The sequence below is a fragment of the Drosophila guanche genome, unplaced genomic scaffold (genome assembly GCF_900245975.1).
Source record: "Drosophila guanche unplaced genomic scaffold, DGUA_6, whole genome shotgun sequence".
Taxonomy (NCBI): domain Eukaryota; kingdom Metazoa; phylum Arthropoda; class Insecta; order Diptera; family Drosophilidae; genus Drosophila; species Drosophila guanche.
In genome coordinates this window covers 13263848-13317209 of record NW_022995743.1, presented here as the reverse complement: position 1 = coordinate 13317209, position 53362 = coordinate 13263848, and the positions used below count along the sequence as shown (strand labels likewise).

The 53362-nt window shown below is 42.2% G+C and overlaps 6 protein-coding genes across 8 annotated transcripts; 1 reads left to right on the top strand and 5 right to left on the bottom strand.

Annotated features, from left to right (window-relative positions):
- Positions 1 to 725: 725 nt before the first annotated feature.
- LOC117579783 (calmodulin) lies at positions 726 to 15351 on the bottom strand. 2 transcript variants are annotated; one of them, XM_034265846.1, is made up of 5 exons: positions 15207 to 15351; positions 14404 to 14563; positions 9899 to 10073; positions 5556 to 5798; positions 726 to 1515 (listed from the first exon to the last, which is right to left on the bottom strand). In XM_034265846.1, exons 2-5 carry the CDS (start codon positions 14404 to 14406, stop codon positions 1487 to 1489), a joined length of 450 nt encoding a protein of 149 aa, XP_034121737.1. In that variant the 5' UTR covers positions 14407 to 14563; positions 15207 to 15351; the 3' UTR covers positions 726 to 1486. The 2 variants fall into 2 exon arrangements, with proteins under 2 accessions (XP_034121737.1, XP_034121745.1); XM_034265854.1 differs by lacking the exons at positions 14404 to 14563; positions 15207 to 15351 and adding an exon at positions 10156 to 10273.
- A 1021-nt stretch (positions 15352 to 16372) lies between these two features.
- LOC117592041 (V-type proton ATPase subunit D 1) lies at positions 16373 to 17452 on the bottom strand. Its single transcript, XM_034285513.1, has one exon. The coding sequence runs from the start codon at positions 17402 to 17404 to the stop codon at positions 16391 to 16393; it is 1014 nt and encodes a 337-aa protein (XP_034141404.1). The 5' UTR covers positions 17405 to 17452; the 3' UTR covers positions 16373 to 16390.
- A 1070-nt stretch (positions 17453 to 18522) lies between these two features.
- On the bottom strand, positions 18523 to 37291 carry LOC117592002. 2 transcript variants are annotated; one of them, XM_034285451.1, is made up of 5 exons: positions 37287 to 37291; positions 35821 to 35827; positions 19168 to 19766; positions 18954 to 19103; positions 18523 to 18887 (listed from the first exon to the last, which is right to left on the bottom strand). In XM_034285451.1, the coding sequence occupies exons 2-5, from the start codon at positions 35821 to 35823 to the stop codon at positions 18554 to 18556; spliced, it is 1086 nt and encodes a 361-aa protein (XP_034141342.1). In that variant the 5' UTR covers positions 35824 to 35827; positions 37287 to 37291; the 3' UTR covers positions 18523 to 18553. The 2 variants fall into 2 exon arrangements, with proteins under 2 accessions (XP_034141342.1, XP_034141341.1); XM_034285450.1 differs by lacking the exons at positions 35821 to 35827; positions 37287 to 37291 and adding an exon at positions 19823 to 19963 and having other exon boundaries at positions 19168 to 19765.
- On the bottom strand, positions 31986 to 32541 carry LOC117592186. Its single transcript, XM_034285788.1, has 3 exons — positions 32395 to 32541; positions 32192 to 32340; positions 31986 to 32137 (listed from the first exon to the last, which is right to left on the bottom strand). Exons 1-3 carry the CDS (start codon positions 32478 to 32480, stop codon positions 31986 to 31988), a joined length of 387 nt encoding a protein of 128 aa, XP_034141679.1. The 5' UTR covers positions 32481 to 32541.
- On the bottom strand, positions 32695 to 33292 carry LOC117592003. The gene has a single exon (XM_034285452.1). It carries the CDS (start codon positions 33080 to 33082, stop codon positions 32726 to 32728), a length of 357 nt encoding a protein of 118 aa, XP_034141343.1. The 5' UTR covers positions 33083 to 33292; the 3' UTR covers positions 32695 to 32725.
- Positions 37292 to 43500: 6209 nt separating the features above from the next.
- Positions 43501 to 47669, top strand: LOC117580740 (dynamin-binding protein). The gene is made up of 3 exons (XM_034267421.1): positions 43501 to 43708; positions 46280 to 46884; positions 46955 to 47669. Exons 2-3 carry the CDS (start codon positions 46281 to 46283, stop codon positions 47470 to 47472), a joined length of 1122 nt encoding a protein of 373 aa, XP_034123312.1. The 5' UTR covers positions 43501 to 43708; position 46280; the 3' UTR covers positions 47473 to 47669.
- The last annotated feature ends 5693 nt before the right edge of the window (positions 47670 to 53362 follow it).

The following is a 53362-nucleotide window of genomic DNA, read 5'->3' as shown; positions in this document are numbered from 1 at the left end:
TATATATATATATATATAATAGTAAATATTTTTGGTTGCTTGTTCTTGCTGCATTATATACTAGAGAAATGTGTAATTTAGTTGCTTTTTTTCTTTTGGTAGCGTTTGCTTTGCTAAATGTTAAATCTGCTCATATATGGATATTTGTTCGCTAAAGTATGCTGCAAATATCGCCGACAAATCAGCTGTCTGTCAAGGACCTTCGGACTGTGATCCTCCTGGCCCTCGTACAGCCCCCAAAATATGCCTCTTCTGCTGCGCGCCAGACAAGTGTATGCATATAGTAGTATATATACACACATATATATATATATATATGTATATGTATCGTGTATATATATGTATGTATATAAATATTTGGTTTTAAATTTAATTTTATATCGAAAATGTATTTGTAGTTGGTTTTTCTTTTTGTTTTTTTTTGTAATTTTTATTTGGTTTTATTTTCTTTATATTTATTAATTTTAAATTTAAATATAATTTAATAAGAAGAATTTGTTGTTGTTTGATTTTACATTATTTATAATATATATATGTTGTATTTATAATATATTTTACTTCTTGTTGTTCTGACATGTCTGTGTGTATGTGTTGGTGTTGGTGTTGGTATTGGTGTGGTGTGGTGTAGTGTGTAAGTGAGGGTGTAGTTGTGGTTTCGGATGTGGGTAGTGTGTCTATATAAAGTTTGCCAGTTTGCAAAAAGTTTCAAATATTCTTTCTTTAACAGTTTTTAGTTTTTATTTGTATTTTTATTTGCTGTTTGTTTAGCAGTTATTTTATTTTTTATTTTCTCTTGCAACGAAATCGACAAATTTTGTTAATACCTAAACACAGTTTGTTTTTTATCCATTAGCTACAGATTCTAGTCTTCTTTTTGATCTTCTTAAAACGAAAACAGAGAAAACAAAATGCAGCCGCTTTCGATGTCGTCGCCAGATGGCGCTGACGCCCAAACGGAACTGGAGGCGGCTTTCTTTCGCCTGCTGCTTTTGCTTATCCTCCCGATTCTGCGTGCTTGTGCTGGGTTCTTCTCGTTTAGTATTTCTTGGTAACATGCGATTTTTCTTGTTTGAATTGTAGTTGTTGTTGTTGCTCTTTTAAACGGTGACTTCATTAAACTGTATGTTGTTCTTGTTGTTGTTTGATTGCATTACAAATTTGTTTGTTGTATGTAATTATTTGAGGGCTTGGCTGATGTTCGTTCATGTGGTGTTTTGCTTGTTTAAATTTTCATTTGCTTTTGCGTTTAAGTGTAAGTTTTTTTGTATTAAAGTTTCTTAAATGTTTTTTTGCTTCTTATTCCTCCGCTTCATGTTGCTTTTTGTTGTTTTTTCTTAACTCTTTGTTGTTTTATTTTATGTTTTGTTTTTAAGATCTTTTACTGGGGTCCATAGCAACAGCGTGGCGCGATGTTATTGCGCACAGCTACAGTCTTCGTCAACATCTTAAACAAATAGAAAGGCTTAAAAAGAAATAATTTAACGCTTCACTTCGATGTCATCATGGTCACGAACTCTGCAACGAAAAGAGGTGAACGGTGTGTCGATTAGTATTATAATTCGAGAAGTATTGGATGAAAAATTGAATCTCGATCTCCAACAAAGCTCAAAGTTTATCGGACCAGACGCTGAGACAGCACAAAAGCACGTAACTACGTGTACATATTATCGAGTACAAGTTACGTTTTTCATTGGGATAGTATTAAACTTGAGAAAAAAATTCTTTTTTGCGTTGTCAACTCTAATTGACACGACACACATGAGGTGGCAGCAAGTACAGAACTTGACACAGCAAATCACGTATCGACCAGAGCTTAGCGCTGTCATTAACCTTCTACTAAATTAAGACGGCAATTAATCAATCGCACAACAAGCAGTGCACAGCCAACAAGAAAAACAGTGAAACGTGAAGCAACAACACCATATGGTGTGGAAGGGGATAAACGCGACGCAGCCAATCAATAAGACAAACGAGCCAGTCACGAGACGCCCGATAAGAGCACTTCTCAGCACACCCCCACACACAAAAGCGTCGCCAAGGCAGAGATTTACTAGGTGCAAAGACTCACTCTGAACATTGCCAGAGATTATAGACTCTCTTTCGCTCTTCCGAAAATAGAAAGCAGACTGTCTGGCAGAGACAGGAGCAGAGAGGTGCCGTATTTATACAAGGTGAAGCAGACCTCCAACCCAGAGTGCTCTCCTGCCAGTTTCTTGAATTTGCTCTATTATGTTTGTCGTGTCAATCAGAATAAGAACATCGAAGAGTGGTAATGCCTTACTACCTAGCTTATAATGCACCATAAGCCGAGCATCATAAAATTCAGCAGACAAAGTCATACGCAGATACGGAAGCAGCGAAACTGCTGCGAATGCAATAAAGATTACCCGCCGCCTCTGTAGCAGATGGACACAGTCGATAAAAAAAGCATCAGCATGAACTCAATCAATGTCCGATAATGGGGAAGACGGCGAAGTGGGAGTGGGAGTGGGAGGTGATGGTGCCGCCGAGCTCTTCCCTATGGTACTGCACATGGTACATGGTGCGCTTGCTTGTGTGTGTGTGGGTGTGTCCCCAATTTATCAGGTGTTTGCATTTTTCTATTTTTAACAAGAGAAATAGCTATTCTCTGCTACCACTTCTGCTGCTGCTGCCGCGGGCGCGGCCAACTGTTCTCGCTGATTGCACTTCTTCCTCCTATTCTTCTTGTTTTCAACTAGGGGGGTGACTGCATTCTTCAGATACTTGAAGGAAGGCACAACAAGAAAGAGGGCGTGGGTCGTGTAATTAGCAAAATTGCTTGTGGCCAGGGCCAGGGTTCAAGGACTTTCAATAGCCGGAAGGGAGTACGCCCCAACGAATATTTCTATCCTTCTAGTCCCAATATTGTTGAACACACCCATCTAATAAAGGAAATCCATATTCGTGGGTTATAGAAGGTTTAAAAATAAAACGCTATTGGAATGGAAAACGCTACCAAAGAATGTTTATGGGGCAAAGTTCAGGCCCGCCCTGCCGGAAAAGGGCTTACCCAGAATGCAAAATACACTAGACACATGCCTCGCCCTCTACGGATAGACCTTGACTTTTGCCACAGACGCTCACGCCCTTTTGATTACATCTCGTCCCAAAAACATCATTCATGTAGAAAAACTCCACTTGAAGCACACCCCATTTGGTGGTGATTATTGGGAATTCTCATGAGAGGGGTTGGCGGCCGTTGGAGAGCAATTAAAATGAAATTAGACTCGTTCGCGCTCAAACCTATTCCATCTGCCTCGCCCAATGCTGGCCCCTCAGGCCTCTTCTGGCCTCCACCAAGTAATGCGCTAGCAAATTTTCATGAATTTTCTTTTAGACTTTTGGCAATCCCTCAAGCGCACCTTCCCCGCCCGCATTACGTTGTTTGGTGTTTTTGTGGTTCTGGTGTTTATCTTTCGTCGTTTTGTTTACATTCCCCAATTTAGTATCTCCACTCTCCTCACCCGCTGTCACCATCCATCTGCCTTGCATTGCCTTTGCCTTGTATTTATATATGGAAATACCCTTGAAGGTGGGATAGGGTATGGGTATATGCGCAAAAACATAAATCACAGAGAAAGAATCAGTGCCAAACTCCCATCCAATTACAGCTAACTTTTCACATACTCCCAATTATAGCTTTACAATTAATCAAAATCCGACTGACATTTCTTTTGAGGGTATCTGAGGCTGTGATATCTTTTTGTTTTCTACAGTACGCCCACTATTTCACGCCTTGCCACGTTGCTGGGCAAATGTTTAATTTGTTTCTTCACTGTATTTTGTTTAACATTTTATTTGATTTCTGACTTGCGGCTGCCATTGCTGTTGTTCATTTTTTGATGCTGTTGTTCTTGCCGGCTATGTGTGTATGTCCAGCTCCCTTTTTGCTTTTCTGACAACATTATTATATTTGGCAAGTGGCCAAGTAAGTCTCATTTCGATTCAGAATCCCCATTCGCCAATACTCAGATATTCTCCAACACAAAACATATTATTGTTTCAACCATATATTATTTCCCCTTGCAAAATGTCCAATGAGGGGCGGTGTCGCTGTCGGTGTTGGAGGAAATGGAGATGGCGGCCGGCCCCTGCCCTGAAGCCGGCAAGGCACCAATAAAGAATTTGGTTAATAGGCAATAAGCGAAATCGCTACAAGGCGAGCAAACAATCCTCAGAATTGCAAAACTTGTATTAAAATGTATTTCATTTTATTTTCTTGTTCTGGGTGGGCCCCTCTGGGTCGCCACCCGCCACCGTCTGCTCTCTTAATCATTTAAGTGTGGAATTTACGCGCGACATTTATTTTTGCTTTTAAAAACATTTACATTTTCGGGAAAAATACATACAACGTAATGATTATGATTGGGTTGCCGGGGATGGCAACTGAGGGAAAAGACTGAAAGAGTCAGTCGTTTATAGCCAGTCAACTTATTAATTGACAAAATGGATAGCCCGGTGACTTGTTCTTTATAGCTCTTTAAAGGATTCATTTGTGCCTATCTTTCTCTCCTTTTCTCTCTATCTCCTTAATACAAATAATATATATAATAATAATATCGCTGACTTTAAACTTACTTGGGAAATAGGATAAATCTGACCTGATTCCGCTTTCCGCGGGTGTCTACTACTAAATGGTTTGCCCGGAACCTCGTCTCGACCATTGACTAGATCATCAGTTTTGTTGGCAATTACCACTCTCGCTTCTTAGGATTGTTTCAAACATTTTGCTATTTTTATGTATTTTGTTCATAGATTACTTGTGATTAATCTATTTGATCTGAAAAATGCCTGCAGAGGCAGCTAAGACGATTTCTATTTGAACTTGAGAATATACATATATACTTAGGTACACGGATACCTCTGTGTATATGTGTATATATAGATCAGTGTATTGTCCGATTTTAATGGCTACTTTGGCGGATTGGTTGTGTGCTCACAACACAAGGAAATTTCAGGGGAAAATATCGGGAGTGGGTTGGGGGATATGCCAATGGCGGGCATAAGATTCTGTTCCTAATTTCGGTTCTCAAATTTTATTTTTTATTTGTATCGCTTTTTCTTTTGATGATCATGATGATTGCTTTGTGTTTCTGTTTTCCCTTTCCCTCCCTATTCTCTCACACTCTCGTTCGTTCGTTTGCTCAATTGAAAATTCAATTTTCGAGCAATTAAAAAATTACGAAGAACACAAAACACGAAAATTTTCGATAAAGTACTGAGAGATGCCCATTTGTTTTCTATATACTTATAGACATCAGCAAGCGTGTTGCCACAGTGAGTCAGAGAGGGACAAGACAAGAGATCATGTGCCGCACAACTCAGTCGTGACTCAAATGGGATGTCACAGATTAATCTCTGGTGCTGCTGCAATTTTTGTGTGCCAGGTGTAACAATAGCACACCGCACAATATAATTAGTGGCCAAGAACCGCACGCAATCCACAAAATGTGGTGGCATTAAGTGAAAGCTCTCATTGGGGTACGAGGACCATCTCGTTTACTATCGTGAGTGTAGGCACTCGTCGTACTCACCTTCGTAATTGACCTGACCATCACCATCGATATCAGCCTCACGGATCATCTCATCGACCTCCTCGTCTGTTAACTTCTCGCCCAAATTTGTCATCACGTGACGCAACTCAGCCGCTGAGATGAAGCCGTTGCCATCCTTGTCGAACACTCTGAAAGCTTCTCGGATCTCCTCTTCGCTATCGGTGTCCTTCATTTTGCGTGCCATCATTGTAAGGAATTCTGGGAAATCAATGGTACCGTTGCCTGTGTGGGAAAAAATAAGATTGTCAAATTAATTTGTTTGCAAGTTCTTGGGGGCAGATGGATGTCCACATTAAACAGGTCTCCCACTCTTTTTTGTGTGTGTGTTCGGGGCTGTGTACACTACTTAAAACATTTTCTGGCTCGCGCACCTTCTCAACAAATCTCTCGCATATTTTCAAATTTGCCTAAGCCCCAAAACAAACTTATTCCCCCAACTTATATCTGGCCTGGGCACACGTGTGCCGTTTGAAAGATAAGCCTCACTAAGACTCTTTCTGTCAAATCATTGGCTCTCTCTCTCTGTCTCTCTCGTTGTCTCTTTAACTTTTATCTCCTCTGGCTCTGGTCTGGGGGCCACGCCAAGAGGAATGAAAATTTGCTAAAGAATTTACCAAACATTTTCTAGAGGGGTTCCTGAAGCACGACAAAAAAAAAAACATAAATGAAGTGGTTGAACCACGAAATTCTTGTTATACTAATTGAAAAAGTTTCTGTTTAAAGTTGCAAAATAGTTTTGGAGAGGGATAATATAGAAGGAGCAACTTTTGGCCTTAATTGTTATTGACTGACTCTCGACCCGGCCAAGTCCTCTGACTTTTCTATCTTTATTTTTCGTCTATAAAATTTTATCATACAATACATGAGAGAATGCTTCCCAGCCAAATGGAGTATAATTTTGGTTCTTGCGGATTGAATGTGTTTTTTATGATACGTACTTTCCCGAAAATGGCTTTCCTCTAGGGCACAACTTTTTAGATATGATGGCTAAATGGCAAAATGGAGGTTCAAGTTCCTTTGAACTCATGCTGAAATTGTTTTTCTCAACTTGAATTTAGATCAAATGGCAATGATACATAGGATAAAGAACAAAGGAGGATGAGGGGCAAGGCAAGCTACCACAAAGCTCATTAATTCCGAAGGACTGTTGTTTTACCCTTTCAATGATTATAACACAGGGGAAATGTTTTCAACAACTTGAACTGTTCTTCGAACCCCGCATAAAAATAAGACAATCTCCACAAAAGAGAGGCTGTACAAATAAACACAAGGAAAGGAACTCAAATCGCATTTAATTGAGCTAACACAAATAAATAATGTTTGCCCAAGTTCAAACGAAAAAAATAACAAATTAGCAATCTAGACACAGAAATGTGTGCGATTCAATTCGAATTCAATTTGCGGATTTGCCAATGAAAGATTCATAAATATGTACAACACTAGTACAACAAGAATACACAAAAAAAAAAAACAATTGCACTTGGGGCTAATTTAAGTATTATTATTATTATTCAATTCGGCAACATCGAAATCCAAAAATGTTGTTCAATTATATATGTACATATGTATATATCGACGGGTGGCATCGACTTCGATTTCGATTCATTTCTGTTGCGATTTCAGATTGTGTTGGGTATGCTCGCGGGCGCTTGTTCGCCTGCCTATTCATCTGTTTATGATTATATTTAAAACATTTGACGCGATTTCTGTTGCTTTTGGCTTTGACGATAGGAATTCCCCCAAAAAAAAAAAAAAAACAAACCAAACCAAATACCAGAAGAAACCCCCGCCATACCACAGACAGACACCACAAATTGAGCCAGACACAAATCATTGAGAAATTTGTTGCCATTTTTGTTAGACGCTTTTTGGACTGGCCACGCCAGAAGAGCCCCATAACCAATTATGATGATCGCCAAACACGATGATGACGATGACGATGATGATGGGCAATGTCTGCCGAGGTTTTCGGTTTCCATTACGCCGCTTCAGTTCTTTCTCCTTACACACCCATCCTCACTCGGGCGACTCGCAACGTTGCGCAAAAAATTGTGCAGACAATTTAAAATTTTAATAAGATTTGCTTCCCTCTGCTGCTGCTCTTTGCAGTGGCATAGCTAAATTTAGTTTGGCGCATCTTCCAATACCCAGCCCCAATCCACCTCCCCGTGCAGCACTCTATAAATAACGCATGGTGATTCCGTTGGTCTGGTCTGGTCTGGTCTGGTCTGTCATCTGTACAGTACGGACGTTGCCATTTTTCTTTCGCAATTTTATTTTTATATTGCTGGACATTTGCATGCAAAACTCCACGGAAAAAAAGTAATACCTCACACCTCGCACCTACTCCTCATAGCCTCTGGAATCTAATGCGGTCGTTTGTATGCGACACGGGACTGGGACTGGGGACTGGGGACTGAGCCTGGGACTGGGGCTGGCCATCATCATCGGGCTGGGAGACGACACCAGCAAAATGTTAAGTAATGAATGTTTAATGTTTCCGTCAGTTTTTGTTGTTTTTTGACTTCGCGCTGCTCTTTTTGGGGTCTACGTTAGTGGGACATTCGAGTGGGTGGAGTGATTCGTTTCTTGACTTTTGCTTTTTTGGTGCTTTTCGTCCACTTCTATACGATCTTCTAAAACTATTGCGAAAACATGAGGGGCAGCCTGCAGATCAAGTGTCCGCCAAAAAGGCTTCAACTGTACTATCCCAAAACAAAAATGTTCTTACATACATTAATAAATAAATGTGAGAAATTGTTCTACAAATAAAGTTGCCAAAAAGTTGACCAACAAATGAAAGACTTACTGCCCATGTACCCCACCCCAAACCAAATTATTTTTAGCTCTGATAAACAGTTAGTCAAGTGTCTCTACCCCTTTTCCGTCTCTTTATCTTTCCCCAGAGCCAGCTCCTTAAAGCGCCTGCGCTGCTACTGCTGATGATGTCTCTGCTGCTGAGAATGCTGTGCAGAAGTGTTGCAGATTTTGTCCTGGATATTTTCATCCACATGCGCACAGAATTTACACGTGCAAGAGCAGCGACAGGAAGAACACAAGCACAGCAAGTGTGAGAGAGAGAAAGCTTGGGTGGGGACAAAAAAAAAACACAGTTGCAAAAGAGTAAGGACAAATATAGCGTGAAAGAGGGCGGTTAGAGGGAGAGTCCTGCTGCAGGAAAATACAATTTTCTTTTTTTGTTGCCATTGTTGCCTGAATTCTGATTTACTTGTTACGCTTTCCTCTCCTGTTCTTCTTGTGCAACATAAGAGAGAGTTGGATACAGAGTAAACGAAAACCGGAGGGGAGGAGCAGGAATATGGCCTAGATTTAAATATTGTACAAACAATTTAATGGAAATTTAAACGCAACGCAAAACAAAGCTTAGAGCAGTGAAAGTTCATTTACTTTTCTTTACATTTTAAACAACGTTCTACGAAAAATTATTATTTTACTGCTTCAAAACAGGGAATCAAACGGAACTTCTTCCAAAATCGACTGCTACACAAGAAAAAGTGTAGTTAAATTTGTTTGCACCCACTGTATGCAATTTTCACGAATTAATAATTTACTCACACTCTCTCTCTCTCTCTCCTTTCTCTCCCTCTCTCTCTCTCTTCCATGCTGCCTTTTAGGTTTTCGGTGAAAAGGTGAAAAACCTCGCAATAAAAACTGTCGACACATTTTCAATAAATGGCACGAGGCGCGAGGCGCCTGTCGCTCGATTTCCTCCGTACATACAGACATATGTACATACATTCATATGTACACAGAAATGTACCAAAATAAAAATGAATCTTCCTCTTGCTGCAAAATAATGTGTTTCGGTTACACCCTAAAACCTGTCTAACGGAACAACCACCTTTTGTCAAAAACAAAAAAGGAAAAGTAAAACAAAAATCTGACAGCAGCCGCAGCCAAAGACAAGACAAGACAAGAGCCAAAATATTTTAGTCATCTATTTTTAATGCCTATGACGTGTTTTTGTTGCATATTTTTAGCCGAAGACATGATTTTTCCTTTTTGCTGTTGTGCCTCCTCATTGTTTGTCGTGTTTTGGGGTCTGATATGTGTCTGGGATTAGGCCAGAGAACAGTAATAGATTTGGCCAAACAAAATTAGTCGTCTAGAAACGGGTTAAAAGGGGATACGACTGGCTCGCAGTTTTTAACGGGTACATCATCCGATATTGAGTTGGCTAAAAAACTAGTATTAACGACACAACCCCTTTCTATACACAGACGGACTTGCAAGGCTATCCATAGTGCAACTGAACATCTCCTTTTTAACCCCATTTCCAATTTCCCATTTCCCAAACTTACCATCGGCATCGACCTCGTTTATCATGTCCTGCAGCTCGGCCTCTGTGGGATTCTGTCCCAGGGAGCGCATGACTGTTCCCAACTCCTTTGTTGTGATGGTGCCATCGCCGTCTTTGTCGAATAGCGAGAATGCCTCTTTGAACTCGGCGATTTGTTCCTCTGTCAGCTGATCGGCCTGAAAAGATGCAACGAAACACGAACCGGTTTAATAAGTGTTTAATAATTTCATTTATAAAAAGCTAAAAAGCTAAACGAACCATTTTTATTTCGTATTTTTATATTGTATATTGTCGAACGATTGTAGAACTTATTGCTTGTAGAATGAATTTGTTGTTTGAAGGCTCGACACAGGTTACCGAATGAGTTTTCAACGATAACTACGATTGGGCTGGGGCTGGGGCTGGGGGTTGGGAAGGGATTTCAATGTCATATGCGAAATGTCTCAACGAATAGTAAACAATTAGGAATAACAGAAGACGAAAAAGGAGAACAATTGTACTTTGTTTGAATAAATTTGTGTATTGTCGTCTGCTTGTTTGCAAGTCGAATCGAGAAACAATTGTATCTGTATCTATGCAATGGTATCTCCAAAAAGGTGTTAAGTATCCGCTGAATCCACAAAACTTGACGTCAGCCACTGAATAAACGAAACGAAAACCATGGTGGGGCGGGCGACTGCAGAGATACAGTGGGAGAAGGCGACACCCAAAACCGTTTTGTTTTTTATTTCCTTCCCTCTTTTTTTATTGTCATGCGAATTACGAGTGACAAGAGACGTGCCAGTTGTCAGGGTTTCTTTAGCGCCACAGGGAAGAGGCAGGAAACGATCTTCCGAACGTCCCCTGCTCGGGAGGATGAAATTATTGTTTGTCCGTATACATTTTCAATACATCATACAAATATGAGCAAGCCTCGCGCTCAGGCGATATGCAATAGGCACAGCAAAAATTATACATATATTTATTAATATATTATCATTATTCATGAAGCAAAAATGTAAAAACAAACTGACTTTGCGTCAGAGGCTGACGTATAATTATTTATTTAAGCTGACAAGTGCAAAGGCACGCATCAGTCGTTTATAAACAGGGCGTTTCATGACAATACGACGATCGTAAAATAGTCGGCATAAGGGATTACCTGAACCGATCGATCCTAGGAATACAAGTATTTTATCACGAACATTATTGTTGAAAGTCATAGATTTTGCAACTCAAAAGTCTCAGTATAAAACCATACTTACATATGTGGTATGTACTTGAAAATATTCCCTCATCATATCTAATCAGATTTTAAAGCAATTTTTTGCCCTCATATGTAGTACATTTCAAGGTAAAATCGGGCCTGACCACACCCGTGGCAACGCGCCCACTATCTTGTATAACAAGCGGCAACGACGACAAATGTGTATGTAATACGTACTATCATACATATCTTACTTGTCGGCTGGGCCAAACATTTTTATGGACAACTTCCGGCTGATTCTGGCCATAAGAAACCTCTTGAGAAAAGGGGGTGAGCAGTCCGTAACCCACTAAAACAAAGCCAAATCAACAATTGGCATTGGAATTAGTATAGCGCCCCTAGTTTGTTGGCTTTTATCTAATCGGGGGAAAATCAAGAAAATACTGCTGTTTGTCGCGTTGGCGTCTCGCGTTCAATTGAATTTTGTTTGGCTTATCGCTCTCGGCTCTCTTGCAGATAAAAAATGGTTCAGCAGCGTTATGTCATTGCCAGGCATGACTAAGCCAACCAGCCCAAACCAAATCTCAATCCCCCGGCACGGTGCAGATTAAAGCCAAAGCATTGGAGCCTACTCTCTCTCTCTAAATGGTAGCAAACAACCACAGACCCCACCCACCAGGTCCATTAATGGCATTCCGTGGCAGGAGAGGGGGGATGGGTATGGATACCTAATTGGTAACCCATTTGTATGCACAATCAGACGACCGCAGCTCAGCGGTAGAGGAGATGACACATACCTCATTGCTGCTTGAAATCTTCCTACTTTAGGAGCAGGACTCCAGCTGCGCACTATTGTATAATGAGTCATCCTTCTTGGAACAGAGTGTTGACCAAGCCAAGAGAGTTCAACTCCAACAAGTTTCTACTTGTTTGGGCGAAAATTTTGTCAGTCTATAGTAGTTTGTGCCGCTTTGCCGGCTGCTCCAACCGGTTCCGGTGAGTTCAAGTTTTACTTTATGAATGGTTTGGTTCATGATTTCAGTAAAAAAAAACTTTTTAGCTGTGACTTGGTTTCTTCATGGATCATTCTCAAATGCCACCTCACATCATCAGATTCACATCATTCTCACATTCGAATGATCGATGAAGTCAGCCAAGGAAACTGACTCATGGGAAAATGATATCGGACGGAATGTTTATACAGCGGATATCATGAAGAAATTTCGATTCTGCGAAACTGTAACTCTAACTGTTGAATCAACTTTGATATGAGTGTACAGTTTTCGATCCGCCTTTTTAGCTGCAGATCCACTTTGAGATCAGGAGTTGATTATAACTGTAACTGTCAGCACATGAATCACGGCAGTCGAAAATAGATAGGAGAGAGGAGAGAAATTTGTTTTAATTAAAAGCTGTTTTGATTCTGCGTGAGCTGTAAAAATCGCTAATTTAATTAGGCGACCGAACATCAGCAATGGTGGGGAAGACGGGGCCGCTGCTTATCAGAAGACAAGTGCAAAAGGAAAATACAAGTAACATACAAGTACAAGAAGAAGAATAGGGCGACGGGAAAATTGGATTATGTGGTTAGGCGGCGTCTAGCAGGAATTTTCCTTCAGTTGCAGCCGTCGGTTACTCCCACCCACCTCCACATATTGACCGGGGGTTGAGCCGTTACAATAAAATTCTTTTGCGAAAAGAAAAGGCAAAGTGGAACAGGCAGCCGCCAACACACACACACACACACACACACACACAGGCAGCCAAACTGCACAGCGAACCGAACGAATAAACGAAAAGAGACGACGACCGAGGAGGCCAAGCACAAAGCGAAACAGCAAAATAACCGCAATGCGGCAAAATGAAACGGTTATGGAAGAAAACAACAAAAGGTAGGCGGCGCGACAACGAGTCGACACGAAACGAATCCGAATGTGAAGAAAGCGCACGCAGATAAAAGTGCAAAACGCAGAAAGCAACAACAGAAAAATACTCAACACACATCCGAAAGAAACGGGAAAGAACAGGCAGAGAGACACGAGAGAGTGAGCGACGCAGCACAAAACGGAACTGATAACAAAATGTGCAGAAAAGAGGGAGAGAGAGAGGAAGCTCACACCATTCACACCAAATTCTCACACCAGAGGGCAGAGAAACTGTGTGAAACGGTTATGGGAGAGAACCAGCTACTCTCTCCTCTCCGAAACGGTTCAACTGAGAGCGTGCGCAAAGCAGTCGAGAAATAAATTCCAAAAGCCAAACGAATTTTTTCACCATTTCGTTTCCAACCTCAATTTAGCGGCCAAATATGCGGTAAATAAAACGCAAGCAAAATACAAGCACAAAGCGGAGCCAGAAAAAACGTAAAGAGCACGGAAAGACCAACAATATGCCGGGTCCGGCGGCATTATTTTTGATCCCGTCACCACTTCAAATATGATAAGAGCAGGAATTGGGGCTTTTCTATAATTTTCTGATAAAGGTGTTGCTGTGCCTATGAGTTTGCCTTAACGAGGGATGAGAGCCAGAGGGGGTGGGGAGTCGTTGCAAAGGTATTGTGGAGATGCTGATAAGAACTGTTCTCTCAAAGGGAGGGCTGGACCGAAACAATCAGGGCATTGCGACTTGATCGAGACGGATAGATGGGTGCTGCGGCCTGGAAAATGGTGGTCAATCACTCATGGAATACCCATGTAGAACCGGAATATCCAGAAATATTAATTCCTTTTTTGTATATTACACCTTTGGTTTTTGTTTTTTCCATTTCAAAAATAAATTTTATACTTCCAGTGAAAGGCAGAATTATAAAGAATTATAATCTGTCTATTGAGGGTACATATATGTACGTGTGACCGACACTTTTGATACAAGATTGATATTATAACCTGGATTTCAAACGCCTTTAATCGCCGATATTGCTTTTTTTCTACATTTCTTATAATTAGAGTAAATTCTCAAGAATTAAATACGTTTTAGGGGTAAAATATTTTTTATAGAACAGGAATAAAAACCAGTTTTTCTATCACACGAGAACATTTTTTTTGGGGTACGAAATGAAAAACGAAATTTTCGGGGACAGCTGCTTTTTAGGGGTTGTGTGTGTGGAAAGCCGTTAAAACCATATAAACAACGTCTAATTGGATGGGACTATGCCTCTGCCTCCAGCCATCTCCCCAACCCGCCACACATCGCACCACATGGGAGGCCGTTGTCTGACTTTGATTTCTCGCCAAAAATTTCGTGAAATTTCAATGGAAAATGTGAATTTTTGTTTCTATAAACAAAAGATGCACATGTTTTTGGGAAATTCATACACTTACCATTTTTATTGTTGGTTTTGTTGGTGGAAAGAGTAACTAAATGTTAATCCGCTGCGGCTGCCTCTGCTGCTGCTTGTTGGTATGTGTGAGTGGAATTACGTTGGGGGAATTGGAACGCGCGCTCTAACGTTTAACTAGAATTTTATTTGCGCTTAACACACTGCAAAGATCAAGAAGAAGAGGGATGTGTGAGGAACACGCAGGTTGCTGAAATAAACTTAACGGCACAGCGGCAGCGGCAGTAACAACTTCTTCCAGAACAACAATTGGAAAACGAAAGAACAAAAGCAGAGTGTCTGAAACAAAGGTAAAGACACGCCGAGACTTTTGTGATGTGTTTTCCACGCTGCTGCTGCTGCTGTTGCGGTTTTTGTTGTTTCTGTCGCTGCTTCTGCGTTGCCGAATTTAATACAAAATTTGCCCTGGCATTATTTTTTGTTGCTTTTCATTCGGTTTCTGCTTTTCTTTTCTTATTTTAATTTTTTTTCTCTTTTTGATTTTGTGCGAAATATGCCAAACACACGCGCGCACACGGCAACATTTTCGTTTATATAGTATCTGGTGAGTGCTGGCACATATAGACATTGCTCGGACTCGGGTTTTATACAGATATTTGTTTCATTTTCTCGTTTTCATATATTCTTTGGCGTCGATTTGCTCGGTTTTAGTAGCTGTTTTTCGCGGAATTCGTTGAGGGACAAATGAGCAGATGGAACTTTTATTTCTTTTTTTTTCTTTCGGCTCCTCGCAGCCCCTTGGAAAGTGTGTGCTTGGGTGAGATATTGGACTCTGGGGCAACTCACGATCCTAATCAGAAGTTCCGCTGGGCGCCAGGCGACTTGTTCACGACAAAATCAGAAAATAGAATGGACTCTCTCGCATTGGGTGCAATATGTGATAAATATAATCCATTTTTCAGCCGACTCATTTTTGCGCTTCGCGCATGAGCCTTAACCCACTAAACCCCCCTCTGCTTAAACGGATGAATAAGTTGAGTGAAAGCGCAGAAAATATTGCAGTTTGATAGTTCTTCGTGTGGATACAATCTTCTTTTCTAACTGCAAAACAGTATTACCGTTATATATTTCACCCGAGCTGTCTAAATAATTCCGTCAAGTTTCATGATTTTCGGGAGTGTATTCACATACCCACTGGTTGACAATGGGTTAATCAACATGTGAAATAATATTCCGCAATTTTGGTATTCGGTTTAATGTTACTGACTATCTATAACTCTTTGCAATTTTCCTATAATTTTACCGAATTGATCAAGACATTTCCTACAAGATTGACTACATTCATGGGCTGCTCTGGAGCTTTGAATGTGTTTTTATTTCAAAACACTCTCACACAGTTTGTACTTTTGCCATCATTTTGGAACAACAAAATTTGATTTAAGGTCAATAATTGCCAAGGAAGTTCAGAATCGGAAATTACCCTACTTAAAAAAATACAAAATTGGGTCGTTATTTTTTAATTTTCAGAGACTTAAGTTGTTAATATAAATTTCAATATTGAAAGTTGGCAAACCGTTGGCGTTACCGTTTGGTTGCATATGTATGTAAACGTATTATATAGACAGCAATAATGTGGCTCTACCGATTCGAAGCGAGAGAGAACTCGTCGAGAGAGCGTTCCGCAACGCCAAAGAGTGAACCGGTTCTTTTGCTCTCTTATCTGCAAACTTTGGCTTTTTCTGGCTCTTGCTTTGCCGTTCCTTCGTAAACCGAACCGAAGCTCTATATAAAGCAGATAAAAATATATTTAAATTTTCTTTTAACGGTCGCGCCGGCGCCATTAGCCGAAGGCATCACTTGCAAATATGCAATTATGCATGTTATAAAATCTGGATCAATGAAATAAACTCGTGGATGTTCTAAAGAAAATTAAATGATAAAAATTTAAATGCAAACTGGGACGAAAGATCTTAGTCTGTACTTTTAGCGCTAGTCTCAATGTGCACCATCGATTGGATAAAACGGAGAATTTATTCATCTGGCTTGTACGAATCACGTGCACTTGGAATGGTTCGCTCGGTTTTGTCCTGGCGCGATGTGCTGGTAAGCAAAACCTGTTGCGTCATCCTCTGCATGAAATTTGCAATGCTGTATGTGGATATGAAGGAGCTTAGAAAGGGCACCAGCGTTTCTCCTCGGCTTTGGGCTTCTTGGCGCTCCCTCTCCCGCTTCTGGTGACGCTCCAAACGCGCCTGGCGCTGCCTGTCTCGGACCGCTTCCTGGTCAAAGTCATCCAGGTCAAAGTGCGTGTCGGCCACGGGGTGGACATAGACGCCTTTCTTCAGATAGTCTTCGAGTTCACTGGCCGTCATGTTCTTGGTCCTGATCAGCTCTGTGAAGGCGATTTTGGCCTCCATTTGCTTGGCCTGGGAGCGCTTCAGGCGATAAAAGTCCTCCCGCTCGAACTCCTCTAATTCGGCGCAAATGTAGTTGTAGGTACGGATGAGCTGTGGGATCACCACGTGCTCCAGAGCGTTAACCCGCATGTTGGTTTGTCGCGAGGCTGCCGCGAGCATCCGCACCATGTACTCCAGGGAACAATATGCCACCAGATCCTTGAGTGCACTGAGGTACTGCGTCCTCACCTTCTGCACCTGGACCCCGCCGCAGCTGAGGCCAGCCAGCGGGAAGGCACCACGCTCCTCGGCCTCCAGCTCAAAGTAGTTTAGCGGCACGCCCACGATCTTCTGCTGTGCCTTGCGCAAAATTGCCGTGGCGCTCTTGTTTTCCGCCACGATCACCGGCTTGAAGTCCGTGCCCAGCAGATTGGCCTTGGCCAGCGAAAAGATGGCCGCCCGCATTCGCTCGTCCACAAGATTCTCCTTCTCGTGCATGCTGCGTCGCAGCTCACGTAGCTTCAGGTCGATGGCGTCCCGCTTCCGCTTTAGCAGACTGATGCCTCGCTGCCCGGACTGGACGCGCAGCTTCATAATCACAGAGTTGGCCCGCGAAGGGTATATGGGCAGGATATCTTTGTTGGACATGGCACTGCTACAATGCTCCTGGATCCAAAATTTGTTTGAAGCCGAGAAAATGAGTCTGTCTGGATTGTTTAATTTAGATGTGAAGCAACGAGCCTACTTGATTGATTACGCAATTTCAAAGCCAAACAGCTCAAAATTTTGAAGAACATAAATTTGTGTCTTTTTAGTAAGTCTCATTCTGCTCATGTTTATTTGTTAATTTACTAAAATTGAACTTAGATTGACCAACTAATCCGTGGTCAGCGATAGCGATGGCGAGAAGAGGCAGCAGCAGAAAATATCTGCAATTACAATGTGGAATGTAATACACACACACACACACATACACAAGTCCACCACATACTTGTGTCCATTCCACTGGGATGGGACCAACGATTTTGCGCATTTTCCAGCTGCGGTGCATATTCTTTTGCCGCAGAAAAGTGTCGCAATGTTGCGCCGTTCGTTGCAATCGCAAGAGCGACAGCGACAGCGATGGCGATGGCGATGGCGACAGCAGCAGCCTTGCAACGCATGCCAACAAGTTAAGTATGTTAACCTCTGCGAAAATTAGACATGCCAAATGGTGCAAGCGAGGAGGAGGAGCAGGTGGAGGTGTAGACGAATGGGTGGGTAACGAAAACGAAAATGAAGTAACAATGCAGCAAACATGGGGCAGGGTCAAAGAGCGACGATGTCGACGCGACGACAGCATTGCGCCATTTTTCGTTTGCCCCGTAAGACATGAAATTGGGCTGCGGCTCGTACTCTGTCTGTGTAGCTCCACCCATCCCACGCCTGCCCTGACACATCGCCCTGTGTATGCGTGTGGGGTAAACATTTGGACAGGCGTTTCTATCTTCTGGATTGTCGCTGTCGAAGCAGAAGCCCCTCAAGCGACATCGTGATGCAGGGGTACCCACACCTTTTCCTTTTCCTACCAAAACATGGATTGGATTTCTTTAATCCAATTGGATAAGATTTTACTGGAGGGCATTTTTAAATGTATCCATCTGGATGAGCGTACGTTGCCAAGCTAATTCTGATTTAGCTCTCTTTAACAACCCATAAATCTATGCTATGCAAACAAATTTTAATCATTTTCTTGAATATTTTCGCGAACATAAATTGTGCAACTAACGAAAGTATTGAAAACCCAAATGTATTACCCTAGCCCTTCCCCTTCTTTCCCTTCTTCAGGCGCTTGTTCTTCTTGCGCTGATCTTTGCGCCACTTGCGCCAATATTTTTGTATCTTCGAAGCTGCCCGATTCATCATGAAGACGACGAGACGCTGCTGTTGGCGCCGGCGCTCCTCCTCTTCACGCTGCACAACGATGTCATTGTAGATGGCCTCCTCGCGCCGGTACACGACCATGAAGCTATCGAGCGCCTTCTTAGCCACCAGATATTGGTCTTGGAGCACCAGATTCTCCCGCATTACATCACCTATGTTTGCGTCGTACTTCTTTACCAGACTCTGAAGCTGCAGCAGCAGCTTGTTCCTGTAAGACAGGCGAAAAGGGTCGTGTCGGTGTTAGGAATGTTATAAAAAGGGAAGTAACATTTACTTTTCATTGCGGGCCTCCTGCTCTTCCATCAGATGCTTATCGGTGAGCTTTGAGTAGGCCTCCTTGGCAATCTGCAGCTGTTCCTCCAGCTCCTTTTGCTTCTCCAAGCTGCTCCTGTGGTTAATGCGCATGGCGCGGCTACATTTCTCGCTGGCGAAGGGGAAATATAAAGTGTAAGGATCGGGAGGAGGTGCGGATGCAGGCTTGCACTCACATCTCATTCTGAATGCGGACATTGTTCTGCCACTTCTTGTAGGCCAGATCGTCCTCGACCTTCACCAGGTAGATGCCCTTGGCCGCCATCTTCCATTTCTCCATAACGCGGCGGGTGGCCAGGTCCTTCCGCAAATTCGCGATCTTTTTCCGTATGTCCTCGTTTTTGTGGTACATCTCGTGCAGCATCCGCTCCTTGCTGATTTCGCTCTGGGATGATCGGTACAAATGGTCTTTGGCAATGTCCAAGAGAACTTGGAACGAGACTAAAATGGTGCGGTCCCTGTCACTCAGGTTGCGCATTAATTGGGGGAAGAACTTGTAGATCTGGTAGTTTTTCTGAAAGTAGTCGAGAATCCTGATCGTTTCGTGGTCGATTGGGAGCGTCAGCTCTGACCCCACGCGGGTCATATGGCTTTCCAGTAGATCCTCAACCGGCTTGAGGATCTCCTCGTAAGAGGTACCCTCGAGCACCTGGCGAAGTTTCTGCGGCTCCTGAAGCAATTTGGGCAGAAGCAACGACATCTTAATTATCTCTACAGCTTCCTGCAGGACTCGCAGCACACACTCAATTCTCACGGCACGCAGAGAGGTTCCGTCTAAAGGCAGGCAATAGTGGGCTCCATTTTCTTTGGAAAACTTTCTTTTAAACTCACCCATTTTCACGTTTTTTTCGGGGAGCTTGATCCTTCCTTATGTGTAATCGTTTGTCGTTTGTATTTCTCTGTTCATAGCCAAGCTTCATAGCTTCTGAGCCAAGCTGGCAATATTTTGATGATTACTAAGAGAATGTTTACTTTGTTTAAATTGTTGCCTGGTTACCGCTGCAACGCTGGGATAGTCTTCTAATAATTATGTAAAGGTAAGGGTATGTTTGAAGAATGGATTTACCTAGGGAGCCAGAGTAGCATCAGACAATGACAGGTGGATTAGGGATAATGCTGTTAAGACACTTTTAGCCATGCCGCATTATGACAACTGGCGCGGCGTGAATGAGCAGAGGAAAAGAGAGGAAGCGAGAGAAATAGCTGAAGAAGACCATGAAACGAACACAAAGGTGGTCAGGAAGTGGAAACTAAATCTTAATGGAAAGTGCACATCAGTTGAACGATATTTGTATTTCAACTCCAGTTTTTATACAATTCTTATACAGACGTAAATGGTGGATTGACACTATCCGCAAATTTCAAACTCTAAAATTGCACACATAAAGTGAAAAGGCAATTCCTCACCCCTCGTGCAAAAACACACCAATTCATCGGACAGAGAACTTCCACAGCGCCCTTCCTAAACACATTTCATTTCCATTTCCTTACCCACTTCCCATGTGGCATGCCCATTGCCATTCCCATTTCCATTTCCATGCCCACCTCAACCATTCCACTAAAACCATTTCCCAGGGCGGAGAGCCACCGCAATGACAGCTGCTGCGTCAGGCGTCAGCGCAACAAGTATGAGACGGCATCTGGAGAGGCAAAAAGAACAAACAACAACAGCAGCAGCAACCGCAGCAGTCCAAAAGCTTCCAGGCAGAAGCAGCAACAACACCAACACCAACAATGGCGACTGCGATGACAAAAATGAATGGCGAGCATTTGCTGAAAGCGTTGCCAGCCAGCCAGCCCCAGCAAACCTTTGCAAAGGTTCGGCAACAGAACAAATGTGCTTGTCTGAGTAAAAAAATGCTGCAGTGCTGACGAACCAGCAGGAGTACAAGTACAAGGAATACAAAAAAAAGAAATAAAATAAAAAATGCAAGAAAAGGACGGAAATAAAATTGAGCAAGAAGAAATATTTGTTGTTACTGCTGGTGCCCCTTGGCTCTGGCCATGTTGATGCGTGATAAAGATGGTAAGGAAAGCGTTGAGCGATAGATGAACCACACAAGGGACACCAAGAGAGGGAGAGAGATACATAGCGAGAGAGAGAGAGAGAGAGTCAGTCAAAGCAGAAAACGTAAAAAAATGACGCATAAACAGCTCAGGGAGAGAGAGAAGCGAAAGAGAACAGCAGAGCCGCAGAGAGCTTGCAGGAGATTTGGTTTTTGTGTTGGTTATGGTGGTGGTGGTGCTGCTGCTGCTTCTGCTGCTCCACATACGTAACAAATGGCCATGTAAAGCGCCACAGCAGAACAACGCCAACCTCTAACGGCACTGCAAAGGCTAAGAATGTGCAGCCCAAAAGGGACAGCCAAAAACCGTAGCTCTCTCTCTCTTAGGCGCTCTCTCACTGTACCATGTCCCACATCGAACCGATTCGAGCTGTCTACTAGCTGGCTCATTAAGCTCCAGCGACGAGGACACGACGTTGGCGCTGCCACTGCCGTTGCCGTTGCCGTTGCTGTTGCTGTTGGCGTTGCCTTGGCAGCATTTCCCAGCTTTTGCTGCTTATTGTTATATATTTTCATAGTCCTTACTTGACTTTTGCTTCTTCTTTTTGTTTTTGCTGGTTCGGTTCCTTCATGACTATCTACGACAGTGAGTGCAAATTTCACAGAAATGTTTCCCCGTTATGCTTGGCCTGGCCGCATTGCAGCTATAAATTTGTTTGTGGTTTACTTTTGCCTTGGAAGATTATACGTATCCGGACAACCCAACAGCGGGCGGGCGAGATAGTGGTAGAGGGACAGCGAGGGAGATAGAGAGAGTGAGAGATACAGAGACAGAGAGAACGGGAATGGCATGGAACAATGGGCACAAGGAAAAGGAAACGAGAAACAAGAAACAAGAAACGGCAGGCTAACGGTGCTTGCCGACTGTTGTAATGGTGGGTGACAGAATGGTCGGTATGAAACCCCATAAAGAACCTTTGTGAAAGTGTTCTTATAATGCTTGGTCTGGCGGTAGGAAGGTCACTCTGGTTATTGCCAACGGACATTTAAGATATACCCCCCAGGAGGCTTCCCTTAAGCCAGACGCCAAGAGATTGTTGTTATACTTACACTACATATGGATGTAAATATATTGGGCATTGGTGGAATAGTTTCTGTTGGGGAAACCTAATGGATTTAATGTGATGTTAGTGGGATCTGATCATTCTGGCGGTTCCTTCCGACAATTGAGTTTAGTTGTTGCCAGGTTCCATTAGTCTTGGCCCCGGCCCATGCTCAAGAAAAAAGCTGAGGAAATGTTCTCAGTTGATAATGTAGTCACACCCAAAACTCAAACGAAACTAACTCGGCCGATTCCTGAACAAGTTTCAGATGAATATTTCATGATTCTTCTTTTTTCGTTTTGTTTCAAGGTTTGTTTCTGTTTGACAGTTTCACTGTAGACTTTTGCACGGGAAAGTCCCTTTTCTGCCTTTACATTGTGTGTGTGTGTGTGTGTGTGTGTGTGTTTCGGAGCAGTCTAGCATGTATTTTGGGTCGGTAACGTTTGGTTCTTTTATGGAGCAACCTGCCACAGTGCCACGCTCAAGTTGTCTCAGAAACTTTGGGCTTCTGCTCGGCTTTTCTTTCGTTTGGTTTGACTCCCAGCCTTCTCTGTAATTTGAATTTTTTGAACTGTGAAGCGAGCGACACAGCGACACAGAGTTAACTTGGCTAATAAACTGAGCCCAGCTCCACACTTGCAGAGGCTTGGAATCCTTCTTGGCCTGTCTGCTTACAATCTGTATGATATTCACAAAGTTTCTCTTTCCTTGCCAAGGTAAAATTGAAAAAAAAAAGATGCATAATAATGATTCAAGGAAAGCGACTCTTTTCAAAGTTTTTCTAAGATGTCATGTCAAGGATTTCATGAAACTTTACATTTAACTCTAATTGTTTCAACTCTTCTCTTAGAAAGGAATTAAATATAAGTAATTTCGAATCAAATGGTTATCATTATATTCGGTAAATTGTATCACTATGAAATGCCCATTATTGCCATTATTATTTCTACTTCTAACTACTTCCTCCTATCCATTAATTGTGATGGAAGAAAAATATTTTGTTTCACATGACCCCAGGCACGTGTTGGCTATCAGTCAGCTTGGATTATCTTCAAATATTATGTTTCTATATTTATTTTTGATATATTTTGTATACGTTTCTGTTTGACCAAAGTCAACAATAAATGCCAAAATGCCGGCACGTGCACCGGGGTCGTGTTCAATGTTACTTCCTGGCTATTCGTTCTCCCTGTTCTTCGCTTTTCTCTCTTTTCTCTAGCACTACTCTCTCTCCTTATTCTTGTCAAATAGCTTTTACCTTATAACGCTTCCTCCTGGTCCTCCCCGTACCACTGTTATTTAATTTAGTCCAAACACCAAATGTCCACGCCGAGTGATTGATGAGACTGCGAAAAAATTCAGTTGTTAGTGGTAAACCAACCGTCGCACCTTCGAAAATCTTACCAAAAATCTCTCCGACAAGTTAATAAATTCTTTTCGTGTGCTGCATTTAACGCCTAGAGAATTTCGTTTCTTTGTTTGTTTCTTTTGTAATTTTTGGGAGACTTTCTAATGAAGTCGCTGTGGGAGAAACCTTTATCGGAGAAACCTTTCTCTGCATTGTACCCTCTCGGTGTTTGTTTAGTCTCTTTTTCTCTGTCTGATGCTCTGTATGCAAGGCACGCAAATTTGTTGCCAATAAGCAACCGAAAACAATTTTTATACACCCCCGAATGGGGTGTAGGAAGAAGAAATGAAGGCTGCAGATGGGATGGGGATATACCACTTGCCTATGCGTGCTGCGTGCCTTGTGGACTGCTTATTTTCCCTTTGCCACTTCGTGTTGTGGAACGGAGCTGCTGCTTCCCAGGACCAGTCCCAGGCCCAGGCCCAGGCCCAGGACAAGGAGTTGCTTAGCTACAGAGGCCCCAGGACCCGAAAATGTAGGTCATGTTGGACTCTGTACTTGGGGAGGCAATTTGCCAACAGAGAAGGGCAGTGGGAGCAAACGAGAGAGAGGAAGATAGATATAGAGAGGAAGCATACAGTGTAAAGCCATGTTATACATACACACACAGAAATTTTGGTTGCTGTCCGGGCTGGATCCGGCTGGAAGGGAAAGAGAGGAAGCTAAAGAGAGAGGCAGAGGGAGAGCAACACTGTGCTTCCCATGAATACTTAAGCATGGGCGTGGCCCCGTTTCCCCAGACTCCTGCCACCCACTGGCTCCGCCTACCACCCGCCACCCCATTGTATCTGCTCCGTCTCGTGCTTTATTACAATGAAAATTTCATTAGAAAATTGAATGTTGACGTGTCTCACATGTGCTACATCTCACACAAACATACTCCGCACTGAGTCACACATCGTTCCTTCCAAACAATTTTGAATTGACTTTTCCTGTTTTATTGTATCTCCGAAATTGATATTTTTACTAGGACGACGGAGGACTTGATAATCAATTGTAGGCATGCAACAATGTGTTGAATTTCCATACAGCTTCTTATTTGGTAATCGACAGTTTCTATCTGAAATACTTAAACACAGCCCAAAGACAAGTAGATTAGAGGCTGGGTAATCAGAGGGCTGGCGTAACAATTAGAACTTAAGTGCTTAAGTGACAGGGCTGCCAAGCATGGCACTTTGTGCACATGTTAGATAAATGTGTTTAGGTGCTAACTTTTGTTGTAATAAACTGAACAAGCATTTACACTAGCCCAGCGTTGTGGAAGGCAGGCTGAAATGCGAGAGCACACATCAGTCCATGGGATGAGACAAACGTATAGGTTAATATGAAAATAATTATTATTATTAAAGTTGTAACCATTTTTATGGACCAGATCTACCCCCTGCTTATTTTGTATATATGTCGGCACATCAAGTAAAAGGACGTTCCATTATGTGATGTTCGTTTTAAAATGAACCTTTAAATTCAACATCAATGAACACAAACTTTTCCACTCGACTGTCTGACAGCAGACACTGCGTATACGCGATGCGGGCGAGGCCGAATCTGACCATCTATTCCCCAATCAGCCCAGACAAATGGGGGTTCTTGTCAATATGAGTAATAGCTCATCAAACTTTCATTTTCCCAGACCTTACTATTGCATGTAAATCATGTACAACAAAAAATGTAGAAAATTGGAAACTTTCGACAAACCGTTTAACCCGAACATGAAACGATGACAAAGTCGAATGAAATTCGTTTTTATTACCAAACCGGGGGTGGGGCCTAAAGGCAAAATGTCTTGTAATATATCTAGTTATATGGTCGATAGTCGTATATTTTCCGGTTAGATATTTTGTGTGTTTGTTTGGTCGTGTTCGGTGTTTCCGGCACCCCGAGAATAGTTTCAAAGTTTGTGACACATGCAATAATTTGATTTTGCCAGCAAATGTAGCAAGGAAAATACAAATAAATTGAACCAAAGAATAGCGACAAGTAATTGAAGCAAAATAGTAGCAAAGAAGTGGAGTGAGCTAGAGAGAGGCAAGTTGATGAAAATGAGCGGTTGAAAGAAGATTGAAGATAAAAAGTAATAGATAAGGTAGCAGACGTAGCTCAAGGGGAATAAAAACTAAGCTAAAGATGTGGGATAAGAAACGGTAAAAAATGAAAGGTAGAAAATCGAGGCTTAGAGGTTTTTTATGGAAGATGAAAGAATTCAAGAAAGCAGACTGAGAAACAGAAAAATATGGTGAAAAACAAGCAAAAGAAGTGGAGACAAACTCGCTTCCATTTTCAATTTTCAGCCTGCCTCCTTGCTTTCTTTTATTCACTTTCATGCTCGTTGGGGGCGTAATGAGACAGAGTTTCCCTGCCAGTTCTACCGCCTGCCGCTTCCCTCCCGCTTCTCCCTTCACACCACCCACACCACCATCATTGAGCATGTTTTATCGATAATTCGTGAGTGCGACGCAGAAAACACTGTTCGAGGAGAGTGGGAGCTGGAGTGGATACCAGGCCCTTCGCCTCCACCCACTCTATCGAACGATTCTTCCCATCCACATCCATTTAGTCTGTATAACAAACAAATGTTTTGTATGTGTCAGGCGCCGGTTTTTCCTTATTTTTCCTGCTTTTCCCTTTTAGTGTTATTATTATTATTTCTCTTTGTTTTTTTGTTATCCGAAAATCGGTTTTTGCGGACGCGCAGTTGACACGGAACTTCACAGAACAGGATATACTTGTATTCGTATGTATGTGTGGCTCTAGGTGGGATCCATTTGGAATGTATTGACAGGAAATTGGAACCGGTGCCCAGGCGGGGATGACTATGACTCGGCCCCTGCCACTGCCGTAAAGACTTTTGTTGACTCTCGATGTTTCGTTGCTGCTGGTTTGGGGGGGGGAAGGTCTGAAGGCCTCGGGGCCTCGTGCTGGTAGTAAATGTGGGCGTACATATCTTACTGGGACATGTGCCGAATGGGCGCCCCTTAAAGCTAAAAATAATATGAAATTTATTGCTGTAAATGACAAAACAGATTCTACCTATATGGAATAGGTATGTCTGCAAGTTTGATTTATTTGTTATCCCCGAGACAGGACAGTTCTTTGACTCCACTGATGACGCGCTGATTGACATTAGAAGGTTACGAACGAGTTAGTGGAACAGTAAAAAGAAACATTACACGAAAGAGTTACATATGTATGTATGGATGCCTAAAGATACAATAAAAGTATATTGCAGGTAAATCTCTGTGGTCAGCGGACCAACATTTTTCATGGTGCTGTTTTTTCTTTTGGTTTTGCGAGCATTAATGTTGCTCGCAGAAGTGTGCTATGAAAAATACAATTTACTCTCCCATGCACTGAAATACTCATAAATTATAGAAATATTATTCAATTAGCGTGACAAACAAGTCTCATACATAATGCAGCACTGGGAAAAGTGTGGGTCCAAGTGGGAAATGCCACTGAAGACATGCAGCAACAAATACAAGTGCAGTGTTAAGCTTATTAATAGAAAACAAAGTAAAAAGAAGCAAAAGTAAAAAGAAAACAGCGCAAAATGTCAGCGCCATGTCGGAAAGCTCATTAAACAAGAGAGACGCAGAAGAAGCAACAGAAGAAAGACACCCAGAAGGGGAAAATACTTGGAAAACAAGGCGGGCAAAAGTTAAATGAAAATGAAAAATAATTAGCAAACAACTGCAGTGAAAAGGCAGCTCGGAAAACAGAGGGAAAGTGGGGGGAAATGCGAAAGAACGCGGTCTTGCCTTGGGGCTGAGATTACGATAATTATATTAATAAATACACATTTTATGATATTTAATTCTGCTGTTTTATTATTATGGCGCAGCAAGGCGCTTTGACCTTGTCCAAAAAGAAGCAACAGAAACTAGAAACGACAAAAGTTGATACCCTTTAGCAGAGTAAATAAAACGAATTATGAATATAGTAGCAGTGAGAACTTTCTGGGATAGAGGAGATTGATACATGTGTATTTTTTGGTTTTGATAATTTTAAAAAGTAAAAATACTCTTCATTTGGTAGCTGTAACTGGTAACGGAATGACAAATGAAATATACCCTTGTACTCGTATGTTTAACGGCACACTGAATCAGCAGGAATAGCAACAGCAACAGCAACAGCAACCCGCGATAAGCATGTCGAATGACATGCAATCCGATCAAAATGTCCCACTAATTAACGGAACGAGCTTTGCTCACTCTCTCCCTGCTCTCCTCTTTGTGCACTGCTTAAGCTTCGAATTCCGCAAAGAGCACAAAAGCGCACTCCATCTTGCTCACTCTCCCGTTTACCTTGTTATATTTTTTTAGAGTTCAGTACCAAGCAAACGAGTTACAGCCAAACTCAAATATGGCATTTCAGAAATAGATGCGAAGTGCCGGCCGTATGTTACCACTTTATTTGCATGGACTGCTTTTTGCCAACGCTTTTTATACAAAATACAAATATTTCTTAGTGAAAACGTAATATGTGCAGAGCTGCAATAGCCAGCCTAGTTTCACCAGTACTCATTTCTTGTGCTATACCGTTACATACTTTTGTGCGAGCAAGCGAAATGACATGGCGAACATGCCATGGCATGCAAAATGCAATTGGGAAATATACTTTAAGAACAACAACACGAAAGGCAAGCGAAGCCGAAACGCCCCGCACTTTATCGCCTTCATCCTGGTCAGAGAGAGGGGGAAGAAACAGGCAGAGAAGGGCGGGGTCGGCCAGAGGTTGCTAAGGTGCGATAAAACAGTAAAGCAAGCGAAAGCAAGCAGCCAGAAAACAACACCAAGCAGAAACGAACGAGAAATACACATGTATGTCCATACGAGAAAAATATGAGAAAACGATTTCTAAATACTCTAGTAAAATATATCTTTTGGGTGCCTGGAGCCGGCTTAGCATGACGATATTTTACTCTCGGTTTCCCGCACGAATACGCACGGTCTGGTTTTATATTTAAAGACCAACTGAATGAAGGAGGAAATGTACTCTTTTTGTGAGTTTCTTTCGTAGAAATAGCACTCGCACACACAGGGGCGGAACATTTACAGTTTTACATGCAAATGCAACGAAATGAGCCCATAACATGACATACCAACTCAGAACTGACATGGAAATGTGTCGAGACATACTCGACTTTAGGGAGAGCAGGTGGGGAAGATGGTATCCATGGGACTGGCCCCTCGCATGATGGACAGTCGGAGGACGGCGACTGATGGCCCTGACGTAGTGCAAGAGAGAGAAAGAGCGATTCCACTTTGGAAAACTCACAATTGTTCTCACATTCCTACTTCCACGTACACGACTTTTGACACACGACACACTTGATTTTACTTTTACTTCATTTTTCGCACCAATCCAAATTACCTAATTTGGTAATTATTATGGTAGGGCAAGGCCAGAAGGTGTGTAGGTGCTATTTATTCAAAAATGTTCAATGCATACTCCTAATGGAAATACAATTAATAATATTAATAATAGGAAACATATCTGTAAGGCTCCCTCTGAAGTCCAGGCCAATTAAATCGGAACCCACCTGAAAAAATCTGATAAAATACATAACTGAATCCAGCACAATAAGTTGTTATTTATTCATTAGCTCATTAACCAAATGGCTGTGGGGCACTGCCACCTTCTGTTTGTTCGGGCAAACATTTACTCTGGCTTTTTCCGACGAAAGATTTTGGCAAACACAGTCAGAGCGAAAATCGAGTTTGATTTAGTAGCGTGATTGTTCCAGCTTACAATTTCGAATTTCACTTTCATTCGGGGCAAATACTCGTATTTGTCTTCAACAAAGAGCCAGCAAAGGTAACTACTATAAAATCGAGTAGACCGATTGGTTCCAGGGCAGTCAGTTCCCGACACATCAATCCATCAATCCACAAGCAAGATAATGAAGCTCTTCCCTCTGCTCCTCTGTTGCCTGCTGGTCCTCTGCTTCACCTCTCCAATGGAGGGACGCCTCTTCCTAACCAATCGTAGCGGCATCTTCTGTGTTTGGGCCGCAAAGAGATCCTGTTCCAAGACCACGCCCGTCTGCGTGCGAATAGTCGCCACCTCCACCTGTAAATACTATCGCAACGAGTGTCAGTACAGCTTTGATACTTGCCTGGGAAAAACGGGTAATTATTTAGCAACAAGTAGGGGAGCAACACCAATGCAGCGTTTATTATTCAAATATCCCATTAATCTCCACGCAAGGTTTTGGAACCAGAAAGCTTCTATAATTTCTGACATTTTCTTACAGTGTATGGTCAAACGGGAGTCGTAGATGCTACAGGGGCACTCTGTGCGGGGATTTTCCCTCTGGGAGGAATCGGTGCTTGCTAGAGACTATATTCCATTATATATGTATAAATATTTATCCCTAGCTGTAACGAATAAATATTGCATATTTATTGTCTATAGTCCTCTCATAAATAGTCACTTATTTATTTATGGCAGGACGAAAGCGTCCTGGTTTTGTCATTCAATCTCGCCGCTGATCAGAATCGTTTATTTAAATGGTTTTGCAACTCTTTTGGCATTACATGACCCACACTCGCATGAAGAGCTCGTCCTATCGCAATGATGAATGCTGGAAAGTGGTTCCCTTCGTTCTTTTTTAATTGCAATCGCATAAATTGTACGTTTTATGTGGGTGAAAAACGAGGGGGAAATTATGGTTATGGTCACGCAGACAATGTAAATTTATGGAACTTTTGCTTTTTAGTTTGCCATTTTTTGCGCCATTTTTTGTTGTTGCACAAAGCCAGCGGATGTGAACGGCGGGTGCCTGCGGATGCAATTAGAATGCCAGAAAATAAATCCCCGCACATGCATATGCACATGGTATGTACATACATATATATCTACGCGTGCGTACATACATATGGGACTGGGAAACTGGGTCAATTCCGAAAAATGTAAGCGCTGAAAGTTCGGAAAATTGTAGAAATGAGGCTTGAGGAGAGTAAATTTAGCCTCAGTAAAATCGAATGTTGCTTTTGCAAACATAAAGGTCGAAAAGCGTTTAGAGTTTACTTATGTATATGTACATATTTATGCACAAAAGTAGTTTGTTTTCTTTTTCAGTTTCAGTATTTTTTCCCTAAGTCTTTTGGGACTACACGTGGTAGTCTAACCCCTTCTTATAATTATGGGTGTTATGTTCGACGATGAAGATGAGCCCAAAAGAGACGACAGAATGCTGGCCCAGCCACCGGTCGAGGATGATGTCGAAGTTGAGGACGATGACGACGTAGAGGAGAAAGTGCTGATGCAGGTTCCTGTCCGATTTACCGAAATGCTCGTACAATTACCCAGATTGACCACATTCCAGCCTATGGGAAAAACTGATGAATACCAGAAATGCATGAAGGGGTATTCCGCACTCACTTGAGACACTTGTCCGGCAATTAGCTCGCTCCATCAGGCAGCGGTTCCTGAATCTGTGGCACCGGCGTGTCGTGCTCCAGCGCCCGCAGACGTTTGAGTTGGCAAAGCAGCTGCTGCTGGTGCTTACACAGCGCGAGGAGGGCGTAGAACTGCTGCTGCTACTGCTGCTGGAGCCATTACCGTTAGTGATTATCACCGACTTACCTCGGGAGTTACCAGATGCCGTAGAGCGACGTCCGCTCACCGAACTCCGGCGCCCGGCGTTTGTGCTGGCCCTAACATTGCTATTTGCCCTAGCACGCACCTGGCGAGGTTTTGCACTGTTCAAGGCCTTCGCCCGTATGCGTCGTTGTTTCTTTTGCGCCTGCGAGGCGACCACGATCAGGGCGATCAGAAGCAGCAAAGACAGCGCGAGACGCATTCTGCAATTGATTTTTGCTTCTGGTTGTTTCTTCAGAGGAGCTCTTAGGTTTTATACCCCTCCAAGGAACGTGTCTCTGTCTGGCCTTGGAAGATGTGTATTATAATATTTCCTCATCCATTCTTTAAACACATATTTGCACTTCAAATTTCTTTGCCTGCCCAATTGTGCAAATACTTTAGAGCGAAAAAGAAAGAGATGATGGGACTACGTCACGTGTGTGCAGTAGATATTTTAGGAAATTTAAATATGCCAGAGAGCAATTAAATCAATTAACTAACTCTTGAATAGCTCATACCTAATATGAATCATACTTTTAGGCAGTTCAACAAAAAAGTGGAATATGCATTTTTAAGGTGGATGTCTTCGGCATGGGTTAGTGTAGAACTATAGATACATCTAGATATTGTACATAATTATGCGAAATGGTTCATCAATGTACATATTTACACTGCAATACAATGCTGCAATACATCATGTCTGACATATGAACAAATAAACAATTGAGTGGAGCATTTGCTACTGACATTAAAATAAAACATTTAAATTTAATTGAAAGTATTAATATTTATGGAATTTACGCTCTTATTTTCTAGTCCCAAATCTACACTATCTTACTTGTTTTGAGATTTATGCAGAGCTCGTTTTATACTCAGGTGGACATCTGATTTGATTAGCCAGATTCCTTAATAATTTTTGTGCCCCCAGAAGTGGATGTTTGTTGTTGACTAGCGTTGGCCTTTACTGCGTTGCTGCCACTACCGCAGGGAAGCTTCCTATCCAATGGCATGTTCTTGCAGAGACTGTAGTTGACCTTGCGATATACTGAAAGGGATATTTCCAGATAAAAGTTACAAAAATCAGCAGGATTCCACTCACATGCGGTCAGGCCCTTGTTGTTGCAGTTCGATATCCTGCGTTGGCAGTCGTTCTTAAAGGCTTGACAGAGATTGGCCCTTCCAAAGCGTCCACATGATCTGGTCGTGGCATTACAGCTACTCTGAACGTTCTTCTTACAGCTCTGAGCTCTGCGGGAACTTGGGTTAGCTCGGGTCTAGGAATTGCTTACCGAATGGTCAAACCCCTCGGTTGTCCTGCTGCTGCTGCTGGACATGGCCAGGTGGAGGATCAGGCCCAGGATGATACACAAGTAGCAAGAGGCTTTCATGGCGGGTTCTTTGTTTGTACAAAACTGAATGACAATTAACTGAATAGCTTTGGCTTTTATACAATTTCATCTGTATTTGCTTTGCAAAAAATTTTATAAACACTTTGCTCTAGTTACCACATTAATTTCAGTTTAAATTGACTCTCAGCTGAGCTAATACATAGATCTCTCTCTCATAGATCTTCAACCTTGAGCGACATAACTAGTTTCTGTGGGTTTCCAAAGGTTTATTCACTTAACAATATTTAACCTCGGCGTATGATGATGGGAATAACATTTGAAGTCGAGCTGGAAGTGGAGGATGAGCCACCGCAGATTCCGCGACTATTCAGACTGATCGACGAGCACCTGGACAGGGCCACGGCCGTGTAAGTGGTGGAGCTCACACACGACTGGTAGCGCAGCACGCAGCTGTTCCTGAAACGGGTACACAGATTGGAGGAGCCATAGCGTCCACAGGCATTGGTTGTGGCATTCAAGCTGCAGTTCCTCAGCACACACACCTTGGCCCCAGTGCTGCTGTTGATGGTGCTGCCAGTAAGGAAGGCGCAGGCTAGGGCCAGGATCGCCAGGAGTGTGGACAGGGCTAGAGCGGCTTTCATTCTGCTTGTTGGTGATTTCAATGGTCTTTGCCATTTGGCTCTATGGCATGGACTATTTATAGTTCTCGTTGACGATTAGTTTCTGCCTAGAACATTTTCAATATAAAAGAAAGCCGCATATATCTTTCGAAGAACGACAAGATTTACACCTGTCCAAATAAAGAGAGCTTCTGGCTGACATTGGAATATGATAACAGAAGGTGGAGTGGTTATTGGGCACCTTGGGTGAGCCAATGCCCATTGTTAAAGGCCTGTGCGAATTTGTTCAATGCTTTAGATGCTTTTTTTCAATTTTTGGTTGGGTACAATGTTCATAAATATATTATACATCTGCTGTACCTTGAACGTTACGTCTACATCGCAGATACATGTATCGTACTTGCAAATAATGGACACAAAAAAGTGAAGCATAGCATACTTTCGGCTACTGTGAATATTCCGAGTAAAAGACTATTACTTGCATTTGTGGGAGTATCACTGCATCATCTGCTTTAACTAGGCTTCCAAGGGAAAACTTTTTAAATGTTGAGTCGAATGTTTTCTCTGTTCTATATTTACTAATCTGGGAGCTAAACACCTATTTGGAATTGAAAGAATGTCCTGGGTTGATTGGGAATATTGGAAAAGGGTTTATATATCTTCCAATTTCTCTTCTGCTCAACAATTATTTTAATATGCGGCAAAATCAACAAAACTGCGGGTATCCTGCTGTTGTTCGTGTAATTGACTGTTCTCCCAGCTCGAATTCATTAACCTCTTGCTTACAACAAAATGCAATGCACCAGATTTCAATTTAGTAGTAGAAACTTGATCTGGCTTCTCCAATAAACGGCAAATTAAAACAGTTTATCGGATAATCCCTTTCATCTGCCACCTACCCTACTGCACAAAAACAACTAATAAATGAAATGCGTGAAGCAGAAAAACGCAAACAACAAGAGTAAAAAAAAAAACAACTATCTCATGTTCAACCTTATTATTATTTTTTTTGTAGTTAGTAGTTTTTGTTGTTTCGTTTTTGTTTGTTAATCAATTCGTAAAACGCACTTTTATAAAATGCTGTTGACAGCATTGTTGAGTGACTGCTGGTCAAGGCTGGAAATCAGTTTCGATAATTGGCTTTAGATGGAGAGAAATTTAAGAGCTCTTGGCGTCGCTCCCTCTTGATGGGGACTGCCATTTTCTAGTGGGTTGCATCTGAGACCAATCAAGAAAATATTTATGCAAAAAAAACCGTTTATTTCTGGCAATTTTTGCCAGGCTCTCCAACCAATTTGCATGTATTTAAGGAAAATTTCATGTGCGTGTCTTGTGCAGTTTGAAGTTTGGCTTGCGGCAAAGTGATTGAGCCAAGTCAAGCATCCATTTAGGCTAGTCAATTAGTTGCCCATTGAATCGATAACGTCTTAGACATCGTGTCACACAATTCTGCCTGCCTGCCCAACTATCTCACCGACATAGCCAAGAGGCTTGGGTGCTATTGGATAGTGAAATCAGATCACCACTTTCTATTGATTCAAAGTGGGTTCAGCACATGAATTGTGACTGTAACGAGCAGCAATTATATGAACTTTTCATTAAGTAAAAGTAAGTTAGATAAATAGTTACAATTGAGTGTGCGGATATATATTCTTATTTCTTATCTTTGTTTACATTAATTTCATTAACTCATTTAATTGGAGTAACATCAACACTAATGAATTCGGGTTGGATGGGCTTTAGGTGGTTATTGATTTGAAAGCTCATCAACATTATGATTTGCTTACAGCTATAGCTAATAGATAATACTTTAATTAAGTTCGTATTGAAAATTGATCCATCGAACATTGCAAATCAGACGAAATCCCATTAATAGTAGAGTGCATTTCCTCCTGCTTTGTGGGTCATTTTTAATGAAACTGCTGCACATTGCCCGCCAGCATTAACCAATTTGTCAGACTCAATTAAGCTGCATACGAGTATACTTCCACTCTAAACAAAAGATCGATTATATAACCCGAAGCAGTGGCATGCCCCAAATGGGTGCCGATTAATCAGCCATTGGCAGTGAAAATGGATGAGCACTAAAATCAGACCGCAGAAATGTACGATGAACACAAAGGCCAGAAAAGGCCACAAAAGCAAACCCAAGAGAGAAAGAGAAAAAGGGGAACGGAGGCAGACAGACAGAGATGTGGCCTGAAGATGCTACTTGAAGTTGTGGCCAACGGGTTTGGTCTGTGCTTTGTCGCATTGCAGGAAGTTGCAAGTTGTCAACGGGTTGGCCGCATTTGGCCATTTATTGCTTGGCATGGGATTGACGACGTTGCTTTAGCAGGGTATCCTAGGGTATGTACGACTTGTGTTGCGACACCATGAACATGGATAGGCATGCAAAAGGAAATGCTATTTTCGATTAGATGATTGTACCACATATTTTAATATGTACAATAAGTACAATAATTAAATAAGTAGTTGAAGTATCCCTCTTGGTTGGCATCAGCGCGTCGAACCCCGGCGGTACGCAGCATCCTTATACAGATCTGCATTTGATTGCTGGCGCTGCAATCAAAATTATTTAACTCAGATCCGGCAAATGAATTCGCGGACTGCGATTCGCGTGATGCTGCCAATGCGGCAATCAGAGACGCGACTGCGCCCCCGTTTATCAGCTAACGGAAAGAAAGAGCAACAACAAACTTTCACTTTCGACCGCGTTCACTTCGTCTCGTCTCGATTCGTTTCATTTTGTTTCGTTTCATTTTGCTGTCTTTTTCTTGCGAACCGCCTTCTTTTTGTTGGGCAGGTCAGTTATAGCACAGTGCTGGTGTTGCAGTTGCAGTTGCAGTTGGAGCTGGATATAAGCCTGGGGGGCTGGGGCTGGGCTGGAGCCCACTGCTATGGTTGAGTGCATTTTCGATTTGGTCTCCTCTAATCATTGGGCTTGTGTTGTTGTCTAAGAAAATGTTGTAATATAATTTTAATTTGTACCCAGAAATGATTGCCAATTGCCCGGTGCCTAATGTTGATTATACAATTTTCTTGTTGCTCTTGTTGTTGTTCGCCTTAAACGAAAGTGTTTTGAGCGCTTTGGCGAGGGTAATACTTAAGCTACAGATTTGAACACACACAATTCGGTAATTATTTATTGTTGCTTTCGGGTGGGCAGAGCCGGGTTGAGAGTCGGGGTGACTTGGGGCGTACACAATACAAGATCATCGTCTATGCGCACGAGCACTCTCTGTTGGCCACAAGCGATGGATAGAAGGTCTAAGGTCTAGTGGCAACGACTCTGCACGGTGGCCGAAAACCAAACAAGTTCAAAACCGTTCAAGTATGTTTGCCCTGTGGACATAGGTCTATCTTATCCCCTTGGCTCCACCGAAAAACCAATGCGAGGTGCGCATGCGTGAGGTCGTCGCACTTAAATGTCAAACGGTTCAGTGCTTTAATGAGACCCGAAAGCAAGATCAGGCCCGTCCACCCCAAAACCAAGTCAAAGATTGGTCAATTCGATCAGGCCAAGTCGGCTCTCAAGTCTATTGCGAGGCTTGTCGCAATTGCTGCGGCTGCGGCTTTTTCATGTGGCAAGAAGAATGACCATAAGCAAGACAGATTAATGCTGGCCTGTCTAATTTATACAACACATTGCGAGAGAGACGACGACAGAAAATTCGTCGTCCAAGTAGGACGTAAATTAATGCGATTTCGGTTCGGGGGTAATTAAACATATGGCTCGTTTACACACCCAACACAAACGAACCTGCCACAAAATTGGCAGCAATTTATTGTAAGATCGGTCTCTGACAATGCCTAACCTTATATGCATACACCTTGGAAAGGCACACACCTGTGTGTGAAGTGCGCAGGCGTGTGTACTTCTCCGCCTCGTCGCAACGTGCTCGCTCTACAACATGTTGGCTCTGAGCGACCTTTCTGATAAGCTCTACCTCTCTCTCTCTCTATCTGACTGTTGTGTCTTGCATGCAAATCTGGCGAATGTTCGCCTGCAGTTTTATTGTTGCTTTTGATATTCTGTTTGTTCCCCGTTTCCCCCCAGATCAGCCTCGTCTGGCGACCAAATTTGTACGTTTAACGGTGTTCAGTGTGCTGAGCCAGCGGCCACCAATCCATATCGAAGCCATCCATAGGTGGATAGCCTCGAAATGCCACAAGAACCCAAAGTATGGACGTGGCCAGTTTTTTAATTGCCTGAAAATCATACTCTTTTTTCGATTTTGTATTTTGTAGGCCACAATTGGTGATTGCAAAATCTGCACAGGTGGAGGAGTCCAAATTGGAATATTAATAAATAAATAATAAAATAAATAGGTTTACTGTATATAGTTTATAATTAAAGGAGGATTTTAGGAAGGCCTCAAACATCTGATGCATGTTAAAGTCAAATGGGGGTTTCAGAGGCTTCTGAGTTGACATGCGTGCTCCCAACTAAATGTATTCTTTGGTCAACTCAATAAGTTTCAAAACGATGTTCAGCCAGTTAAATATTTCCATTAACACTTTTAGATATTTAGATATTTTTAGATTATTTAAAATTCCGCTCTTGAGTGCTAATCAAAGCAAAATGCCAATTTGCATAAGTTGAAGTGATTTCCTCGTTTTTAGTTCTATAGAGCGAAACTATGACTCCATCGGAAGGTGTTAAGACTTTCGCGATTCTGTCAAGATCAATACCATGATGATGATGATGATGATAATCATGAATGGTGACGATCACACAAAAAAATCTAAAGATTTTATTTTGTTGCTTATTTATGTATTTATTTTCGAGGCGAAGCAAACAAAATCGCATTAGTGGAAGTTGCCGCCTTGGATATGAACATCGTACAAATGTAGGCATGTACATTTTTTGTATGTACATATGTATGTACATGCAAACATATGTACTCTACAGAAAATCTGGCTTCCAAAGCATCAATGGCTTAAAATAAAATCTCTGTTTTCCTTTCATTGCTGTCATCGCATAGGAAATGACCATAATGGGTTAATAACAAATAATAAACATCTCGAATAAATATTATTGCTTGCCAAATGCCAGCAGCCTTGAGCGAAATTAAGCAGCCGTTGCTGTGTGCTGCGACTTGGGCAATTGGCAATTAGCGTGATAATATCATCGCCAAATGTGTTACCTAGAAAACTAATCATAACGGCGGAGAGATGTAATTAGGCTATAACGACAATAGAATGGAAATCACGCAGAAAGAAAAATGAAAGAAGTTGGAAATGGAACTTGACATGGGTGGTTGCGTTCTGGTTTAATCCTGGTACCTTTATACCTTAGATTATATGTATGTACATACATACATACAAAGGATTGATAAGATTAAACAATAATATCGATAGTTTCACTTTTCAATGCTTTCCCTAATTCCCCTTTCTCTTAGCCTAGATTTTAATTGGTAACCATTCAATTCTTTTTAAATGCATTATAATCCATCGGTTTTCTTTCGATTTTAATTGGCAAAACTTTCCATGCAAATCAAATTGAAATTATGCAGATTCAAGCTCAGCATACACCAAGTCGTATATGTAAGTAATTGTAATTGCAGGGGCTAATTAAAACGAGAGCTCCGTTCCAATGTTGAATGGAAACAATGCAAGGTGCCTATACGCCGGATGCCATTGAACTTGTCGTCACCATCATCTTGTGCATCTTTCAGCACACGCCATCCTGCCATTGGAGTCGATAATTATTATCAAAGGGAATTATTATGGTGCTGCCGTTGGGGCAACCCGCTACAACTGCTTCAAACGAATATCATGATAAATATGTGCATAATATGTATGATCATAATTCATGCAAGATAGTTTTTAACAAGTTTCCGTATTAGGAATTACTTGTAGTACATTAATTGCTTGCACTTGCTGCAAGTAAGTGCAACATTTTGATGGCTTCCTGGGAGGAAGAAGTCTCATATTAATAATGAAGTAACGCATTTTACTGTTTACCAGTTCCCGACTCTAATACCAGAATGGTACTCATAAGATGTTATATCAATTAAAAGTATCTAGTCTACACAAAATAATTAATTCCCGCCATTCTGTTAATCATAGATTCTACACTTGAAGCTCACCGAATATTTCCTAGAATCTTTTTCCAATTGTTTGGGTCGGAGATTTTACCTTTCAAGGCCATTCTTTAGTTGGAACCCAAAGAAAATTTGAATTATTATCATGTTAATGCCATCCGTTCAATCTAGTTTAAGTTTCAGTTTCAGTTTCAGCTTCAGTTTTGAGGTTTTGGTTTCTAATTTGCAGGTTTTTTGTTTTCGTGGAACATTAATTGATTTAATGTTTTCGTTGGCTTGAAGCTAACATTTATACGAGTATTATGTTAACGGAGCGTTACAAATCGCAACACAGAAGCAGTGGCAGCATTAAGTGGCAACAAACTGTTGGCGGCTGTTGAACAAATATTGTATCTGGCAGATACATATGTACATCCGTACTTATTTATGTATGTAGGCACATCGGAGCCAAGCGCAGATGCCGAGCTCTTCACGCGTGGCAACGTTTTTTCAAGTGCAGCATGCAATTTTGCAATATTGAAAAGAAGACTTCAGAAAAAAGTGAAACTCAGCTATGGCGTGTGTGTGTCTGGGAGATACACAAGCATAACTGTAACCATAATTACCGACAGCAATGAAAAGCGAAACAAAATTAATGAAGTGTGTGATACCCGCTGAGAGCAAAAACTAACTGAAGAAACGCAATTCCAGCTCCAAGACAATGGAGCTCCACCTCCTCCTCTTCCTACACTTCAGCAGGCTATGTCTGTGGCACTTGCACCTGTTGCCGCCACTGCGGTGTGAAGGTTGGCAGCGATGTATCTTTTTCTCGTGCAGAGAGCAGGGAGTATCTTGTTCCGAGACGCGGAAGTTCGGGAAAAAAAATGTTTTGTTGCCCGGCCCAAAACAATGCACAATGTACCAGCCACACACTCACTCACACGCCAGAAAGTTTTGTATCTTGAACTTGAGGCATCATCGAGCAAGATGTGCACACAAACACACATCAATACATACATATGTACATACATCTGTAAATGTTGCTGTGTGGGTGCCGTCTGCCAACTGAAACAAATGGCCTTGAAATCGTTTGTTAGCAAACGCACTGAAGAACAAATAATTCTAACCACAATTGTTAAATTTCTATGCTCCCAAAGATGGAGAAGATGTACTCGTTTGGATTGCATCATTCACACAGCTTGAATTTCCTGCGAGTTTTCTCGAAGCTAATCGCTTTACACCAAATAGTTGTTGCAGATATGCAGATATCCAATTATTGACTCCTATCATCCCTATCAAATGAAGATGATGGAACTTTCGAACGGTAGAAGTTTACGGGGTAAAGATTTGTTTTTACATATTGTAGCTTACCTTCGAAAGTTCAGATTCGACCTCTTGTGCAGTGTAAGTATTAGAAAAACCATAAAGAACCACAAATTATTTTGACCAAATCATGTCAAAGCTGCCTCTGATGCTGTCTAGCACCAAGTGGTGTCATTATTTTTGTTGTTTTTCCCCAGACGAGTATGTGTATTTTTCTGTTTCTGCAAAAATGATGATTTGTGCCGTGCCACTTGAACTATGCGTCAGACTGAGCCCCAGACAATGATTGAGGGAGCTGCCGGAGATGAAGATGGAGACTTGGATGCTATGCTTGAAAGTGCGGCCCTCCGCATGTCAGATGTCGATGATGGCGATGGTGGCTGCTGGCGCTGATGCTGCTTTTTGCTGCTGATGATGTCTGTCTCTGGTACTAGGCATTATTGCATCATCAAACAGATTGAGCAATGAGTGGATTTAAATACACATTTAATGGTTTGCAGTTATGGCCCATTGTGCCCGGTCGTTCAACTAAGCCCCACAAGGGATTATTGATATAAGATCTGTTAAAGATTTATATTTTGTGTATTTATCGCTGCAGTTTTAATGTACACTGTATCTCCCGATTTGTGCCACAGGAAATTAAATGGAAAATAGTCCAACTCACAAAAAAAGGACAGAACGAGAACCCCCTCTATCATATCACCGAAATATTAATTCCCCTTTTTGGACACCCCACCCCAGCAATTGGATGATTAATTTATGTTTTTCCTGTCATTAAAGAGGAGCGGGAAATCGTTTTGGGGAAAAATTAATTTTCCAAGTAGTCATGAGTCGTGTCCCTTTCCGTTTGGAAAGGGCGCCACAAAAAACCGTTTCTGCTGACATATAAATGGGAAGCACACAATTACGAATCATTTTTTCCATATTTCCCTGTTGCTGTCTCCCTTTTGTCCGTTCTCCCACCCTATTTACCTGTTTCTCTCTCTCTCTCTCTCTCTCTCTAGCTTGTTTCCCTTTTGTGGGCTGAACACGTGCAAGAGTACAAGCAAATGGAGCCAAAGAGGTAAACGCCATAAATGCCCAAGTCCACTCACAATTATTGCCACAGCGTAACACTGGCAACGGGAGGGGCGTTTGTGGACACAAAAATAAAGCGAGGTATGAAAAATCGAAAGTGGCAACTCGAGTGACAAGAGGAGACCAAACGGCCTGGTCCAAGTCGCCGTCGCCGTCGCCGTCGCCTCCGCTCGGCTTCGGTTCGGTTTTGGGTGCAGCACAATCTGCGACTCAGCATCTCTAATGGTTGCTGCAGCTGCCACCTCATGGGAGGAGGGGCAGGTTTTTGCCATGCCGAAGAGCATGTTGCACAATGTCGATGGTGCGAGCACAAGACAGATACAGCAAGTAGAAAAAAGCGTACACACATATTGGAATTGGAGCAGAGATCAACGAGTCTGCCGGCAGTCAAAGGCAAACATCTGGTAGAGCGGTCCCACATCACATGAAATCCCAGAAACCCCTTCCCGCAGGGTGGCCAGGTGCAGCCGGTTTCCTGTGCGTCGTGTGCAACGTGTGCTGCCTATCCAAAAATGCTTGCAGCCATAAAGAGTGGCAAATCGCTTTAGGAACTCCTGAATGAGGGCAAATATGAAGTCCTCGATGAGGATTGTAGATTTTATAGGGTGTACAAAATTGCAAATATTGAGACATGACACCAAATATCCTTTATTGCTGATGTCATTTCAGTCCACTGACTACAACGCTTATATGATCGGGCACTCTTATCGTCAAAGAATATTTATTTAATATTTCTTGGTCGTGCCGATTGCATAAATCTCAACAAACACCAAAGCAATTATTTGTTAATCACCTTTTTGGGGCTTTGGCTAGCCACAATCTGTGGGCCACTTCAGCTGGCTTAATTGAAATGTTTTTGGTTTGGCTTTGGGCTTTTGGCTATTGGCCATCAATAGTTGTTTGCACTCAAACCGCACCACAAAAATGGTGGAAAATAATAACTTACCCCACTAGATAAAACCCATAAAGTCCACACGATTTCTGAACAAAAAAAAGACCGCCACCGCACTGAAAGTGAAAGCTTTTTCTCTATTATTTGTTTTCAAAAATTAATTTTTCGTTTTTTGTTATGCATTTGCATACATACATAAATTATTGAAAATATTTTAGATTTAAAAAAGAAAAGTTTATAGTGGGAAATATTTTGAATGAGAAATGCTGTTTTCTATTGCTGATTTGTAACGCTTAGACAATGCTTTCAAGCATACCCCACCTCACAAAAGGTGCCGGTTCAAGTTGAAGTTGAAACCCCAAAGTGATGTAATTTCTCCGGGTCTTTCATCGCCAGACTCGGCTTGAACTTGGAGGCAGATGCTGTCTTACGCCTAACAGAGTACCCTTCCCAAGGCTATTCCTACTCATGGAAGAAGTTTGCAAAGACTGACTTGCACAAGGGGCTTTTGGCATTTTCTCATTACTACATCCACATTTCATAGGAGGAAGAGTAACTACGCCTCATTGTCTTTTGTCCCTTTTATTTTCAACCTTTTTCCTGGCATTTCTTTACCGTTTACCGCAGCAGCAGCCGCAGTCTCATTTCAACGATTCCCAAATTTGCATGTCAATGTGACTTTGAAGAGCACTCTGCCTGTGGCATAATCACAGGCTGTCTCATTCATTAGCTGCTAATTAATTAACAGAGAGCAGCAATTACACTTGAAACAAAGCAGTGAAAACCCAATTCATATTTAAATGTTAATGGAAATTGGCCCAAATCAAAAAGACCCAACCGCAACGAACCGCTGCGACCGAAACATGATGATCATACCGCTTCGAACCTCGAACATATGTATAAAGTTCGAAGCAAACCAGACAGACAAGATCGGACACGACAAGACGCGATTCTGCGCCGAAGACAACTGTTTGCGGTATATTGCTTTGCTCGTCTCTCGCATGCAGTGGCCTGTTGCTATTGCCACGCACAAACTGGCAACCTGCGAACACGTCGCAGCTTATACCGGCTTGATATCAACAGTTGCAGCTTAATGCTAAAACTTTTTTGAACGCAAGAGCGAGCGGTACGCGAAGCGCATGCGCGGACGATAGATCATGCCATCAAAGCCCATCAACGGTATCCGTGGGCCGCGACTGAAACGTGTCTGAAATTCGCGAATGAAATATCCGCCTAAAGAAGTGTCTTCAAAAGAATTCTGTCTAGCAGGTGACGAGTGAAGAAAACAAATCAAACAAATAAATAAAAACCCCAAAACCAAATAAGGTGAATGAAACGAAGGAAACTGTGTCAAAAGCAAAGAAAGTTGTCCAAGCCCATGTGATTATGTAGTATGTGGGCAGAGTCCCAAGATCTTTTGAGGCGAACGCTTACGGGTGTCTTTATCCACATCTGCTTTGTTGAGGGGATTGGTGAGCCTGTCAAGTTTGAGTTATCTTTAGCGTGGGCCTCTTGCCATCCCAATGTAATGATGACCATTTTGGAAGCACATACAACGGGAGGCAGTACGCCCAGGCATGCGGGAGAATGGTTCTTCAGACGGTGAATCACTTACAACAGTTTTTCTCTTTCGCCTTCCCTCTGTGGGTGCGGCAGAAGCTCTCTGTGAATTCCATGTTGATTATTCGTGTTGGTGCTCTTGTAAATACAAACGATTGTGGGTATGATATCACACGATCAAATATTCAAAATCGAATGCCCAACAAGGTCGCCTAGCATTTGGCAAACTAGTTTCCAGTTATTTTGCATTAACATTCGATGTTGAAATATTTCTGCTTATTTTTAAGTTTTTTATGCATAATCTGAGGAGAAGCCGTCCGCTAATTATTGACCAAATTGATTTGACTGTAAAAAAAATCTGAGGTGAAGCCGCCCGCTATTTATTGACCAAATTGATTTGACTGTAAAAAAAATAAACATCAGGATGATATTAGCTTGAATGATCTCAAAATTAAAGGAACTCTGTACATAGACATTGCCTCATACATTCAAACATGTTAAACCATAAAATGTAATTATTTTTCCGGATTTTTAACCAACTATGCGATGATAAGTCCCTGCCTCTGACATCATTTGAGCGAAATTTCTTTTTTGTCGCAAAGGAGAGAAACTCCAGGCCATCCACCACCCTCTCATCAGCTCTTGGCCAACTCAGCTGCATTCAAAAATAATCTCCCTTGAGCATGACACATTTGTTATGCAAATGGCACAAAGCTAAAGCCACAGTGGCAATTGACGCTGCATCTGACATTGAGGCTGAAGCAGTGGCTAACCGCGGCTCTTATTTTACTGCAAAGCAGAGGAAATAGATGCCAATTAATTTGTTTATTAAATGCCATCTTTGGCAGGGAATTCATTTCGCAGAGTGGACGCTGGTCAAGCCAATAATTGGTCCTTTGAACAGATAATTACGGATTTAGTTTTGTCATTGATGTGATATATACATTCATACATATATAAGTACATACCGCAAATATATATGAAAATGTGTTCATATGCGAGAGGCTCTGTTTTCATATACATATTACATACATATGTCTGAAACTGAATCAATAAATATAAACTAGCAATTAATTAGCCATATTATGATTTTAACATGATTGAATTCAATATGAGACTTAACAATATCAAAAGCCTCTCATGGCAGCATTGCGGTCTTGTCTTGTTTTAAATAATAGACAGCTCAAAGGTACGAGTATGTAGCTAAAGCCCAAAACATATGCAAAGGTATTTTTCTTTGCGTGCAAACTTCTCAAAATGCATTTATTCGTGTACCTGTCTATTATATGAGTCCATTGCTTGGATATATGTCATATATAAATATGCTCCACGACAGAGCCGCAAGCAGGCAATTTCATTTGCGTGCCACAGCCAAGTCACGTTGCTTTTTTGTGTATTTTATCAATTATTTTTCCAATAGGAAAGCGCTTTTGCTGCTTGTTGAAGCCATACAAATGTAAATCGATATCCGAACGATTAAAACAAAAAGCCCAAAACAAAACAAAACCCAAAACAAGACATTTTATGCAAATGCAGAAACTACAAATGCCACGAAAGGGTTGCGTAAAAAATGTGCAAATGGGCTGGGTTTATTTATGAAAAAAACTAAGAAAAAAAACCAAAAAAAAAAAACCTCCAAAATGCCCACTGAAAAATATCATAATTTTCAAGAGTTTCATCAATATTGGAAAACCCCATATCAATAAGGTAGATACAAATGAAAAGATATAAATATAAATTAAAGATCTACCTACATACCGAGATAAATACATTCGATTCTAGGTCGAATGAATTGAATTGGCGTGGCTCCGCCCTCCACTCTTGATTTCAGTATATCAATTTCTTTTTCAAAGCCCATTTTCCACATGGTTTTTGTTTTTGTTTGGCATATTTTAATAAAGTTTCTGTTGAGTGGGTTTGGCATATCAGTGCGATTTGCTGGGGATTTCATTGAAAAATATTTTTATATATATTTTAGATATTTAAAAACTCAAAACTCATCAAAAAACACATCAAATCGATACCGAGACTCAGAGCAAGACCAATAGATTTATGTACCATATGTAAACCAGTTGGTTGGGCTAATGAAAAACCATTGGAATGCCAATTGAATTGGCTATGCAAAGTTATGTAGACCCATAAACCGGCTAATGGTGGAGTCAGAGCGAAGTGTAACACCTGCACGGAGCTGGGAAAATTCGCGGCCAGCATTGAGGGAGCGGGTTCGTTGCTTGACGGAAGAGGTGCCATCGATTGCATAATCGAACCATTGAAACTGCAACCAGTTGATGCTTTACCCATGCCTCCCCTCTCTGTCTTTCTCCCTCTCTCTGCCAGCATGCGGGAACGCAGTCAGACAACTCCCAGACGCCGTCGAGCGGGTCCCAAGCAGGCGCTTCCCGGCAGCCACGAGGGAATCGGTGCCCTGGAGTCTCCCTACTACACCATCGACAATACGGAGGACATTTATGGCACCACCTTGCTGCCCTCGCAGCGGTGCTACGTCGATCCCTGGGACCTGGAGAACTACGACTATGTGCGCAAGAAGATCGATGATGGTACTGGCCAGCAAGTGGATGAAATCCACTATGGAGACTCCCAAAGCCCAAGTCCAATCTACGGAATGGGAATGGGAATGGGAATGGGCATGGCGGCTACCATGCCACGCCCACACACACAAACGCGTCGCGTGTCGCGCTCCCAGTGCCAGCTCGAGTGCTGTGTGCCACAAAGAAGCCGGCGGAGGAGCAGAAGCAGCCGCAAAGAACCCCTGTATACCGCCAGGAGTGATATCTACGGTGTCCCCAGTCGCTACGACGACTACATGGCCACGATGACCAGGCAGCTGCATCTGGACAACGATGACAACGATTCAGAAGCGGAAGAGGAGCTACGGGAGGAGCTCTACGCAGAGCAGCGTCAGCTATACAACGGCTACGGTGGTGAGAACATCACAGACAGTACAACTTTGAAATTGTATTATTAAAGTCTTGAAATTGTATAATTCTATAGGCTTCTCCAGTACCAGCTCCACCGAGCACCCCTCCTCCATTGGTGACGAGCTACCCATGCCCCAACGACGAGCGGCCACCCTCCAACGCCGCTCGGCTCCCATTCAGGTGCCCAAGAGCAACATTTATGGAACTGCACCGCATCCAAGGCGCAAGCGCAGCGGCAAGTCTGCCCCACCGCTGACTGCAGCACCGGAGATCGACTTCCCAGCACCGCCTCCGCTTTCACCAGCCTATGACTACTGCAATCCCTATGCTACACTGCCGTACTGCAGCATTCCGGATTGCAGTGAGTGTCAGCAGCAAACAAAATCCCTCATATACGCGGCACCCTCCACCCTCTACGGAGCAGGTCGCCCACGCACTCAGTGCGATTCCCCGCACTCCACTGGAGGCGACTCCTCGCTCTACTCGGGAATTTACGCACGTAAATTCGGACTGAGCAAGAAGGGTCTGCTCCAGATCGACTACTCCTGTAGTTGGAATGACCTGGATCGAGTCATGCAGCGCCAGTGTTAGGCGGGACGCAGCACTAGCACCCACCGTGGCTGCTTAATGTTTGGGTGCTTGGGTTTGGCATAGGAATACTAGTAGAGCGGAACAACATTATGTCCTTAAGTCATCATCTTATACACAAACAATCACACACACACACACAAACATACACAATACCAAATATTCGATCATATTTGTCGTAGCAACTAGTGTTTCAACATTTAAATAAACATATTAAAGATTAGAAGTAACTATACAGTAATCAAGGAAAGCACTCTCCTCAGATGTGTTCCAAAAGAGCAGTTCTATAGCTGCAAGGCAATCCGTATCATTCTCAATACAAAAATGTAGTCTTGGGATCATAGTTTGGGGCAATCCCAATCCCAGTTCCCAATTCCCTTTCCTGGGCCTGCCTCACCTAATTAATTGGTCAGTGGCAGGCCAGAATTGCTCTTTTTACAAATGACATGAGGCCAAACATGGACGATTTAATCAACTAATTTGGATGTGCATGGCATAATTTGTATAAGGGGGGAGTTTGCACAGTTTTACTCTAATTAAATATGACGTCATGGCCCGCAGCTCATGGGAAACATAATTTAAGTTTGACAATTTGTTTTTTGGGAGACACCAACAAGGAAATGGTTTTAGCGACTGACGTTGATGTATGTCCGGGGGATTGTCAGGCGGCAATTTTTCAGCAAAGTCAGGAAGAAAGGTGAGAGGATATTTGTACGAAAGTGTGCATGTAGTTGAAAGAGGATATAAGTAAGTTTAGCATACAACATGGAGCTGAATGCAGAACAGAATCCATCAAAGTTTCTCTACTAGAAGGAGGAGATTGTACTCCCAACTGCAGCTAGATGATTATCATTTCCTTGGCTACAGAGCAATACACATACAGCCAAAGGTAAAATCAATAAGGTGAATAAAACGAAGTATATTTTCCACTATCTCTGCGCCCTCTTTTCCCCTTTCGCTCTCTCACGCTGTTGCTGCTGAATGCGATTTCAATTTCTCAATCCAATTTACCTTTGCAACAGTGTATAGTGTACGCTGTACACACACAACTACCGGCTCGAATTCAAACAGAAAAACGAAAACGAAAACGAAAACGAAAGAGAGTACAAACACAGAGCACAAGTAAATCACAAAAAACGGAAGATAGAAAGGATAACTTGGAAGCCCAGAGGTTTAGATGCCCTTTCAAAGGGACAATTCCTATTGCTTCTATTGGAAAATATTCATTGCCTTAACATCGTTATTTTCTGATGGTTATTTTCTGTGTTTTTAGAAGCAGCCAAGTTGTTATACCCTCTGGCAGGGTGTGTAAATCTGAATGCATAAAAGGAAATACGATGAAAACTTGGTAGCAGAGAAGAGCGTGAACGAAGGGTGGGAATCTATGGGTAGAGATGGGGTGAAGAAGCATTGGCTTTGCACATAAAAGCGCAAATATTTGCGCAACATTTTCGACGACGACGACGACGATAAAAATCGAGTAAGAAAAATATGCAAGGAACCAGAAGAAATGCAAATAAAGACGTCGCAAAAAAAGCAAAAACAGAAATAATATGTTTTCCCTTTGCTTTCTTTGGCTCGGATTTTCTTTTATTATTGTATAACGTCAAACATTTGCATGCGGCGACGCCTAAATATGTGCCACACTTTGCGCTCCACGGTTCCGTCGCTACCACGGCCCATACAGCACCCCAATCCCGCCCCAGGCTACCTTTGCATTTGCATTTATGTGCGGCGCCAAATCAAGCGGCCTCCTTTTTGCCTACCCCCTACCCGCCCATGAATCGCAGCGAAAATATTTCGCACTTGCACGGAATGGAGACCTCCGCCTCCGCCCTGAGATCCCCTATCTTCCCCTCAACGGGTGCTCCAGACTGAGTTTGTCCTGGTAATGTGCTCACAATTTGCCTGTCCACCTGAAGCAGAGCAGACGAAGATGTAAAGTCCTGATTGAGAGTGTGTTTCCACACTCATATCGATGGAAAATCAGGGATCAAGTGAGGTCAAAATGTATTTAAATTCTTTTAGCAATTTTGATGTGCTCGCCCTTTGCACGAATGTTCTAGGAAATTCGTTAAAAACTTGTGAATTCGCGAAGAAATCATTTGACGGAACACAGCTATCTGCCCAACTTGACACATTATAAGCGGATTCCACCCTTTCCTCGTTCTCTTTCTTTCTTTTTTATGGGCGGAGCACTAAGCTGCCAAGCGCAGGGAGGTGTAAGAATTTTCGAATTTACGTTCCATTCTCGGCTGACTGTTGGAAAAAAAACGTAGAATTTGTCGGCGACAATTGTAAGTCCTTTGCATTCAAATTGCAAGTTAAATGGATCCCTTGCCACTGGCTCTGCCGCTCCATTTAGTGATGCACCCTTATGCAAAAAAATAGCATGGAAGAAAAGTGCAAATGAACTTGGAGAGGGTCTGAGAAAGAGCGGGCAATCACTGAAGCATTATCTCTGTCGAGAGCTGTCGAACAGATGGCATAATAATCCAATAACAATGATATGGAGGTGGCATAAAAAAGTAGGAAGAGGAGAGCTGAGACAGCAGATGGTCAGATAAATATGTAAGAGGATCTCAATGGTGCAAATCAAAGACATACAAAATGTTATAAGAACGAGTTTTCACTGTCAAAAGGCTTGTAAATGTTTTTTATACTCAAAATCTGAACTTAAATAAAGTAGAAGTGCCAGAAAATCATACTTCTAAAATGTAATTAAAACATTATCTGGAGCTTATCAAACCCAAAAGAAAGTTTAGTTTAAGCCAACCGTAAATCTCCTTAGTTTTGATGGGTGGGCGCCATTATTTCAAGCTCTCTCTTAGCACAACCCACACATGCCAAGTACTCTCTAACGCAGTTGGTTGCAAGTACATACACGCATATGTATAGGTACAGTTACGTCAGAAAAATCTGCAACTAAATACTGCTATAAATTACAGGCAGACAGCAGTCAAAAGTCGTCCCATTGTTGTTGCTACGCATGCAAAATCCGAGGAAACCGAGCCAAAAATAAACCTGAAAACTTAATTAAACTTTGTTCTTTTCTTTGCTTTTTTGGTGTTGTTGAGAACAGCAGAACAATGGCCACAGTGGGGTGTTGGGGGCTGGTTTGGTTTTTGTGTGGGGATGCCAAACAAACTGCAAAACGCAGGCACTTACCCAGTCGGTGGGCGAGTTTGTTGTTGTGTGTTCGTGTGTGTGTAAGCGCCTCGTTAGGAAAGCAACTCAAAATGACGCCCGAAGTCCTGCCCCAGGTCTGCGCCGCTGGTCGGGTCGGGTCGGGTCGTGTCGGGTCCTGCCTTGTTTTCTCTATGCAATTTGCCAGCCATTTTGCACCTGCAATGAAAATGTTTCTTAATTAAAAACAAGAAAGAAAACTTTGCCAAATGTTGAGGGCTGCCCGAAAGCGACAACTAAAGCCATGGGAAATACCCTGGCTTTCTTATGAAAAAGTTGCAAGATTTAATATTCAATGGAAGAAATAAATAATAAATGCTCTAATATATAAAACTGAAGACAGAGAGAAGTTGTTGAGAAAAGTTACGTTAGTAATGATAACCATAAAATGAACAAAATAGTACTGGGAAATAATTGAAACAAATTGATATGTCAATGATAGTTAGTTACAAAATAACAATACAGATCCCTATGCCCCTTCGAACATTCGAATAAAAGCAGCCAGCTGAAAGAACATCCCCGATATACCCGTCTAGTCCATCCAGAGTGTGCCAGCATATAAGAAGGAGACGACTACCATTGCTCTAATGTGTAGAAAGTGTCTGACATTTAGCGCCTTTGGATAAATGCCGCCACTTCCTTTGTTCAAATGTGGCTAAAGATAAATTCGTGTACATATGTACGTACATATTTGTTTGTGTGTTTGAGGCTTGTCCCCTGGCTGCCATTTGCTAATGAATAAGTTAATTTCATTCTGTCCGCAGCAGGGGAAATGTAGGAATGGTGAAAAGGAGACGGAGCTGACGCTCGTCGTGTTATTTATGTGGCCGCTGCCTGACTGTCGCCCATTTTAAAACCCTCAAAGTGGTCATTAGAGACGTTGGCTCAGTTGGCAGTTCCAGCCAACACGGAGAGGGAGAGAGAGAAATGAGACACAACAGAGGGGCTGCACTGCGTATACTTAATTTATATATAGTCAACGCCAGCACCCTCTAGCCCTTCACGATTCCCCCTCCGTTCTACAACAATAGTTGGCCAGCCCAAAGCAAAAAGTGCGAGAACAGTAGACTGTTCTATATGTATGTCTGTACATACATCTATCTAACTCTTCCTTATATAATACATCTTGTATATATAGTAGTAGTTTGGTACGTGCAAAACGTTCCTCTTGTTGTTGCTGTAAATGCAAATTAAGTCTTAATTTTGCAGCAACAATATCGCACCAAGGGTGCGGTGCACAGCATGGGGAAAGGAGAGGGCCGGGTGGCTCGGTGCCGCATTACGGCCAAAGTGTTGAAGTTACGTAAGCCCGAATCCATTAGTTGGAGCAGCTAAATTAAAATAGAAGGCTGCCTCGGGCCCACAGGGTAAAAGCCGAACGGAAGTGTGCAAAACAGGAAAATGTCGGAACAGTTGTCAACAAGTGTCTGTCCATGTCTCAGGCATCTCCACTGAAGAGAGTAAGTTAATGATCATACCATTGCTCGTATTGTTTAAGGTAGACTACATATACTTTGAGGATTACATTTCCATGTTGAGGCTGAACCAGACCAGCCCAAGCACTTTCCTCACACACACATAAAGGCACACATAATGTGGCGCTAATTTCCGAAATTTTATGAATTTCGATATGTGATTTGCATTAACAGAGTTCAAGGCAATCTAATTTAAAATTTGAAAAATGTATAAATGTAGAATGACTTTTAGGCGCATAAGTCTAGCTTTTAGATTTTTAATTTATTTTATAAATCTACACAGATCATAATATAATGCGTACTGAGGATCGCTGCACTTTAGCGCCTCTGCATTTGAGCGCCTAAGGTTTTGGTTAAGGAAAAGTGAACAGATCTTCGATGTTCATAAAACATGCTGCAAGGACGTTTGCAATTTGCGGCCAAGAGGGCAGCTTATCCAAGCCAAATATGTTGCATAAACTAAAAGCGCGGCAGAAATCAGCATCTCCAAGAATTCTTGGCCACAGAGAGGAGGGGTATGGGACAAAGGGGAGTGCAGCTACATCAACAGCACTATTGCATTTTCTTGCCAAGGCTAATTGACATGAATAAATGTTACGCAATCAGCAGGATAATAAATTCAACGGCGAAGCGGAGCAAACATTTTCATTTTCACAGCGACGACTTTGTATAAAAATCAGCAGCTCACAACAAGCGATTCGACTGAGGGATACCAAGGAAATGGTAAGCGAAAATAAGAAACTTGAAGCGAAATTCTTGATAAGTAATATACGATCCGCTTTTAGTTGATCTGCATCAGCAGTAGTCGTTTTAATGTCCTTATACTGTATCCCTAAGCAGCTTTAACTTGTCCCTGGTCTTGTCTACCCTTTGGGTTCCCTGGTCTTTGCTGAATAACTTTATGGCCCACACACATACGACCCGAACGTGACTAGTCCTGGCAGCAAATAAATTTCACACCAGTGCCACCGCCAGCCAGGACCCTGGGTGCTCCTGCTCCGACTCCTGGTACTGCAGCTACGTCTTCTCCTGCTCCTGTCTCCTTTCCCACTGCTATTGTGGCTCGTCGTTTCAGTGTCAGTGTGTCAAGCAGGCTGCGATGTGGAATAATTTGCAAAATGTCATTATTAGTTTGGATTTTGCGCAGCAGAAACGCCAATTGCAGGATGGGAAGCAGCCGCCCGACACAGATACAGATACAAACACAAATGCGTGATACGGGAAACGGGATA

Excerpts from the sequence above, each read along its gene's own strand:
- LOC117579783 (XM_034265846.1), bottom strand. Across the intron at positions 5,799-9,898 it reads AAACGAGGTCGATGCCGATG|GCAACGGTACCATTGATTTC; the intron begins GTAAGTTTGGGA and ends TTTCCCACACAG. Across the intron at positions 1,516-5,555 it reads TGGTCAGGTCAATTACGAAG|AGTTCGTGACCATGATGACA; the intron begins GTGAGTACGACG and ends TTTTCGTTGCAG.
- LOC117592041 (XM_034285513.1), bottom strand. The coding sequence starts at position 17,404 with ATGTCCAACAAAGATATCCTGCCCATATACCCTTCGCGGGCCAACTCT.
- LOC117592186 (XM_034285788.1), bottom strand. The coding sequence starts at position 32,480 with ATGAAAGCCTCTTGCTACTTGTGTATCATCCTGGGCCTGATCCTCCAC. Across the intron at positions 32,341-32,394 it reads AGCAGCAGGACAACCGAGGG|AGCTCAGAGCTGTAAGAAGA; the intron begins GTTTGACCATTC and ends AAGTTCCCGCAG. Across the intron at positions 32,138-32,191 it reads CAACAAGGGCCTGACCGCAT|TATATCGCAAGGTCAACTAC; the intron begins GTGAGTGGAATC and ends TATCCCTTTCAG.
- LOC117592003 (XM_034285452.1), bottom strand. The coding sequence starts at position 33,082 with ATGAAAGCCGCTCTAGCCCTGTCCACACTCCTGGCGATCCTGGCCCTA.
- LOC117592002 (XM_034285451.1), bottom strand. Across the intron at positions 19,104-19,167 it reads GTCCGCATTCAGAATGAGAT|CGAGAAATGTAGCCGCGCCA; the intron begins GTGAGTGCAAGC and ends CCCCTTCGCCAG. Across the intron at positions 18,888-18,953 it reads CAGGAGGCCCGCAATGAAAA|GAACAAGCTGCTGCTGCAGC; the intron begins GTAAATGTTACT and ends CCTGTCTTACAG.
- LOC117580740 (XM_034267421.1), top strand. The coding sequence starts at position 46,281 with ATGCGGGAACGCAGTCAGACAACTCCCAGACGCCGTCGAGCGGGTCCC. Across the intron at positions 46,885-46,954 it reads GCTATACAACGGCTACGGTG|GCTTCTCCAGTACCAGCTCC; the intron begins GTGAGAACATCA and ends ATAATTCTATAG.